The sequence below is a fragment of the Scleropages formosus genome, chromosome 25 (genome assembly GCF_900964775.1).
Source record: "Scleropages formosus chromosome 25, fSclFor1.1, whole genome shotgun sequence".
NCBI lineage: Eukaryota > Metazoa > Chordata > Actinopteri > Osteoglossiformes > Osteoglossidae > Scleropages > Scleropages formosus.
In genome coordinates, this window is record NC_041830.1 from 1,311,068 (window position 1) to 1,362,417 (window position 51,350).

At 46.2% G+C, this 51,350-nt stretch overlaps 1 protein-coding gene across 3 annotated transcripts; it reads left to right on the forward strand.

Annotated features, from left to right (window-relative positions):
- The first annotated feature begins 1,029 nt into the window (after positions 1-1,029).
- LOC108928207 (suppressor of tumorigenicity 7 protein-like) lies at positions 1,030-30,416 on the forward strand. Of its 3 annotated transcripts, XM_018742036.1 has the most exons (15): positions 1,030-1,232; positions 2,986-3,068; positions 3,263-3,422; positions 3,511-3,565; positions 4,948-5,066; positions 8,903-8,981; positions 9,267-9,355; positions 9,923-10,023; positions 10,505-10,619; positions 10,729-10,801; positions 11,578-11,680; positions 20,635-20,785; positions 21,763-21,855; positions 22,284-22,423; positions 30,084-30,416. In XM_018742036.1, exons 1-15 carry the CDS (start codon positions 1,064-1,066, stop codon positions 30,177-30,179), a joined length of 1,626 nt encoding a protein of 541 aa, XP_018597552.1. In that variant the 5' UTR covers positions 1,030-1,063; the 3' UTR covers positions 30,180-30,416. The 3 variants fall into 3 exon arrangements, with proteins under 3 accessions (XP_018597552.1, XP_018597553.1, XP_018597554.1); XM_018742037.2 differs by lacking the exons at positions 20,635-20,785; positions 21,763-21,855; XM_018742038.2 differs by lacking the exons at positions 20,635-20,785; positions 21,763-21,855; positions 22,284-22,423; positions 30,084-30,416 and adding an exon at positions 12,135-17,332.
- Positions 30,417-51,350: the final 20,934 nt, after the last annotated feature.

Here is a 51,350-nt window from a genome sequence, read left to right on the forward strand (position 1 = left end):
CTATATGCACCAATGTTCATCGCATGAGTAGGTGCATAAACCTCAGAATAGATGATAGAAGTCCAAAAGAGCTGACTTATCAAGTATATATATATATACACACATATATACACACTATATATGTATGTATAATTAAAATACGGAGGAAAGTTATATTTGTAAACCAGAGAAAAGGATAAGAAAATTAGAATTTTTTTCGAAACTTTCCATTGGTGGGACTTTTATTGATATTGTAAGTGCATAGGAAAAGAGATGTAAGGCCAGCTGTCTTACATTTACATTAATGTCTCAGAGAAAAACTGTTGCAGATTAATAATAATAATAATAATAATAATAATAACTCTGTAGGCGGTTTGCTGTTGCACAGGCAAGGAGACCACTACACGCATTTGTGCTCAATATAACACACATCTGAACATTGTGTGTATGAAACTGAAATCAATTCAATAGCTTTAGCCAGAGCGCTAGTGATAGGCATAGAAAGAGCAGCCTTTGTTAGCATTTTTCGGGTCGTTGTCATTCTTTTTTTAATTCTCCCACAAGCCTTGGATGCTGCTTAGAGTTCAAACTTTGGTCGTTCGACCCACATCCAGCCGTAGAACCCTTGAATAAGTTTCTTACTCCAGTGAAATCAGAATGGCCCAGCTGTACTACATGATGGGTAAGTAACTGTAGGTAGAAAAGCACTGGAAGTCACTTTGAAGAAAAAAAGACCGATGACGATGTTTATTTAAACCGCATTTAGACCGCAAGCGTCTAAGGTAAAGCGCATAACAGCAACCTCTGAGTCTGGTTGCCGTTCGGTTCGGTTCCAAATGACCGCAATTGGGTTCAGTTTGAAGCGCAGCTGTGCGGGTAAACCACAAGCTCGCTGGTGTAACACGGGCAAGTTTGAGACTACGTAGCTCCATCCGGTTTAAACTAGTTCTAATGAGGGGGAGACAGAGCGAGACAGACACCCACCCCCATTATTACCGCTTAGTCCTCCGGTATCCCACAATTCCCGTGTTCGCAGAGACACTCGGTGGTCTCGCACCGCTATCCCACAGTTCCCCGGGGCACGATGGCGGAGGCCGGTGCCGCGAGCCCTCAGTCTCCGCGCTTCACCGAGAGGCTCAAGCGGTGTGTCTGCTGCTCGTGGCCGTGCGTGTGCGCGCTTTGGGTGGCCGCGCTGCTCGCTCTCGTGTGCGCGCTGCGGAGCCCCCTGAAGCTGCAGGAGGCGCTGTCTGCTGGTAACGACCACGCTCGACGTTGTTGTCAGTCAGTTGTGTGCGCGCGAAGCAAAGACTGAAAAAAAGAGACTGTGTCCGCAGCGGAGGAGGAGCTATCTTGTTTTACACCGCGGCTTCTGCACTTTGTGCGCTCTGTCTGTCTGTGTTTCCGCACCACGTGACTTGATGAAGGGAGATGTTGTTGAATTATTATTTCGGTTACGATCGATGTTCATGAAAGAAACAGTGAGTGTACTGTACTGAGACTGAGTGTAAACTACCCGAGGCGCGGTACCGTTACCCAGCAGCTGTGATCCACATCTACAAGTACGTTTTCCGCTTGACACAGTGTGTCGCTTTGGAGAAAAGCGAGCTGATGATGATGATGATGATAATAATAATAATAATAATAATAATAAACAGTAGTAAATGTACAGTAGCAGTGAATCAGCCTGTGGTATTATACGACCTTGTCCAAGGGCCCTGATTGGTCCAGATTGTCACGTGACACGCGGAGGCGGGGCTCTGCTTACAGTGGCCGGGCTGCTCACGTGTTTCTCACTGGTTAAGATGTTACTACATTATGTTTTGGTGACGTGGCCTGAGGCTCCCTTCATTTCTGTACTCTTCAGAAGGCTCTGGAGTGTGTGTGGCCACAACCGCCTCTCACACTGAGTCCTGTTGTAGTGGAGTGGAATGGAGTGGAATGGAGTGGAGCGGAATGGAATGAAATAGAACGGACAGATAGACCTTCCCCTTTCAGGTTGATGCGGTACTAATGAGCTCCACAGTTCACCTGTATATGGAGACAAGCGTCAGAGTGTTAGACATGCAACACACAGTAAAACAGAGTATTTCGGTCTATTTCATGCTTCCTGTTGAATCGCGTGTTCCATCGAAGAGTTCCAGTATTGGGTGGTAAAGTGAGCACGGTGAACTAGTGTTCAAATCAGTTTCCAACAGTTGTGTTTCATCTCTTTGGTTCCCTTTCACTGCTATTTGAAGCAGAGAGTAAGGCGCAATTAAAGGGTGTTGTGATGCGCATATTTCTCACCTTATACTTCCTGCTCTTTGTAAATATATTGTAGAGTCTTCAGAGGAAATCTTTGCTGAAGTTGAACACTGTTTTACTCAACATCATGTACTGGCTAATAATAATAGTAAAAATAATAGGTAAGAACCTAATTAAAACACTGATGTCAAAAGTGAATATGTGGAATACAGGCCAACAGGTGGCATGGTGACTAGAGCTCACTAACAGTCATACAGCACTGCTTTGGATCCCACTTTATGCGTAACTGATATAGTAAAAATTACCCAGCTGTATAAGAACTGCGTAAATGGTTGTAAATAACATAACAATGAGAGTCACTCTGGAGAAAAGCGTGAGGTAAGTGAATTAATAGTAATCCTGCGATAGGAATGAATGTGCTGATGTGGGAGAAAAGCATCTGTGCAATGAATAGATGTCGAAGTAAATGTACTGTCGCTAACGGTGATGATTGGCTGAGAACCACCCTAATACTGACAAAGTGCCGTAGCTGGTTCTATTATGTCAGAAGTATGGTAATAACGTATAGTCAGTGTGATGCCGCCAAGGGACAAAGATGAGTAAAAGGGTGTAAGCAGCTGACAGTGTTGCAGTACGTTTTATTCACTGTGAAGGTTGTAGTGAATTACAATGCAGTATATAAGAATAGCAATAGAAGGAGGCAGTTGACAGTACGGTGTAGCTGTGACGTTGATGAACTCTGTTTCTCGCTGTTTGCCAAAGCATCCGTGTTCCTGAACACGCTGACGCCCAAGTTCTACGTGGCGCTCACGGGGACGTCGTCGCTCATCTCGGGCCTCATACTGGTGAGTCATAGCGGAGCTGCGCATCCTGGCACGTCCACCTTGGGAACGCTTGCATGTACCCGGTCCATGTCCAGTCTTGCTTCTGGCACCAGTCATGGCGTCAGGCTAGTTCTCATGATTCTTTGCAGTGTTTTCAGTTTCGCCGGGAGTCCTCCTTGATTTATGTTTCACCTCAACGTTTCCGCTTTCCACAGATATTCGAGTGGTGCTACTTCCGCAAGTACGGCACCTCCTTCATAGAGCAGGTCTCTGTGAGCCACCTGCGCCCCCTGCTCAGTGGGGGGGAGGGCGGCCCCAGCCCTGCAGGCCTCTTCTCAGTCAGTGGGGACAGCGAGTCGAGGCCCAGCGTTTCAGGTATCGCCTCTTGTCATGCTTCTCCGTGCTTCTTCACGATTCCATTGGGCCAGGTGCAGTTCATTCACACGGCTCTTTTCTTTTTCAGAATGCAAAGTGTGGAGGAACCCGCTGAATTTGTTCAGAGGATCAGAATACAGCAGGTATGCCCCCGCCAAAAAAAACCCCCAAGCTGTCTGCTCAGTGAACTCACGCAAGACTGGAAGGCTTCTCATCGTTCATTTTGTTTGTAACACCTACGTTGCTGTCAGCCAGGGCTCCATTCTATAGAACTCTCTCATGTGATACGGAGAAGTAGTGTGTGGCAGTTCTTCTTTTAACACTTTTCTTCAAGCTGCATGAAAGTTAAAATTGCTGACAATAAAAGTGCTTCCATGTCAGCATGGTGGCACAGCAAGTAGTGCTGCTGTCTCGCAGCGCTTGGGTGGTGTGAGAGAATGTAGGTTCGATCCCCACTGTGTTGAGCCTGTGTGGAGTTAGCATGTTCTCCCCGAGTCTGTGTGGGTTTCCTCTAGGTCCTTCGGTTTCCTCCTACAGTCCAAAGACATACTGTTCAGGTTCCCCCATAGTGTGCGAGTGACACAGAGAGAGTGTGTTCCATTGATGTATGGATGAGTGACCCAGTGTAAGTAGTGTATCTAGTAGTGTAAGTCACTTTGGTGAATAAGGTGTGTGGGCTGACAACACTACATAGTATCCATTGTAAGTCGCTTTGGAGAAAAGCGTTTGCTAAATAAATAAATGTAAATGTCCAAATATTGGCCTGTTCACGCATTCAGCTTGTGCAGCGTTGTTCATGTTCCTCTTTGAACTGTCTTCTTTCCTCTGCTTTCGTCTCCCTGGTAACACTATACCTCTTCGTACCGGTGCTGTTGGAATGATGGAGGCTGACCAAAGTGCACAGAAGTCAGGAGCCCTGAGGAAAAAAGCTCAGTTGAGGCACTTGGGGGGGCTCTTCACCCACTCACAGGCTCGGCATGTGAACACACGTCACATCGCTTAAATACAAAGTGAAATTTGAGGCAACTTTAGCTTGAGGAAATATGTCATTTAAGAAAGATGTGGGGGAAGGTTCTCAGACCAGTCATTTGTGAGCTGATGGGCCAGCTTTCATTCTTTATATACTCTACTGTAGGTGATACAGCCTTTATGTTTTACTTTTTTGAGAAGACCAAAGTTACTTTTCCACTTGAGTCCTTTGAACACTTGAATGCCAGTGTTGGTTCTGACTGTAAGGACTGGACTTGTCAGAGGTATGTTTTCTACAGAGAACTAGAACATCACCCTGGATACGTGTCCCCACCCCCATCCACCATAGGGAACAGTTGTTTTTACTTCTTTGGAACCCCAAGCCCCTATGAATGAGCGACTGGTTTCAGCGTGACAACACAGTTTGTGGTGCCACCCGCAAGAGTAGGGTAAATGGGTGTGCGGCGCTGCAGAACCTCCAGTCATACAGCGAATGCACTAACAAGGCCCCTGGGAGACTACGTACACATGTGTGTCCTGTCCTTGTTGACCTCAGGTACACATGGGTGACGGGCAAGGAGCCGCTGACTTACTATGACATGAACCTCTCAGCACAAGACCATCAGACATTTTTTAGCTGTGACACCCAGCAGCAGCTCAGGCCCGAAGATGCAGGTTTGTCTCCTTTTACCTCACATTTTCCCTTTTGTGAAACTACTCATGTTCCTTCCCCCTCAGTCCTGCACTCATTTGCATGCCCGTGAGCTACTGTAGCTTCTCCCTATTAGTGGACACCCATCACTAAGAGCTGCATTGTGCTCCTGCAAAACTCTTGTAGTGATTGCTGGCAAGAAAGAAAAAAAAAATAGTAGCAATGTGTTGCTCCCTCCTTTCTGCACATACTACTTTTTTTAAACATGCTGTGCACCTCTCTTCTCCACATTCATGTCAGTACAGCTAGTGACAATGTGAGCATTTGCTTCATGAGCAAAGGCCAGCTGTTGTGCACTTGAAAGATGAACAAACAGCTGGATATGAATTTATTTACAGAGAGGGAAACAATACAAAGTTTATGCAAGAAACAAAACTAAACAAGAAAGTAACATGAGAATGATGGGAAAAAAGCACAACACTAATTCAACAACTGCACAAATAGTTCAACGGGGATATCTTTGGGTAAAACTTGTATAATTCCCTCTTGCTTACATGAACACTTGAGATGTTTCTGCAGTACCTGTTGCAAGCGAAGGTAATAGGGGATGAGTCGTATTGGCTCTTGTAATCCGTTGTACCTTAGCCATACCCCATATACTGTATGTAATACCTCATGTATCTATTCCACTACCCTCCTGTGGGAAAGAAAGTACACCCTCTTTAGAATTATATGGTTTTATGTATTAGGACATAAAAATAATCAGCTGGTCTTTAGCAGGTCTTAAATTTAGGTAAATACAACCTCAGATTAACAACACATGACATATTAGACGCTGTCATGATTTAACAAAAATAGTGCCAAAATGGAGAAGCCATGTGTGGAAAAACTAAGTGCACCTTATGATTCAATAAGGTGTAGAACCACCTTTAGCAGCAATAACTTGAAGTAATCATTTTCTGTATGACTGTCAGTCTCTCACATCGTTGTAAAGAGTGAGCCAAAATTCCTCCACAACATTGTTTCAGTTCACTGAGGCTTGCAGGCATTTTTTTATGCACAGATCTTAAGGTCCCACCACAGCATTTCAATCAGGTTGAGGTCTGGACTTTGAGTGGTCCATTGAAACACCTTGATTTTCTTTTTCAGCCATTCTGTTGTAGATTTGCTGTGTTCTTGGGATTATTGTCCTGTTGCATGACCCAGTTTCAGCCAAGCTTTAGCTGTCGGACAGATGGCCTCACGTTTGACTGTAGAATACTTTGGTATACAGAGGAGCTCATGGTCGACTCGACTGCAAGGTGCCCAGGTCCTATGGCTGCAAAACAAGCCCAAATCACCACCCCTCCACCACTGTGCTTGACAGCTGGCTGCTGCATTTGTTTTCCCCCAAATGTGGCACTGTGCATTATGGCCAAACATCTCCACTTTGGTCTCATCTGTCCAAAGGACATTGTTCCAGAAGTCTTGTGGTTTGTTCACATGCAACTTTGCAAACCTTAGCCATGCTGCCATGTTCTTTTAAGAGAATAGAGGCTTTTTCCTGGCAACCCTTCTAAACAAACCATACTTGTTCAGTCTTTCTAATTGTACTGTCATTAACTTTAACATGCTAACTGAGGCCTGTAGAGTCAGAGATGTAACTTTTTGGGTTTTTGCAATTTCTCTGAACATTGCAGTCTGACCTTGGGGTGGATTTGCTGGGACAGCCACTCCTGGGAAGATTGGCAACTGTCTTGAATGTTTTCCACTTGTGAATAATCTTCCTCACTGTAGAATGATGGCTTTTAAATTGTCTGGAAATGGCCTTATAACCCTCCCCAGATTGATGGGCAGCAACAATTGCTTCTCTAAGAACATCACTGATGTCTTTCCTCCTTGGCACACACCCAAGTGCTCCAGACCAGCAAACTGCCAAAACTTCTGCTTTTATAGAGGTGTTCACACTTGCTGATGATCAGTTAATCAAGGGCATTTGATTAACAGCACCTGGCTGCTATTTACCCTCTTAATTCCTATGAAGCAGTAAGGGTATACTTAGTTTTTCCACAGATGGCTTCTCCATTTTGGCTTTATTTTTGTTAAATCATGACACAGTGTAATATGTCATGTGTTGTTGTTCATCTGAGGTTGTATTTACCTAATTTTAAGACCTGCTAAGGACCAGATGATTTTTTATTATTTCCTGATACGTAAAACCATAGAATTCAAAGAGGGTGTACTTTCTTTTTTACAAGACTGTATGTAGTCTGGCAGTAAATGTGCCCCATTTTTCTACAAAGCATTTACTTTTGTTTTTAGCAGAGGCTCACATTTTCTTCACTGTAACAGGAACAGCTGGTCATGTAGTGGTTCGAACTGCTGCATTTGGACTCAAAGACCGCAGGTTCGAATCTCACCTCCAGCTATAGTACCTAATAGCCTTTAGCAAGGTATTTACCCTAAATCGCTCCAGCAAAATGATAAATAAAGAGTAAAATAAAAATGTCAAAAAAAATAAAAACAGCAGCTAAATGAATAAATGCAAATGAAATGTGGGGCAGCTGGTAGCGTAGTGGTTAGAGTTGCTGCCTTTAGATCTGAAAGTTGCAGGTTTGATCTCCACTTTTGGCTGTAGTACCCTTGAGCAAGGTACTTACCTTAAAATTGCTCCAGTAAAATTACCCAGCTGTGTAAGTGGATTGTTAGTTTGTAATAATTGCTACATTGACATTGTAAGTCTCTTTGGAGAAAACACACACTGTCCAAAACTGCTTGTCCCAAGTGGGGTTGCAGAGAACTGGAGCCTAACCTGGCAACACAGGGTGCAAGGCTGGATGGGGAGGGAACACACCCTGGATGGGATGCCAGTCCATTGCAAGGCACTGTAAGCAGGACTTGAAACCCAGACCTACCAGTTAGCAGGACCCAGCCAAGTCCACTATGCTGCTGCACCTCTCTGGAGAAAAGCAACCACTAAATGAATAAATGTATTCTCTCGAAACATATAACCTGTTTGTGTGCCAAGTTTTTAACGTTTTTTTTTTAGCAATGAATTTAATCTGTGGGTTTTGAACAACTGAGTTAAACAGTGAGAGATCTCGAAGTAAACATAGGGACGGAGGCGACTCAGAAAAAGCGCCCAAACCTGTGTGGCCACAGCTACATCACGTGCTAGAGATCTCGAGGCCTTGGTCTGCCCAGGGAGTTGGGGAGCCGTCCCAAGTCACTCCGCAGCCCACACGGAACGGCACACTTGTGAGCTAGCTCATCTTGAATGCTTCCACCGAACATGTACTGAACCCATCACTGTCACAGCTGCAGTCCTCGGTGGGACAAAGCATCCGGCGGAGCACAAAAAAAGGGAACAGGCATTAAAGGCACCAACAAAAATAAAGGCGAAAGAAAGAGAACAACATGAGGAAGGAACTGCTGCTGTACCCCAGGGCAGCACATTGCACGTCTGTATACGGCTGAACCCTGTGTGGTGCACAAGGTTGTGGCTGTCGGGTGTGATGCTGTGATGTTAGTCTACCTGTTGTCCATTCAGTCAGGACAGGTGGCTCGCTGTGACCATGAGGTGTTCCTCGCCCCTCAGTCCAGCCCAGCGTACGAAATGTAGGAAATAGCAACATGTTTTTTGGTGCTCAGTTTGCTCCTCTATTAGTTTCAGTGTATTGCAGGGGTATCGGCAGTGCCCCGTCACATAAATATAAATGTGCTCAAGCTACATTTGTGACTCATGATCATAGATCCCCACTGTTTTCCCATGCATTCAGCATTCCTGGTTCTTTGTTGTGTCTGTCTCTGTGTGTTTTTTTTAATTTTATTTGGGGGAAGCATCATTGTCTGGAGTTGTCCTTGTTCCCCCTTTGTGCAGTGATGCAGAAAGCCTGGAGAGAGAGGAACCCCCAATCCCGCATCAAGGCAGCCTATCAGGCCATTGAACTCAACAGCGAGTGAGTTCTTTTGAGTGTTTTTACCATGATTCCTTAAGCTATTCCACACTTTATTCCCAGCCTTCATTAGCTCTTTCAGTACCTCGTACACACTGCTTTTTACTGTGTGCGTGTGTATTTTTGAACTCTACCCTCTTATTGAGAAGTGACTTTGTCTTTCAGATTTGATTATGTTGCCGTAGTGTGGCAAAAGAATATTTTATTGTGGTCATTATTACTGTTAGCAGTAGTGGTTGTAGTAATGATGGTGACAATGGTTCAAGCTCAACCCCTCTCCCCCTGTAGGTGCGCCTCTGCATATGTGCTCTTGGCCGAGGAGGAGGCCACCACCATTGCGGAGGCCGAGCGCCTCTTTAAGCAGGCTCTTAGGAACGGTGAGCAACTCTTAGTAATACAAAATATCATAATATCGTAACAGTAATAATAACTGTTCCAGGGTGTGCCTCAGCACTGTACCAGTGCACTTGAAATATTGCTTTCATTTACCAGTTTCTTGAAGGAGCACTGTCATTTTAGGCAGGTAGCACAAAAGAAATGTTATGAGAAGCAGTGTTTTGTGATGAAAAACTCTCAGGTTAGGGGCCTGTTTGCGACCTTCAAACTCTCATCAGTCTAATCCAGGAAAAACAGTCCAAGTTAAATGGCAGCAACGAGCACATCTGTGTAATCCTCCAGAGGCAAACATGGTTTTTAAAAATGAGGTTAAAATACCATGTATCATTGCATGTGCCGTGACTCATGGAGCAATTGGAATTGGTCACTTTGTTAGAAGCTGTGTGCTCATTTACTGGGGGAGGCATGGTTTCATTCTGATTTTGACACCTGTGACTGTCCTCTGCAAAGGGTCACGAAGGAGTTGTGCGCTGTGGCTCTGAGGCTCGCTTTATACACACATTATCTGGTATTGTGTGGTGCTGACGCGGTGCCATCACCTCCCGCAGCTGGAAGAGACACCAACCTGCTGGTGTACATCAAGCGCCGCTTGGCCATGTGCGCACGCAAGCTGGGAAGGGTCAAAGAGGCCGTGAAAATGATCAGAGAGGTGAGTCGTGCTTATTTAATTTGTTTTGTTTGTTTATTGTGTGAAAGTGACTTCTTTTCCTGTTTATTGGGTATCAGATCTGTGTTTGTACTAAAGCAGTACAAGGGGAAGTGTAAAGAGCAGCTGGTAATCTAGTGGTTAGAGCTGCTCAGTTCAGATCTAAAGGTTGCTGGTTCACAACCCGCCTATTGGTGTAGGACCCGTGGAGCACAGCACTTGCCCTGAATCGCTCCAGTAAAACTTACCCAGGTATATAAGCGGCTAAGTAAGTGTCTCTCGCTTTGGAGACATGAATAGATGTAAGTGCAGGGTCCTGGGAAGTGAACTGCTGACATGTTGGCGACAACTGCTTTAAGAGCAGAACATTGTTTTGCTGTTCTACACACCTAGACATAAAGGTTGCAGGTGAGTCGATGAGCCCTCTTGGACAGTATTTGGCGCCTTGACCCTACCCTGCTGTGCATTCTCTCCTGTCTCACAGCTGATGAAAGAATTCCCACTACTGGGAATGCTGAATATCCATGAAAACCTGCTAGAGGCGCTTCTCGAGATGCAGGCCTATGCAGACGTGCAGGCGGTGCTGGCGAAATACGATGGTGAGGCTCTGCGAGGGGCTCACATGTTGATGCCTGTGCTTACATAGCGGTGCAGAATTGATGTCAACACCGTCATTCAAGACACCCTTTCCTTGCCTTTTCTTCCCAGATATCAGCCTGCCCAAGTCAGCCACTATATGCTACACGTCTGCCCTGCTCAAAGCACGTGCCGTCTCTGACAAGTAGGTACCCAGCTGGTAGTGCCACCATCTGGATGAGGCCTAGTAGATGACAGGCAGACTATCGCAGCGCTGTCATACGCCGGTTTCTTATATTATAAACAGTCCGGTTACGGATTTTCAAAGATGCAGTCTTCTAGCAGTGTTTTCTTAGCCATTTTCTAACCGATCGATGGCAGTGAAGAACACCCAGACAGAGTAGGAGTGTGTGAGCACCTTAATTCAGCTCACTTCCACAGTATTTACACCTTGTGTTTGGTGCTCCTCAGGGTCCATGGTCTAAAACAAGATGACCAACACCTGAAAAACCACTCAACAATGACAATGTAGACAGTAGACAATGTATTATTACATTTAGATTAAATTTAAATGTGGTTTGAAATTAATATAAAAATTAAATGCAGTGTCTTCCAGGGCAATTTTATTTACCGTAAATCTATCTCTTAGATGTTTATAGAACCTAACAGCAAATAAACCAAGGGCTGTCCATGTTATTTATTTCTGCTTTTTGTTGATTGGACCTTAGTACTAAAAGTGACTGTGTAGTTACCAACAAGAGGATTTACAAACCGTTGAAGAGCCTGTGTATCGTGGAAAACAAGTGCAGTCACAGATATAGCAGAGCTGTTAGTTCCTTAACTGCAAGCAGTGTTACGGCAGACAGTAGTTGGACTTGTTCTTTCATCATCTGTGCTGCGACCCATTTATACAGGTGGGTATCCACAGGGCAAGCGAGCCACACCCCTGGCACTCAAAGCACTCAAACCCCTGCCTTGCAGGTTCTCTCCAGAGGCAGCATCAAGGAGGGGCCTCAGTACGGCTGAGATGAACGCAGTGGAGGCCATCCACAGGGCTGTAGAGTTCAACCCACATGTACCTAAGGTCAGTGTACCCCTCTCACTCCACCTCCATGGAGTGATATTAGCTGCAGCCAACCCCTCCCCATAAAACACTCAGTGTATCCAGTGTATCAGTTAGATGTGCGTGTTTTATTTGGAAAAAGTAGATGTAGTGGCGGGGGTGCGGTGGCGCAGTGGGTTGGACCGCAGTCCTGCTCTCCGGTGGGTCTGGGGTTCGAGTCCCGCTTGGGGTGCCTTGCGGCGGACTGGCGTCCTGTCCTGGGTGTGTCCCCTTCCCCCTCCGGCCTTACGCCCTGTGTTGCCGGGTAGACTCCGGTTCCCGTGACCCCGTAAGGGACAAGCGGTTCTGAAAATGACATGACATGACAGATGTAGTGGCTCGTTATTAAATTTGCAGGAATGAACCGCTGTATTATTTACTGTGCTTGGGCCCCCCAGCCAAGGACTGTCCCATACGAGATCCTCTCTCTTGCCAGCCATTTTGTATGAGTGAGACACCAGGGGGTGTCCTTGGCTCAGGAGTGCAGCAAACACCATCTCAAGCACTAAAGATCACTGGGTTGTTCAGCTGTAGTCTAGAGGGGCAAGTCCATGTTTTCCAGCACTCCTTCCTGACTTGGAGCTCAGAACGGAAGGTAAGTGGGTTCAGCTGAGCCGAGTTGATGATTCGCTTAACAGAAACTTCAAGGACTCATTTGTGGCCCTTCAGGCCCACCACTGACCATCCATAGAGAATCTCAGCTGCTGTGTAAGGTATACCTCGTAATAACGCGACATACAGTATGTATGGGAAAGAACCTCCACTTGAAGATGAAGTTGGCTTAGTTTAAGTATAAGCGTATAAATAAATATTTCTCTAAGCTGAGTACTGCAAAAAAAAAATCAGGTCTGCACATTGTGCATATTCAGTTTAGTTTTTCAGGTGGCACAGCAGTGGTCAGTCGGTTTTAGATTCTGTGCGGCAGGGGCTGGCACTAAACATCGTGAATAAAACAGCCACAAATGCAAATACGGCTCGATGCTGAATTGTTGAGGCGAGGGAGCGCCCAGCGCCTTCATGTTTGCTTTAATGTCCTGGAACTAATTTTGCTGGAGATGTGGCGGACCCACAGGAGGTGTCTGAACCGGCAGCTGGAGTGCTACCTCACCTCGGCCCTCACCCCTACCCCTGGGGAAGCCTTTCCCAGCAGCCTAGCTCACGCTCGCTGTTTGCGTATACTTACACATGAGGACTGTGTATCTCTGACCCAATGGCCTGCTGACCTCCCCAGGCGGACAAGCACTGAGAGCCAGTCGACGCAGGCCCCGACTCCTGGCTCAAAGAAGCACCAGATAGTGCTTTCGGCACCCGCCGGACCTCCACACCCTGCCTAGTTCATACACGTCATCTGGGGGGGCTCGGGGAGAGAGCCAGGGGCCAAGGGGGTGATGTCCACTTGGATAGCCCAGTGGGACCTAGAAGGGGAGGTCATCTGAGTCCAGTCTGATTCACGCCATGCTCATGAACCCCTCTGGCTCCACCCAGCTCTAGTGTGTGACGGTATTGGCTGTTTGCAGCGTTGGTTTTGAGACGGTGATAACAGAATAGTTTGTCTCCAGCATTTTGAGTAGGTCTCTCGGAAGAGGTGAGGTTTTCTGCTTGTTCTTTCTCACCTCCCCCAATGCCAAAGTCAGCAGTTGCCTGGGCCCTGTTTTCTTAGATGCAGCACCGAGCAGATCTTCAAATCCCGGTGAAGAGCTCTTCCCACGGGGATTAGACAGGGACGCCTCGGGGGTGTGGGTAACAGACTGCTGCATCCCCTCAAATTCCTCACCAAGGCCATGATCTCCGTGACTTTCCCATCCTGCCGCTTGGGGTTCTGCTCATGCACAATCGAGAGAAACTTGTGCTCGTTCAGTCCCGCTGTGGTTTGTGTTCTCTACTTCATTCAATGGACCTGGAGGCCAAAGCAGCTTCAGAAGCCGGTGCTTCAGCTTGTGTGTTCTAAACCTTCACTTGGCACAGCATTAACTTTGGAAAAACAAAACTTATTCCACCAGTTAGTTCTCTCTAACAAGCACAAGAGTTATCCCCCAGAAGACATGTCTGCATTTCTGCAGGACCACTTCCTTAGGATCAGTGACTTATTTAGTTTTTAAGATGCCAGGGAATATAAAAATGTACCCGTTAGCTGTGTGTAGTCTATAACTTTAGCCGGATTTAGACGATTATTTCATGTCACCTGTCTCCAGCACTCCCTGCTTTCACCATCTCAGACTGAGAGTGAGGAGCCAGCAGATTTACAGCGGTCCACTTGTCTCTCCATATCAACATAAGGTCCATTGTGACTCTCAATAGACCCAAAGGGACCAGCTGTTCCTTCGGTCCCAGGTCCTGCCCCTCCTCAATAAACTACCACCACCAGGATGATGGGTGGAGACTAAAGTAATCCGAGGTAAATCATGGGCGCATTCGCACTGCCCCTTTGGCCCCTTATGGCCAACTGTTTGAAGAAGAACTTGGTTTTCTTAGCCTCAAATGGATCGACACACTTCTGTCTCAAAGTTTCAAAGGTGTCGGGGGAAAACCCCCAGTCTAATAGGGTTTGCAGGGGGGGGTCAGTAACAAGTGAATTTGTGATCCGTAGTCGTGAATAGGGGGCTTTTGCTGTTCTCTTATTTTTGTGACAGAGTTACTGATAGATGTGCTGTAGATCTTGTGTCCTGAAGCACCCTTGCGGATGAATCTGCATCAGCTACTTTGCCAGACATTGATATCTGTTTTGAGAATTCAGCTCAGAAACTGGTGTTTCCTTTGCATGTTGGATTTACGGAAACTGAGGTGGTCCCAACTTTATATAAACTTTGATTGAGATACATGGAAATCCTGTGTAATGGGAACCACCGTTCCAAAGTAGTGTGTGCACACCTGTGTCCCTGGCTGCTCACTGCACACACAGTCTTTCAATGGCACATGCCTTCCATTGTGTCACACGCTGCAGATTAGAGCCAGGCAGGCCTCATGCCCTCTGTTTAGGCTTAAGGATGGCTCGGGGATAAAAAGAGGGGTAATGTCAGTGAAACTCAATCCTATCATGAAAGGGCCCAGTTGAGGGGGGCAATGCTAGGGCAGGCAAGCAATGAGGTGTAACGCTCTGTCATCACCTGCACCACTCCACGTTGTTGCTACTCCGTCACTGAAAGTGAAACGAACTCTGAGCCCAGGAATCACTTTGTGCTGCTGCATATAGACCCTACTGCCATAGATAGATAGATAGATAGATGAAATTTCATTGATCCCACAGGAAGTTGCACAAGGCTACAACAGCATGTGTGTATTTAGAGTATGAAAGTGTGCAACTGGAAAGTGTGCGGAAAAAATAAAAAGCAGCATTTACAGCTCACATGGGCCCCTCCCTGTACCTACATGTATGTATGGATATTAGTATGTATTCAGGTTTTTTTTTTTTTGAGGAGGGGGTGTCGTGTCACTTTTTTATTTGATCTGAAGCTGTGAATAAGTCCTCATGTATTTTGCTACCAACTGAGACCTCACCCAAGAGACTGGACAAAGAGAAATGTTTGTTACAGGTGCCCTGGTGGTCAATGGATAACAAGCTTTTGGCCACCTGTGTCGCTGTGGGTATTGTACAAATTAATGTTCTGCATTGTAGCCTATTAGAGCAGTATCGCATCTCCTTTTTCCGACAGTACCTTTGAGCTGGGCCTCACAGTGCTTCTACCTTTGGATGGAGGGTTTTCTTACTAGCTCTCTTGGCTCAGATTCCCAGCACAGTGCTTGCACTCCCCCTTCTGCTGCCCCTCTGGGCAGTCCCTCTGACTCACAGAGCATGGCCTGGGGGGATTAAGGGGGATTAGGAAGCTTGTAGCCCTCCAAAAGTGTCAGTCTGAGACTTGCTGCAATATGAATCAGCCTGCCTGGAAGGGGATTTGCGGAACTGTGTGGGGAGGGCATAACTAGGCTTAGCACATGAAGACCTGTCCTCCTTTGATGAACCGCGGTTGACCACAGCAGACAGGCAAGGACAAGCTATTGGGGTGGTGAGAATGTTGAGTGTGGAGGTAGTTTATATTATAAAGAGCAAATAAGAAGTGCCTTCTGTACATCCCATTTGATTGGTATAATTTCCTCAGTTTGAAACTTTCACTAGTTTGGAATTGAGTAAGAATGAAGGCAACAGGCAGTACCTGGTCACAAAGCATGGAGCTTATTCAAAGGCTTACACTGGCTTTTGTTTTTAGCCAAGGGAAGGCCATCATGTTCCTCAGTTTTCTCTTTTACCATATCCAGATAGATGCAGCGATTCATACTATAAACTATAAGTAAAGAATACTTGCTGAAGCAGCATTTGTGCTGTTTTAGTCATTGTTAGAAATATCTCAAGCTATGAATTAATAAGTCAAATGGTTTCAGAGGGAGAAAATACAGCCACTCTTTTCACAAGACAATCTAAGTTACACATTCTGTTAATCCATTCATTTACATTCAGTTGATGCCTTTCTCCCAAGCAACCTACAATTATTCTCCTCATTTATATGCCTGTGTAATATTACTGGCGCAATCTGAGGTAAGTGCCTTGCTCAGAGGTACTAGAACTGGGGATGGGATTTGAAGCTGTGGGTCGAAAGGCAACAGCACCAACCACTACACTACCAGCTACTCCCATTTTTAAAAAGGCTTATTCTGGTGAGGGCTGCAGTGGAAAAAGGTCAAACAAAGCAGACTCTTCAGCAGCAGTCTCAAACTCCTCTCTGGTATGATCCCCAGGTGTTCCCATGTCAGCCGAGAGATTTAGTCATCCATCGTGTCAGGGGTCTGTCCCAGAGCCTCCTTGCAGTGTTGTATCTCTAATATGCTTTGAATAGGACACATTCTGGAAGCATTCTAATTAAATAACCCTAATCCAACCTCAACTGGCATCTCCCAATCTGGTCAACTCGTAGCACTAATCTGTAAGTTTCTTTATCACTGAGCTCATTATTCACTCATGTGAAGCCTGCCACCCTGCAGAGGAGCTTAATGCCTTCTGTTTCCACCCACAGTTTTGATCTTTTGGTCACTATTTAAAAGTTACAACTGTAGGTGTGGATTTGGATGGAGACTGAATTGTAAGCCACAACATTTGTCCAAGGACTCAGCTGCCCATTCACCACCATATATCGTTAACAGAGTTAATAATACCGCAGCTGTTTCGTGGAGCCATTGATATAATCTCCTGATCCTTTTTGCCATCACTTGTGAAAAGATCCCCAAGGTACCTAAACTCTTCCACTTCAGGCAGCTGCCCCATTCTCTCCCAAACTGGAGAGAGACAGCTGTTTTATCCTGGAAGAAAACCATCACCTTAGGTTTGTAGGTGCTGGTCTTCTCCCCAACTGCATTACACTCAACTGCCAACTGGACTAATGCATTGCAGAGATCATGGTCTCATAAGACTAACAGAATTACATCTCCTGCAGACGGCAACAGTATGTCCCTACTCTCCCCAGACTGGATATTTTTCAAACCCTGACTTTGCCTTGTTATCTGGTAGATGAATTTCACAAATAGAAGAGAAGAGACTAGATGCACCCTTAGTAAAGTCTGCTGATCACATTGAATAAGCTGTACTTAACACTAAAAATGCAAACAACTCTCACACAGTGTCTGAAACCGCTTGTCCCAAGCAGGGTTGCGGCAAACCGGAGCCTAACCCAGCAACACAGGGCACAAGGCCGGAGGGGGAGGGGATACACCCCGGGTGGGCGGGCCGCCAGTCTATCGCAAGGTACCCCAAGCAATACTCAAACCCCATACCCGCCAGAGAGCGGGACTCGGCCAAGCCCGCTGCGCCCCCTATGCAAACACAACTCTTGCTCTGTAAATAAAGAGAATTAGTGGCATCCAGAAGTGGCCTGAGCACCAAATACTCTTAACACCTTCTGCAGAATTACATGAGACACAATATTAAGGCCCTTCTCGAGGTCCACAGAGCTCATGAGGATCGAGTTTGCAAATTCCCCAACCTCTCCAGAATCCTTACATGGGTGAAGAGTTAGTCCACTGATCCAGGGACAGAACTCAAATCTACATTCTTTCTGCTGCATCCTCTTTGAAGGCTTGTGACAGTGATGCCTCAATAGTTAGAGTACACCCTGCACTCATTATTATTGAAGATGGTAACTACCAGTCTGCCAGTGCAAAGGTACTGTCTCAGCCTTCCATGCAATATTGAAGAGATGTAATGGTGAAGGCATCCCAAGAACATCCAGTATTTTAAGAATTTTCACATGAATCTCATTTACCTCTGTTGTTGAGAGATGGACCTAGAGCTTCCAGAAGTTTTCTGCACTGGCTCCTGAGTGCAGGACTTCCACAAAGTGGACCTTTGTACCTCTCAGTGATATTGCCTGATGAGCACAGCCCACCCCTTACAGAAATCGGCCCAGGTGGTTTTCTGATTTTACCTAATGTGTTGCCAGAGTTTGCTGGTACATTAGTGAATGTTTAAAATTCACTTTTCAAGGCATGTCTAAGAATGTGAATAACAATGACCTATACTTACAATGGCTGTCCTATCAATCTTATATCATTTTTGACTCCTGATGTTTGGTCATAACGTCTTAACATCAGTGGCTCCACCGGCTGTGTGATAACCTCCGCTTGCTGCGCCACGAACAAGGCACCAAAATTCTTACTGACTCAATAAGTATGTCTATCAGCAACTGCATTTTATTTACAAAAAACATTTATTTACACAGCTTTTCCTTTGTGATTCCATTCAATTAAGATGACTAGCAGCTGAAAGTGTGAGTATTCTGCTGGTGCAGAAAAGAAAAAGAGGAAGAGAACAGATTTAGAAATGAAAGTGAAAATAATGCAGCATTAAAATGTAATACTGTACTGCATTGTTATTTTAGTAGTATTTTAACATTAATAACATCTGAAATTATTATTAGTCTAAGAATTTGCAAGTTTGAATCTCACTTTCGGCTGTGCAACTTACTCTAAATTGCTCCAGTAAAATTACCCAGCTATATAAATGGGTAGATAATTGTAAGTAACTTAACACTGTAAATCACTTTGGAAAAAGCATCGGCTAAATGAATAAATGTAAATTAGTGAAAAATAGAGGCCTTTTATATAAATAGTAGTTTTTTTGCATGCTAATTAAACAGCATATTTATATGGTTCTTATACTACAGTATAAGTGGGTTTCCTACTAATTGGAGGAGGTTCCACTTCACTGTGGCAGTTTCTTTTTATACATGTATATTATATAGTATGGGGGCGCGGTGGCGCAGTGGATTGGACTGGGTCCTCCTCTCTGGTGGGTCTGGGGTTTGAGTCCTGCTTGGGGTGCCTTGTGGCGGACTGGCGTCCTGTCCTGGGTGTGTCCCCTTACGCCCTCAGTTGCCGGGTAGGCTCCAGTTCCCCGCGACCCCGTATGGGACAAGTGGTTCTGAAAATGTGTGTGTGTGTGTGTGTGTGTGTGTGTGTGTGTGTGTGTGTGTGTGTGTGTGTGTGTGTATATGTATATATATATTTCTTTTTTGTTTAACCATTGGTGTCCATCAACTGATTCTTGATATGTTGCTGTGACAGGCACAGACAGTAGCATCTCCCTCCATCAGCCTCCTCAGGAGAGCAGTCTTGAAAAGGGTTCATATCCCCAGCTTGCAGGAGGAATTCTTCTCGAGATGAGAGTTGAGCTCATCATGATCCAAGGTCTCTTCTAGGTATTTCTAGCTGTATAGATAGCCTTACAAACTTGTCACCCAGACCTTTGTGCCCAGTCGTTTCCCAAGTCAGTTGATCCCACCCAGCACCAGGGTGGTTAGTTGACCACTCTTTGCTTGAATTTCGATGGGGCAGACTCTTCGTCCTGCTTACACCCCTCCATATTGTTCTGTTGTTACCCACATGGGCACTCAGGTTTACCATTGAGATCACAGAGTCAATTGGCTCAATACTCCGCACAGTTGTTCATCTCTCAAGTAAACCCAGCTGTGAGATACCGCTCTCATTGCCTGGGACCATCATCAGCTGTATGGCACCAAGGAACAGGCTGGTGAATGAATGTCTGCAGACCAGCCTCTAACTGCGAAGTTGAGGAGTCTGGTTGACTTACTGTACTGCTGTACGTGGTGGCCATATGGCTCATAGGAAGCTTGTATTGTTCTGTGCTGTGCCCGTTGCCTGTTTTCTGACAAGTATCGCTCCTCATTATCCTTCGGAGCTGAGCACAGTCAGGATACGCAGGCCACCCAGCTGCTGGATAGTCAGCAGAGAGTGTCCCTTCCACACCTGGATCCAGGGCTCGGTTCTTGCAACCCTAACCAGAAAAGGTATTCATAACAATATTTAGTGCTTTCATGGAGGTCCTTCATTTTTGGTTTTTTCTATAACTTCCTGTTACCGATGACTACAAATAGCATCCTGTTCATGGGCTGCAGGTTGTCTAGGCAAGGAGATGATAGTAATAGTTTGGTGTGTGTCTATCGCTTCAGAGTACTGGACAAGCCTAGACTGACTGAGTGTGTATGCCCTGCATGTATACAAAATAGTACAGCGATAGACAGTCCTGAAAACAGCAGTACAAGTACTGCTCTGTAGCTCCAGAGTAGCTTCACCTTTGTCTCTGTGTAATGTCTCTATGACAGGGTTGCTTTCAAACTGTTGTGGTCGAAGAGTGTGACGTTGGGCTCCTCAGGTGTTTGGTGTCTCCTTTGGCTGCTTCCTTGACAAGTCTCACTTGAGTGCACCTTAAGAGGCAGGACTGAAGTTTGGGAAGCACTCAGTGACTAGTAGCGTTTCAAGGTGGCTGATCTGGGTAATGATTGATCTAGGTCAACGATTGATCATGTGGATTGTGCCAGATTCATGAAAAGAATTAAAATATCCCCATTGTTATAAATGGTAATAGGATTGCTTTATTAGATCAGTGCTGCACTGTAATAAATAACATTCATATTTTATTGTCTGTGTCTCTGCAGTACCTGTTAGAGATGAAGAGCCTGATACTTCCACCGGAGCATATTCTGAAGCGGGGGGACAGTGAGGCAGTGGCGTATGCCTTCTTCCACCTGCAGCACTGGAAGAGGGTCGAGGGGGCCTTAAACCTGCTGCACTGTACCTGGGAAGGCAGTATGTGTAACCTTTCGTTCCTGCCATCATTCTTCCCTGGTCAAACTGACTGCTGATCAGCAATGTGGGCAGCAATGGGGGCAGCATAGCATATAGTGGTCACAGCTGCTGTCTTTGGACCCAAAGGCTCCAGGTCTGGATACCAGCTGCAGTACCCTTGAGCAAGGTGCTTACCCTGAATTGCTCCAGTAAAATTACGCCGCTGCATAAATGGGTCCAGAACTATAAGTAGCTTAACATTGCAGGTTGCTTTGGAGAGAAGCATCAGATAAATGTAAATAATCAGATTCTCTGTGAACTGTCTTTTCACATGTGCTTCTTAGTCCCGCCAGTTTCACTGCATGCCCTGTTCATTGCCGACAAATTACAAATTGTGAAAGATTCCATCGTCTGAGTCTTTATTGTTGTTAATGCGGACAATTTAGGGCCCTTTCCCTTTGTCAGCCTTGTGATGGGATTCAGTGGGCAGAATTGTTTCTGCTGTGCCAGATCCATTGTAGTGCAGGGTCCGTTTTGGAGCCAGAAGAGCTTTTTCGATTTCCTGGCCCAGTTCCTTGTAAGGATCTCAGTAGTAAAAGTGATGGTCTGTCCTTAATTCAAAACCGACTCTTATTCAAATCAGACACGCTCCAGACTTCTGACACTCAGCCTTCTGACAGTTGGAACGCTTTTCCATCATTTAAAAAGTGTCACTGTCCTAAAGTCCTCTTTTTGTGAAAATGTATTTTGAAGATCAGGTTGACCCTAGCAGGTGCACCAGGTGTAAAGGGGAGTAACTTCATGCTACATATTTAAACTGCTGGAGGAGTTAGCTCACTTCCTGATTGAGAGACACTCTGACCCCCCAGTGAGGGAATGGACTTAGCTAGGCTGACCAACTCCGTACGATCTGTAGATGCGACAGACACAGAAAATTTCTCTCGCTGCTGCCAAAGCCATCTGTGTGTGTGTGTGTGTGTGTGTGTCTCCCCCCCCAGCCTTTCGAATGATCCCCTACCCACTGGAGAAGGGGCATCTTTTTTACCCCTACCCAGGGTGCACAGAGAGCGCGGATCGGGAGCTTCTGCCCTGTAAGTGGCTTTAACATCCCTTTCTCCTCACAGAACACGTGAGGACACCCCATCACATTTTTAACCTCTCATACATGCTCTGATTGATTTGTATGCATTTACTCAACTGTCTGCTGAAAAGGAGTCTTCTTATAGCAACACTAAACATAATACATGACTAATATAGCTGTTTTATGTTATCACAGTAGTTTAGGTATGCTAAATAGTACATGTAATCTTCCCCTACAGTATCTTTCCTCGCTGCTGATCTTGCTGCTGTTTTAGTTGCTTTCCAGATGCTTTTTTTATAGGGTGTCCACTTTAAAAAAAAAACAGCTGGACATTTCGCTGAAGACTGAGTTGCTTTATTAATATTTGAAAGTCTTTCTAAAAAGTTACATTTTTGTTTTGTACCACTAATTCATGCTTCTCTGCCATGTCCTCCTCAGCATTCCATGAGGTGTCGGTGTACCCCAAAAAGGAGCTGCCCTTCTTTATCCTTTTCACGGCAGGCCTGTGCTCCTTCACTGCTGTGCTGGCCATGCTCACGCACCAGTTCCCTGAGCTCATGGGTGTGTTCGCAAAAGCGGTAGGTCTGCTGCAGATTCAGCTCTCTCTCTTTTACTTTTTGTTCCTGAAATGTTGGATGCTCAAATAAAAGTGTATGGGGAAAGGCTGAGCTATGGTCACAGTCACCCTGGGAGCAGTAAAGACACCAGGAGACATTGCTTTTGAAGCATGTCCATGTCATACCTGTCAAAACTGGTCACGTGTAAAACTCTAAATGTTAGCTTTGGATAAAACCTCAAGTACCTCCTAATACACTGTTTAATATCACATAAATCACATAAAGCTGTCACTCTAAAATCTCCACTGCAAATTTTGAGGTTCTATGACACATTTTGAAGTCTCTCCTTAAAATTGACCTGTACAAAAGGCCCTGTTGCTGTGACCCATCAGGATACAAATTTCGAAAGATACATTAATCTATCCTTTATAAAATTTCTTTTTCTTTTCTTTTGTAAAGTAAACACAACCTGTTTACCTGGCAGGCTCATGGATGGCAGTAAAGGGCACCCAAACGATAGAAAGTGTGGGAAGTCCTTCATTCAACTTTGTTCCACAGTGTTTGCAGCTGGCATCATGTGTCTGTATTTTTGTGAAACTGTTTATCTCTAAACATGTCTAATAAATCAAAGAGTGCTGCTAATTCTAATAATGCCAATAAGGAGAGGTCAACTATTATAATGGAAATGGAAGTTGGGAGAATGTAGAAAATTGAAAATGATGTTTGCGAGATGAATCTTCCAGATATTCCGGAGACAACCATAGTTTTAATGTAGGTAGAATGTATCTAAAAAGTAATACAATACCTAGCAGGATAGCTTTTTATTTATCATAGCCATATCTTTAACATGGCAAGCGAATAAATCAAGGGATGCTATTGAACTTTTATTGGCTTTGGCTCCTTCCACTTTAAGTTGTATGCGTAAGGTGCACAGCCTGGATATACAATGATCTTGCCGCTAACAAGAGACGAAAGTATGATCTAAGCCTGAGAAACACCCTCAGTGTGAGATGCAACCTTAAATATCAGTGAAAACTGGATGCACCGATTAGAAGAGCGCAAGAAGAGCCCTGGCGGCTTCTCCTCCTGTGTGTGGAATTTCAGTAGCCGCTGCATGTGGTTTTTACCTCGCACCCTGCTGTCGACAGGCCTCTATTGTTCTCTTACCTATTGAAGCTGCTTATCGGCATCCTGCTCCAATCAGCACTTGTTGCCTTTATAGGGCTCATCGTATCTCTGGCTTCTGAAGAGCATGGAAACTGCGATAGGCTTATCTGGGCCAATAAGTCACTGTAAAATCTTGGACAAAGTACGGAAACCATTGCTTGAGAAGTGTTGTTGATTACCTTCCTCTTCCTTTTCTATTGGATTATTATAATTTGGGGTTGGGGACATTAACCATTAAAGAACGACTTACTTCATTATGTACACAAGTCACTGCCGTTATTATTGATCTCAGAGTTGTTGAAGTCACAGTTAGGGATCCAAGTGTGCAACTGCTGCAGTTCATCACTGTCATCCAGGACCTCTTCACAGCAAGAGCAGCCTGTGATGTGCTGTTGGTGACCTGTGACCCCCCCAGTACCAGTCATGTCCCTCGGCTTGCTTTGCTTATTTACACATTTATTGGAATGACTTATGTTGGTGTGTTATGTCTTATGTCATTCTGTTATTTATTTATTTATTTACTTACTGCTTTTTCATTGAGTACGATGGCTTTACCAGCATTATCATCCACATTGAACCCTATTTGAGTTTTCTTTGCATTTGTATGCATGTTTTTTTTTGTCTATGTCTGTCTTGCTGTTGAAATATCCATCTGTATGTGTGCACCAGTACATCTGAGACTTGATTTATGTTTCGTGGTATTCGGTTTGCTGCTGCTTGATGTGCCGCTGATTGTGCCAATATGTCTCTGCACTGCAGAGCGTGATACTTTCTCCTTGGTGGTGCTCTCTCCACAGGCCAGCACGGTTTTCCACCATCTGCTAATGAGTGTGTCTCAGCCCCCTGCCCCAGTTTGCTCCTACAGCAATGGCACATCGCATCATGGTTCTGCAACAGTACGCAGCTGCACACCACCACTGTTGCCTAGTGTGACACAGGAGAGCTCTGTATAATAGGCAACGTTATTGAGAAGTTGAACAGCACTGTGACACAGCACCTGGGCTCTTTAGGGTTAGGTTCAAATCCAGCTCAGTCTGTGTGGAGTTTGCATGTTCTCCCTGTGTCTGTGTGAATTTCCTCTGGGTGCTCTGGTCTCCTTCCACAGTCCAAAGATGGCTCAGGTGAATTAGTCATTCTAAACAGCCCATAGGCTGAGAGTGTGTGTGTGTGTGTGTGTGTGTGTGTGTGTGTGTGTGTGTGTGTGTGTGTGTGTGTGTGTGTGTGTGTGTATACGCATGTATGTGGCTGCTCTGTGATGGACTGGCGGAACACCACAGGTGTACTCCCAGTCATGCACCCGTTGATTCCGGGATAGACTCCAAAAGGCCCCAACCCTGCTCAGGACAAATGGCTATGAAAAGTGAGTGAGTGAGTGAGTGAGTGAGTATTGAGGAGTTGGGTTAGTGTTTAAGGTAGTGTGGTGTTTCATGGTGTAGAGCTAATTACAACATTTTCTGTCCATAGTCTTTAACTCCTGTACCTTGCAAGGTGTTTACTTTGAATTGCTTCACTAAAAACATCTAGCTGTAACAATTGTTTTTGTAATTGCTTTACTGTCGTACCCGCATATTGTGGAAATGATTTATGGGTGCATCTGCATGCTTTTCTTGGAGCAGTTCATGTGAGCTACTTTGTTCAAAGGTATTAATAGCAGCTCCTGGAGCTTCACCGTACATCCTCAGGATACAAGTGTCTTTAACCACTTCTCTTCGTGTTGGCCTGTAGTAAGAAGAACAGTCCACTGTAAACTGTTGTCACTTATGATCAGCAGAGCAACTTAAGGGAAAAGAGCACCTGAAGTAGTTGTCATTTATATCAGACTGCTTCCTGATGCTTTTGACCAGCCGCTAGTAACCTGGGGTGTAAACACGTTTTTACTCCGCTATCGACAAGCTCAAAAACTTCCCAGTCCAAAGTAGTCTTTTTTTTCTCCTTTTCTGTGCTCAACCAAGGAGACGAACTTGCCCTCTTTCCCAGTCTGTGCCAGTGGCTCACTCCATCTCTTTAGAGGGCTCCAGAGATAACAGCTGAGAGGTGTCTGACTGTTTGCCCAACGCTGGGTCAAGTGGAGCCCCTCAAAGAGCATCCACTTGCAGTACATCTTATCTAAACCCCTCTCCTCCAACTGGGCTTTGTTGTAGTGCTCCTTTTGTGCTGCCAGGGCAACAGCAGCCTGCTCTTGCAACCAAGCACCCCTTCATCTGCAGCTGTTTATCTGCTCCATAGTGACATGGGGCATCAGGAACTATATATCTGTTTACTGTGAAGAGCTTAGCAAGGAGCTGCCCGACTGCCCACCCCATGGCTCTGCAAAAGTTACAAAAATAGTTAAATTGAACTTATTTTTAATTTGAAGAAAAAAATAAATTAAACTGTTACACATTAATGTTTTTGTAAATTAGCATTACAGAAGTTGCAATCCTTGCAGATGTACTTTACTCTCTTTTCAAAAGAATTTTCTGTTGATGCCCCACTGAGCCCTTCTTCCACTTCTATTTCCTGAGTCCTCTGCATTATGTAATTATGTCCCTCATGCTGTTTAGATTACTGTGTTTAACAGCTATGTTCCCTATTTTAGGAACCATTTACATCAAGGGTTCATAACTTGGGTTCATGGACCCCTTGGGTGTCTGTGGTTGGTCTTCAGCTAGTCTGACAAGAGTAGATTTGCTTTGAAAATAACACTAACTACTACTAGCTTTGATATAATGGGTCCATGTAAAAAAAAAATGCTATAGGTGCTCATGAAGATATATGCTCTTTTTTAATACATTAAGCTTACTATACATTGCAATGGCAAATTTGCTGGTTAGTCATTTTATTTCAAGGACTGCTAAAAGAATAGTTGAGATAAGAACATTTTGATGTAGATAGCTGGTAGCATAGAGGTTAGAGCTGCTGCTTTTAAACCAAAAGGTTACAGGTTCACTTCCTGCTTCTGGCTATAGTACTCATCTGCAAGGAACCTATTGTAAAATTGCCAAGCTGTATGAATGGGTAAATAACTCTGCATCTTAACATTGTAAGTCACTTGGGAAAAAAGCATTAACCAAATATAATGTTTTTTTCAAGCAATGCCAAGTTTTTAAGAGTAACAGTTCTGTCCCAGTACAAAGCAATTGGTGCACAGTTTTCAGGCTGTCTGAAAACTGGTATAAGGATAGACTGATAAAAACAACATTAAAAGTATGGTCTTTAACACTCTACACTATGAGCCATTGGGAACCGAAGCCAAATTCTCCGTATGTGTGTGCATACAAATAAATCGGATTATTCTGATTCTGATTTAAAAACAGATATTAGACTTTCAGGGTTTCTGTGTTTCCTCAAGTGAGTGTGTTTACAATACTGTTGATTTAGTTCACAAACAACACACCCACTTTAGACGGTTGTTGTAATAGCATCTCCAAAACTCACTTTAAAGGGAGTATTTACAAACCAAATAAAATCTAGTATATTCCATACTCACTGTTTTCATTTTTAATTTACAAAGAGGGAAACAACATTCACTGGTGAAGCATGTCTTCAAAATGAGAACCATACAGTTTAAACATAGGCTGTTCAGGATTATATTAAGACAGCAGCTTTCTTGGTAGTTATCAGATTAGGCAATTAACATAATTAGACATTAGTGTTAGGTTTGCATATGGAAGGGTGGCATAAAAGAAGCCTTGAGCAAGAAACTCTAAGCAAGCTGTGGTTTGGAAAAAAATTTATCTTCAGATGACACCAAGGCAGAGCTTTTTAATTACAATTTAACATGCTGTAAGCACCTAACATTGCTCCTGTCTTTAAAAACACCATCCTTACTGTGAAGTATGGTGGCAGCATCATTCTGTGGGGATGCTTTTCATCAGCAGGGACCAGGCAAGTGTACCTGCTTCACAATTTAGAGGAAGTTCAACTTTTGGTAGGACAGTGATTCCATGCTCAAGGCCAAACCAACATTGAAGTGACTCAAGAACAAAAAGGTGAATTTTCCTGAAGTGGCCCAGTCAAAGTCCTGATCTCAGTACTGTACTATCAAAAATTGGTGGAAATATTCAAAAAAATCCAGTCCTAAAGCTGAACAACTTGAGGGAAATCTGCTTTGAAGAATGGGGTAAAATCACTCCCGGATAGTGTGGAACACTGATACACACTTAAAGCTATTGTTGCAACACGAGGTAGCCCTACCGAGTATTAGTATTGGGGTTTCTCTCTCTCGGCATAGCTTCACGAACACAGATTAGGAAGGATAGGGTCCGTGTCTGATGCAGGCATGCTGGTGGCTGATGAGGCCAATGCGAGACAGACAGAGTCTGCCACATTGGGGTTTCAATACTAATGCAAACAGCACATTTAATTTTTTTTTTTTTCCCCCACATATAAAAATTCTATGAAGCACACCACAGTTCCCCACTTCCAGTGTTTATAATACCCTCTCTGTAAACCTGTGACAGGCGGAAGGGATCATATGGCCTCAGTGTTGATAAACAGTGCTGTCATTTAGATTGGTAGTTGGGTGGGTGGGAGTTGGGGGCAAACAGTCCAATTGATCGATTGGCGTGGAGGAGAATGACAGTGAGGATGGCCTGTACCGATGGTGTCCTCTTCAGTCACTGTTTACTTCTGCAGAGTGGGCCCACTGTTTGTTGAAATGTTTATACCATCTGGACGCCGAAACCCATAGGCAAGTTTTCCTCTCAAGCGTTGTCACCCTCCCAGCTTTCACTCTGACCTCAAAGTCCCCTCACCCCCAGCATGCTCTTTTAGACTTAGAGGAAGCTTCCCCAGGCCAAACTGCAGCAAGTCTGAGCCTTCCTCCAACCCACCTGCTTTCCCTTTTGTCTTCTTTACTTAGTTAAAAGTAAAAAATTAGCTTTAAAACACATTTTTTTAATTCCAAATCATCAAACACATTTCCATGGTTGTAAATTATGATTTTATGTTTCTTTTTTTAGCTGACATCTCGACACTTATGATGTCGAGCCCAGAGTGCACCCTGACTAAATTTGACAATCTGTTATTGGTGATGGATAGACTTCTAGCCAGAAACCAGTTACTATTTTACCATCAGTTTAAAGAGGATATTTTACTAGAATTTTTTGTCCAATAAACTTTGGATAAGGATATGACAGCTGGGTCAACTACTGAACTTCAGGTGACCTTGTCACAAGACCTTGCCCAAATGTTACCAAAACAAAACCTATGCTGCTGAGTGTTTTTCCATCATTCCCAATCAGAGTGTATCACTTCACCTCTACATTTTCCAAAATTATAGTTGACGTGAAAGCACAAGTTCTAGATCTTCACTGCCTGGAAGTCCAGTCTGACTAGAAAGGTATCGCAGTCGTATAATCAAGTGTGATCAGTGGGCTGAACCACAGTACACATCGTGTTCAGGACTCTTCTGCCCTACTGCATGGATTTGGCCTCCAGCCCTCAATGACTGCCCTGTTGCAGCAGAGTTGCAGTGTTTCCTACCATCTTATGTCATTTCCAGCCACTCTCCTGTCTACAGTTTAAACATTGTACAGAAATGAAATGTGTGACTGCCTGCCATTCTGAAGTAGCTTTGGCAGATGAATGGCCTGAGCTACTCAAAGTGGCCTAGTCTGCTTCTTTAGGGAGTGTAGGTTTTCACCATTGGCCTGTAGTGGTGAGGTGGAATAGAGGGGTGATGGGTGTGTTGGTGATGGCAAAGCCTGCCTCTGTAGACTGCCTCTTCTCTGTTGTCTGTTGTTTTGTTACTAACAGGTATTAGGGAAGACTGTGTTTCAAGACCATCATGGAAAGCACTGCTTTGAGCAACTGAGCAGTTCCAGGCAATTAGGAGATCTTTGGCTGGCATGGAAGACCCATAATTTTGGCTAGGTCTTGCTTTCACATCCGTGAATGTTTTAGTGAGCTTTTTTTTGGTCAGGTTTCCACGTTCCACTTTTCAGTCGAGAGTAGCAATGACCGTATTTACGTTACAGAAATGAACGATGATGTGTTTTGGCATGCTGCATTTGGAGATGGTGAAAGTAGGCTGATAATCACATTTAGTCCCCTGCTGTTCTTGGGACTGAAGGCTGGGGGCTGGGAGTGGGACTGAGATGACAACAGAGCTATACAAAGTCGTACATCATTACTGACACTGAACTGAGAATGTCCAAACAATCTTTTACAGTCATGGAATAGTCTTTGCTGTCATTTCTGGATTGGTTGTTTTTACAGTTTTACCATTTGTACACCTGGATATTTTACTGAATGGTACTCGGGCTGTGAGGGAGTTCTACGAGAGTTCCCTTGTAAATAAGGGATAAACAAATACAGCTCCCCTTATGAAATCTGAACTGGCAACCTGAGAAGTGAGATGTTGGTTAAGCTCAAGTTCACTCTGTATGAATCCATTTGGGATTCAGCAGCAGTGTGTGTGTGTGTCTTCTTTTCTGAGTTCCATGTTCTGCTCTGAAAGCGTAAGAGCAAGCCATCGATGAGGCCATCCCGTTGAGATTTACCTGTCTGTTTGTTCACATGTCCCCTGCAGTTCTTCAGCACTCTTTTTGTACCCTTGGGATTCTTCATAGACAAGATGGAGAGCTTCATGCCTGCAAGTTTCTGGCACCAGCTGTCTCGAATTTGAAGTGTGTGATCAGACAGGACTGCCTCCTCCTCTGTCCGTAGACCACCAACTGGTACAAAGGTTTTCGCCCTGGTCTTCTCCATCTGTCCCACAACTATCAAGGTGATCCGAGGAAGGGCTGCGCCTGAAAAGAAAAGGACACCGCTGTCCAGTGAAGGACACTTTGATTTAAGGAAAAAAATGTTACTCTTCATAGTGATGCAAGAAAGGTTTGAATAAAGAGCTGTTTCTCTAAATGTACGCAATCCTTCTTTGTCTTTTGATTTGTACTTTTTGTGAAGCACTTCTATGGTAGTGCTTGATTTTATATAGATGTTGAATAGTTTTTTTTTTTTTTTTGATGTTCATCCTTTAGTATTTACTGTATATATATTAAAACAGTCATCCAACACTTATTCTGAACATTTTTACACATAACAGTAATTTTAGTGTCTGTTTGAATTCTTAGAAGAATTTATGTTTAATATCCATGAGTTGTGAATCTATCAGTTTCAGCATAACTATGTCTTATGAGAATATTATTATTCAGGCAGAAGAAATAGCAGAGAATGAACTGTGTATGCTGTAATTCTCTGTTTTAGGTTGCAGTGGGAAAACATTCCTGCCTTTCCTTCCAACCATAATCAGTCAGGTCGTTTTTGTGTCTCATTTTAACATTTTTAATAACATGATTGGCAGTATTGTTCCTCAAGTTCCTCCTTCATCTTGAACTTGTTGGAAAACATTGCTGTTTATATCTCCCTCATGATTACTCATAACTTGCTCTGTCTTAAATCACCCAGCACCATATCAGGCCAGCGCTGTAGTCCCTAAAACAAAGCACACCTCAATAATGAGACCATGGGAAGTCCTGAAGACTTCCTAATTCCAGGGGACACACAATGCCATGAAGGCTACAGGGAGGCTACGCAGTCAGTGTGACCTTTCACAGTGGTTACAGTTATAGCTCAACAATGAAGGTGAGATGCACACCTTAGCATTTGACTTGACTTCATCTATGTCCCCTCAACTACTTCTTGTTGCTTAGTCTTCCAGAACACTTCTGCTGCCAAGGTGCACATTGTGTAGAGTGTTGGTAAGACATTCAGTGTCATCAGACAAAAGGCAAAGAGTAATGTCATTTCCCATTGCCAGCCAGTGAAAGGATGTCCCCAGTGCTAACTTTACCATGGCACTCTGCCCCCTCTTCCTGGTACAGAGAAGGCAGGAGCGGTACATTCACTAGCTTCCTGAGGAGGAACTGCTGGCCATGGCTTTGTCAAAATAGTCATCGGAACAAACACGTCCCAAAGACAGCTGCTGGAACATGTCGAAGAGCACGGACATACGTACAATGAGCACAATGTAAGGGGTTACAAATTAATACAAATATAGTTAATTCACAACTCTTAACATAATATGCCTGACTTATTACACTGTTTACCACGATATATATAAAAACTAGCAAAAATATAGCAGAACTCTTCCGAAAACATCTTTGATTCACTGATATTTGCTGGTAGATTCTGATAAGTGATTTTATAACACCTTACTGCATCCTCATTTCAATTAATTGAATTATTACTTTAGTAATTACTACTTATTTCATTGCAGTCTTACCCTGTTTTAAGGTGAATTGTTGAAAATTTTCTTAATGGCACCTGCACATGACTGATGCAGGCACTGTGGTTTTTCGTCTTGTGCTAATGATGGGACTTTGAGGATCCTGCCCAGGCCACTGAGGTGGACAGCTGAATAAAAGTCTAGAAGAATAGAACAAAAGGACAGTTTTGAATAAAACTGTCCAGGAGGAGAATACCAACACAGGGAATTAGGTTTGGCACAACGGAAGTGAAGCAAACTTATTCACATGGTAGACGTGTGCAGTATGCGCTTTCAGCAAGAGTGGGAGAAGCATCCATTCAAAGTAAATACAGTATGGATTTTTTTGGTCATTCCAATATTCTGGCTGCTCAGAGTAAATGTTTTTAAACAGCATTCTTCTAATTTGTGTGTCTTCTTTCTCTGTTTACAGCGGGCCCAGCTGTTTACTGAGCGATAGTAGCGCCGCTGTCCTCTGCTCATTCTCCATTGTCTAGTGAGCGATGAGGAAGACAAGTTGTGATGCTGCCACTGTGTTATGATTCATTCAGCAGCGTTGCATTCACTTCCACTCATTTTGAACATTCAGGCACCAGGCAGCTATTGTAAATGTACTTGTAAGAACATGGTCAGGGTGGGATGTCCCCTATGCCTGAGAATAATGAATGAGACTACTATGCCTCCACTAAAAGGTGTGGTTTACTTGTTTGTTTTTTGAGGAATAACTTCCAGTGCCAGCCCTCATGTCTCTTTAGATGTTCGAAGGAAGGAAAGCTACACCCCGGCTGTACAGTACTCCTCAGTTACTAGCCAGGCTGTACATTTGACATACATTCCTTTGTTGTCTTGGTGGTGTGTCAAGTGGGACTAGAAGCCTGCAGAGTAATAGCCTCGAACATGCAGTGACACAGGCTGTCAAGTGCAGCTGTAAACACTGTCTCCAGGTTGTCGGTGAACCTGGCCTCAGAGGTGAATCCAGGGAACTCATTTGTAGGGCCCGCGGAATCCCGTGTGACAGCACCGCGAGGACGGTGCAGGGGGAGTTGGCTCCTGCATGTGAGCACCCGACGGGTGGGAGCATGTGTATTTACACTTCCACATCCAGCTGAGGCCCACAGTGGGGTGGTGTGGTTGGGCGGCGGGGATTGGGGGGGGCGATCATTAGGCTTTTTAGGGTTGAACGGGTTCCAGCGTCTGCACAGTGATTATTAATGAGGGGGATCTGCATGAGCGTTGCCGGGTGGGTGCTGGATTTGCTCAAGAGTCAGAAGCCCTGACAGCGCAGCGTGGGGACCCTCGTCCTTCCTCCCCACCGAATGAAGCCCTTTATGGGGGTGGAGGGCCGGGAGATAAAGGAGCAAAGGATGCTCGCACGACCTCCGACCAGCAATAAGAGGCAGAGAAAGCAAACGGTCGGGTGCAGGTGGGTCTATCTGTGCTGCTCTTGTCAGTGTGCTGTCTATCGTATGTGTTCAGGATCAAGTAGGGTACGTGGGGGGCCATTGCACTGAGCTAATGCCTCCCTCGGCATCTGCAAGGATTCACAGTTGTGTTTATTGCCAGGTCGATTGCCTATCCTTCGAGTGTTTGACAATGGAAACTGCACAGCAGTATATGTGAGGAAGCCCCAGTGTTTTCCTTTGCAAAAACGCAATAAGAAAATGCATGAAAGAACAACTCATGACAAGGTCGTACCCATGCACTTACCCTCTCATTCCCTGTAACACAGCACATGGGAACCCTGTTGACAAATATAGTTCAGGAGCCCATGAGATCATGTCAGAAGTGATACTCTCACACTGGTGGTGCCACACAGAAGAAATACTGGTCCAACATCTCCTCTCATCAGCAAGAAGGAAATCCCTTTTTATGCTTCTATTTTTTCAGGATAATCTAACGTCATCATAAAAGATGTCCATTCTTGTGTTAGAGGCTGAATTTAAAGTAGGGTTGTCTCACCTTTAGACACAAACAATGCTGGCTATTTGAATTTAATTAACTTAAATCGTTGCTGTTTTCCAGTGCTGTGTGCATGCTGAACATCAGTAACTTACTTCTGTCTCAGATATACCCCCTGTGTTACAAATATTTACGAAGAGTAAGTAGGCTGAATGTAGAAAGTCCCAGGCCCCCGCCATATTTGAGTGAAATACAAACAGGAAATTGACCGCAGGAGATGTGAGTTGCGCATGGGTGTCTGGGTGAAAGTGCGGCCGACAACCCTCATCCTCGCACATTCCATGCGAGCAGTGTTTATATTTATGTGCTTGGTTAGCTTGTTTGTTTACCAGGGGCTGAAACCCCTCCTTGATATTTACAAAGTTTCAAGTAGGCCCACTGGCTCCAGTAAGTGCTTAGGTTGAACAGAGAAGTACGCAACAACACCACCATTTGCCCGGGAGATAAGTAAATAACTTTGAAATGAGCGCACGAAAGTGCACCCCCACCTCCAATCCCAAGGCTATTAAAGGCTTAAAAGCCAACCTGCATCTGAGACACGACTGGAGAAAAGCATCTGCTAACTGAACACGTGTGAGATGCAAGGCGACTCCGATGACTTTGAAAGATAATATGGTGAGAGACGGGGCTGGCTGTCACCATAAAACCAAGCAGAGGAGTGGGAGTGCGTACGGGCACCGAAGAGGTAAACATGTCACAGTACAAGAAAGTCTGTGCAGATTTTTCCACCCTGACCGTGACCCCAAACTGTCCCCAGTCCATCACCAGTCACGGATCCTACACCTCTGATCCAAGGCCACGCCAGTGTAATTCCCGGTGGAATGCCGGATATCTGTCTGAGTCACTCGTGTTTGTGCCCTGCCTGACCTTTGTGAATTTCCACTCAGAGGGTTTGGAAGCTTGATAAACATCTTCAAAGCCCTCTGACAGAACTTTCCCTGCTATCTGTCTCACGGATCCTTTTCATACTTAGTGGAATTACGATTGTGCTCATCGGCTAACTTGGCCTGATACATCTCAAATGTGCAACCAGTTGCACAGAAAGCTTATATAGAAGCAGTTTGGTGTTTGGCTGAAGTGGCAGGATAGAGGTACAAAGAAATAGTAGCAGAAACAGTAAAATCCGATTGTAGTGGGATATTTTGCCACCTTTTTCCATCCCATGAGTGATTCCACACCAGTGAAGTTATTGCCAGGTTCAGCCGTCTGCCACATCCATCATAATGGCAGCAGTCTCTGTGTGCAGAAACTTTACTGACATGTAATTTTTAAAATGGTAAAACCCTTACGTCAGACTTTTTGGTATCGAAATACATCATTTTAGACCCAGAACACAATAGGGCTGCAACCATTCCACTCCTTTGCCATATACACCTTTATTTGAGTACTAGTCTCTTCTAAGCGTTCAATAATTTCTTCTCAATGTTTTCTCTGAGCAATCCAATAGCTGGGTGTCCAAGGCCAGAAGAAAAACACTAAAAGGAACCCTATTGTATGCCAGTGATCTTTCTGCACAGCTAAATTTGAAATGCCATCACTTTGGATACTGATCTGCTACCTCCCACATAAGTAATGCAAGTTTAGGCTCCATGGTCAAAACAAAACAAATTAATAATTGCAAAATGCTGTCCAGGAATCAGCACTGAGTAAAACTAATACAATGTACATCCTACCTTCTGTTTGTATCGGCCAGGAAATTTTAAACGGTGTGTAGCACCTTACAGACTAAATATTGCTGCAAAACCACTTGAATGAAACAAAAGCAGATTGTTTTTTGACCCTGCATAACACTGCTCACCTGTTTTGATCCAGTGGTTTTGTGTCACCCAGATAACCTCCCATGTGTTTTGTAAACCCCAAAGAAAAGCACTGTGGCTCCTACAAAACTGTGGATAAATACTGGCAGCAGAGTTTGAGAGACAGTTCATGCCAAACATAAACAGGAGAATGATGGAAAGCCTCAGAGTGGGTACAGCCAAACTGTTTCTTGAGAAACACTGACCACACAGGCTCTGTGAAGCCAGTGGACCAACACGCCAGGAGACAGCCAGAGGGGGACCTGGGATGAAGGACATGAGGAAAATGGCTGCTGACATCAAGGCACTTAACAGAGACAAATGAGGTAGGCTGCAGCTCACAGAGAGGAGGTCTCTTGCAGGTGGAGCTCATTTTGGTGGTGTTTCAGAAGGGCCTCCCTTTCACCCCCCTCCTCCATTCCCCTTTCCATGGTGCATGTGCACTGAACTGCCTGCCTGAGCTCCTGGCCTCAGCCGATCCCCCCACTCGTTGCCGACCACCCACCCAAACACCCCTAGTCAGGGCATAGCTACAGGCTATGCAGAGGTGGCCTTTACATCCCCCACTTCCAGCTTGACTTGTCTGGGCTCCATTCAACACCCCGTGAGCTGGAGAAGTATGCTGGCAGCTGGGGCAATAATGAAGATGAATTGAGGGAATGCTGCTCTTTCCTGCTCTGATTAAGATCTGGGTTTGCTGATAAACACGCCCGCCAGGCCACTGAGTAACCTTATCCCTCCGTTCCTTTGTACTCTATGAAGTTCACCCTTTGGGTGTCTGGGCCTTCCATGGTTCAACCCTATGTTCACCCTCATTGTGGCACTGTATTTGATGGCAATACCGTAGCAAAATGACTTTGAGCTTGAAGGCCTCAGCTTCAGTAGAAATCCTTACAATCACATCTACATTTCTTTGTGTTGGAGCTCTTCCCACTATATCCCACCAAATTTCTTAGCAAATGTTACATTGCAGATGTTGACAAGATGGGGTTTCCAGTGTAGCAGGTTGGTGTTTTAAGTGTTCTGGTAAAAAGCAGGCTGCAAGTGTGATTTTGTTTCCAGCTACCAAAGGAAAACACAGAATTCACAGTCCTCCAGAAAGATGCCCCTTCAAATGCTTAACTAAGTAAGGATTTCCACCTGTTTGTAGATTTGCACCTCTTTTATCTCCATTTACTTCTCTGCATACTTCTCCATCACCCTTCCTATTGCACTTTACAATAATGATTTTCACCTTTTGCCATAACCTAAAATCCATTCCTTCTTTGTTCTTTTCTTCTGCTGTCCTGATCCCTCACCCATCCATTGCAGAATTCTCTGGTCAGTCCACTCACTGAGCCAGCAATAACATATCATCCTCCTCTCTTGACTGTCTTTCATTGTACTGCAGTCAGCATGTCCCGCCTGTATCTGATATTGATCTGTATCTGATATTTTCTGCTAAGAGAAATACTCTTACCGATCCATACACTTTTTGCCACTTTCATCTGTTCTTGCCCATCCTTCATTACCTCCTCCCTCCAGTTTTACCAGTGAAAGCCTTGCCTCATTCTTCAAGGACAAAAATGGTGTTGTCACAATAATTTTTTCACATTCTCTTCTTTCCTGTACTCCTACCCCTCTCCGAATTCTAAATCTCCAACCTCTGTTGTCCAACCCCATGCCTTCAGCACAACCGCAAGCACCTGGTCACAGTCAGCTCAGCCGGTTATAAAGGGCACCAGTCCACAACTCCTCGGTAGGGGAATCTCTTTGAGACAACTGTCCCTCCTGCACTCACAACACATCTACCTCACTTCACCTCACCTCACCTCACCTTACCTGTCCTTCTCCATGTGTCTCCCTCCTTGTTCCCTCACCCATCTCCTTGTCCCTGTTCCTGTCTCCTATGGCATCGACCCTCACTTCACTTCATTGACCATGTCTTCGGATTTTCCTCCTGAACAACGTTTGCACCTCGGATCGAACCACGCCTTTCCTTGACCACGAGTATTGCTTTGCCCCTTGTACCTTTGCCATAAAAGATCCCGCAATTGGGTCCACACCCAGGTCTCCAGTCCACTTTGTGCAACACTCTGGTTTTCTCAAAGAGCCCTCACTTGCCTTCTTATCCTAGTTCCTTTTCCTCTTTTTGAGACCATTAATTAATGACTCGTTCGTTTTCTTTCATCCATCTTTAATTGCTCACTTTCATCTTCTTTGCTCTGCATGGAAACCTGCATAGATCTAACCATTTTAACCTTTCCTGGAGTAAAAATTATTCCAGAATAACAGACCAGCCTCCTTCCTCTTGTTCCTTTTAAAAACCCTGAAGAATACCATTTCCAGTTACTTATTGGAGTTCCGTTCCCAGAATAATCTCCTTAACATCTCTCTGGGTTCAAGATCAGTTCTTCTATTGAGACTGCCTTCCTGCAGTTCTAGAAGCTCTCCAACCTGTGAGAGCTGCCTCTTTCTTGTCAGTCCTCATGGTTATGGTTGATTATGGTTCAGTCAATCACACTTCAGTTCTAGAATCCTATCCTTCTTGTCCTCTGTGATGCATTACACACTCTCAATAACCACAACCTCCTTACCTTAAAAGAATAGCTTGGTATGAAAGGATCACCGTTGAAATGGTTTAAACCTTATCTTTCAGGTAGATCTTAACAAGTGCTTTGGCACAGCTCCCTCTTTGCCCCTCAGTCTCTCATCATGTGTTCCACAGGGCTCAGTCTTGGTCACCTTTCTTTTTCTATACCAAAACAGTGAAGAACAAGACAATAACAAAATAACAGTTCCATCTGCAAATGATAAAAGATACCTCACATGATTTCTCCTAGCTTTACAAATCAAAGGGTACACAGCTTCTCCTTTCTTTGCTCAGCTAAAACAGATGTCTCACTGTGTTTAAGAATGACATGTACAGTACTTTCAGAAAGTATTCAGGCCCTTTAATTTTTACATATTTTTTTATTTTTTTACACTCAATATTGCAATAAAATATAAAAAGGGAAATTCAGTATTCATACACTTTACATTTATATCTTCCCAATTCGGTCCAAAACTACAGACCAGTCTCCCTCCTCTCCTTCCTGTCTAAAACTCTAGAGTAGGCGGCCTGTGGTCAACTGTCTGATTTCCTCACCCGGAACCATCTCCTCGATGGATATCACTCTGGTTTCAGAGTTGGTCATTCCGCTGAGATGGCCCTTCTGGTGGTGTCCGATGCTTACCATCTGCTGGAGCCGCCTGCCTCTCCTCAGTCCTCATCCTCTTTGATCTGTCTGCAGCATTCGACACCATCAACCACAGGATTCTACTTTCCTCTCTTAGTCAGCTTGGGATCAAAGGAGAGACACTAAGATGGTTTGAGTCCTACGTATCTGACAGATCCTATCAAGTGGTCTGGCAGAGCTCTCATTCTTCTCCTCTGCCTCTCTCAACCAGTGTCCCAAAGGGCTCGGTACTGGGTCCTCTTCTCTTCTCAATTTACACCTCCTCCCTCGGCCCAGTCATAGCCTCCCATGGATTCAAATACTACTGCTATACTGACGATACCCAACTCTTCCTCTCCTTTCCACTTGGAGCATCAGACATTTCCGCACACATTGCTGCCTGCCTGTCGGACATCTCTGCATGGATGTCTGATCACGACCTCCAACTCAACCTCTCCAAAACAGAGGTAGGCACATCTAAGCCACAACTTGGTCCTGCAAATACATCCTGCATAATATTCGTAGGATCCTTCCCTATCTCACAACTGATTCCACCCAACTATTTGTCCAGGCCATGGTGACATCCCCTCTGGACTACTGCAACTCTCTTCTGTGTGGCATTCCTGCTACTGCCATCAAACCTCTGCGGTTGATACATAATGCTGCTGCACGAGCTGTGTTTGATTTGCCAAAGCGTACCTGTGTATCTCCTGTACTCATTTCTCTGCACTGGCTTCCTATAGCTGCCCAGATCAAATTCAAGACCCTGGTTATTGTCTACAAATGGATCAATAGAACTGCTCCTAGCTATTTACAAGACTTGATCAACCGCTACACCCCAACCAGAACGCTTCAGCTCTTCTACTTCTGCCCACTTGGTGGTCCCATGCACAAAAAGTAAAGCATAGAGATTCTCGGTTCTGGCTCTGTTGTGGTGGAATGACCTTCCCCTCTCACTCAGAACTGCAGAAACTCTGTCTACATTCAAGAAGGGTCTGAAAAGTCACTTTTTCTGGACCCACTTCGCCCAAGATCTCTCTAGATCATGTACGGTGTAAATGTTCATGCACCGTAACTTCATGATCATCCCTAATAAGCATTTACACAGTCGTTACTCTGGCACTGTATGTGAATGTTTGTTTGTGTACCTTATTATTTAAAAAAAATGCAGGAAGGTTATCAGGATTCATCTGTCCTGCGTTTTATGCATATACTCAAGCAATGAACATCGCTTCATCAAATGGAAAGTAACAAACTAAGTTTACTTAAAGCTCACGTCGGCAGCCATGTCTCTTGCTCTTAATGTAATGCACAAATTATATTTTCAATGAGATGTATGTCACTATGGAGAAAAACATTTGCTAAATAAATAAATGTAAACATAAATGTACTTCCCCTGGCATGGCGGAAGGGCTTGCATGATCTAGGAATCTCCAGAGCTATGTCGTCGGGAGCATCATGCTCCTGGTAGCGTCTCCCATGGCGAACAGGTCTGGAGTGAAGATCCAGACTAACACGATCCAAAAACCTCCATGAAAAAAGTAAACAAGAGAACGTTTACCCTGCCCGGAATAGGGTCACCGGGACCTACCCCTGGAGCCAGGCCTGGGGGTAGTGTTCCTAGGCGAGCGCCTGGTGGCCGGGCAGCCCACGTAGCCCGGCAGGGCTCAGCCCGAAAAGGCATCGTGGGGAGGCCATGTGGACCCACTACCTGCAAGGTCCAGCATGGGGGTCCGGTGCTATGTATACCTGGCGGCGGGAGGGGGTGGGGCGGCGCATGGCATCACGGCCCCTCGCGACGAAAACTGGCTCTTGGTACGTGGAATGTCACCTCACTTGGGGGGAAGTAGCCAGAACTGGTGCGGGAAGTTGAGAAATACCAACTAGATATAGTTGGGCTCACCTCCACTCACAGTGTTGGCTCTGGAACCAAACTCCTCGATAAGGGGCGGTCCTTCTCCTACTCAGGAGTTACACGAGGTGAGAGGCACCGGGCGGGTGTGGGGATACTCACAAGCCCCCAGCTGGCTGCCATACAGTTGGAGTGTGCCCCGGTGGACGAGAGGGTCACCTCAGTGCAACTTAGGGTCGCAGAGAGGAAAACTTTGACTGTTGTGTGTGCTAATGCACCAAACAGCAGTTCAGAGTATTTGGCCTTCTTGGAGAAGGTGGGAGGGGTTCTGGACAGGGCCCCACCTACAGACTCCATAGTCCTGCTGGGGGACTTCAACGCTCACGTTGGCAATGACTGGGAAATCTGGCGGGGGGTGATTGGGAAGAACGGCCTGCCCGATCTGAACCCGAATGGTGAAATGTTATTGGACTTCTGTGCTAGTCATGGTTTGTCCATAACAAACACCATGTTCGAACACAAGGATGCTCATAAGTGTACTTGGTACCAGAGCTCCCTGGGTCAAAGGTCAATGATCGACTTTGTAGTTGTTTCTTCTAACTTGAGGCCACATGTTCTGGACACTCGGGTGAAGAGAGGTGCTGAGCTGTCAACTGATCACCATCTGGTGGTGAGTTGGATCAGATGGCGGGGAAAACTGATGGACAGACCTGGTAGGCCCAGACATTTAATGAGGGTGTGCTGGGAACGACTGTCTGAGGACCTTGTCCGGAATGATTTTAACTCACACCTCTGGGAGAGCTTCTCCCATGTCCCGGAGGAGGTAGGGGACATGGAGTCTGAATGGACCCTGTTCAAAACTTCCATTGTGGAAGCAGCCAGGCACAGCTGTGGCCAAAAGCTTGTTGGTGCCAGCCAGGGCGGCAACCCGAGAACCCGCTGGTGGACACCGGTGGTGAGGGAAGCCGTCAAGCTGAAGAAGGAGACCTTTAGGGCCTGGTTGGCTCTGGGGACTCCTGACTCAGTAGACAGGTACCGGCAGGCAAAAAAGGCAGCAGTGGCTATGGTTGCAGAAGCAAAATCCTGGGCATGGGAGGAGTTTGGAGAGGCCATGGAAAACGACTATTGGTCGGCTTCAAAGAGGTTCTGGAGAACCATGCGGCAGCTCAGAAGGGGTCGGAGGAGTTTCGCTCAGGCTGTGATTAGCAGGAGTGGAGAAACTCTGACATCTGATGAGGACATTGTCTGGAGGTGGAAGGAGCACTTTGAAGAACTCTTAAACCTGAGTGATATGCCTCCCTTACAGGAGTCAGGGCCAGAGGCTTTCGGGCTGTCAGATTCCATTTCCCCGGTGGAAGTCACTGAGGTAGTTGGTAAGCTGCACAGTGGCAAAGCGCCGGGGGTGGATGAGATCCGCCCGGAACTGCTTAAGGCCCTGGATGTTGCATGGCTGTCATGGCTGACACGCCTCTGCAATGTTGCATGGACCTCGGGGACAGTGCCCTTGGATTGGCAAACTGGAGTGGTGGTCCCTATCTTTAAGAAAGGGGACCGGAGAGTGTGTGCTAACTATCGGGGCATCACACTTCTCAGCCTCCTTGGGAAAGTCTATGCCAGGGTGCTGGAGAGAAGGCTCCGGCCTATAGTTGAACCTCAGATTGAAGAGGAACAATGCGGATTCCGCCCTGGCCGTGGAACAGTGGACCAGCTGTTTACCCTCTCAAAGATCATTGAAGGGATATGGAAATTTGCAAATCCAGTCTACATGTGTTTTGTGGACTTGGAGAAGGCCTATGACCGTGTTCCTCTGGAAATTCTGTGGGAGGTGCTTCGGGAGTATCGGGTACCGGGGCCACTACTGTGGGCCATTTGGTCCTTGTACGTACGGAGCGAAAGCTGTGTCCGCATACTCGGCATTAAGTCAGGCCTGTTCAGTGTGGGTGTTGGACTCCGACAAGGTTGTGCCTTGTCTCCACTCCTGTTTGTGGTTTTTATGGACAGGATATCAAAGCGCAGTCGAGGTCAGGAGGGATTTCTGTGTGGGAGTCGGAAGGTGACGTCTCTGCTTTTTGCAGATGATGTTGTCCTTTTGGCACTGTCACATGGCTGCCTCCAACACGCACTGGAACAGTTTGCAGCTGAGTGTGAAGCAGTGGGGATGAGGATCAGCATCAGGATGGATGGATGGATGGATGTACTTCGCTATGACACTTGAAATTTAGCTCAGGTGCATTCCGTTTCTATTGATCATCTTTGAAATGTTTATACACCTCGTTTGAAGTCTATCTGTGGTAAATTAAATTGGTCTGGCATGATTTGGAAAGGCACACACCTGTCTATATAAGGTACTGTAGTTGAAAATGTGTACTAGAGCAAAAGCTAAGCCATGAGGTTAAAGGAACTGCCTGCAGAGATTAGAGACCTGATCGATGCACAGGTTTTGGGAAGGTTGCGAAAAAATTTCTGCCGCACTGAAGGTTCCCAAGAGCCCAGTAGCCTACATAATTGTTACACAAAAGACATCTGGAGCAACCATGACTCTTCCTAGAGCTGGCCTCCAGGCCAAACTGAGCAGTTGTGGGAGAAGGGCCTTGGTGTCACGGTGTTTCCCCGGGGCAGGAGCGTCAAACCCAAGTGCGGAGCAGGGTAAACTGGTTCAGGGGGCGATCCGGAAGACATGGTCGAGGAGGCAGTCAGGGGTAACCGATGTGTGCACGTAGTCCAAAGGGAGAATCTGAGAGGTGTAATTCAAAGACAGGCAAGGAGTCGAGGCAGACCAGGGAGTCAATCACGAGGAACAGGACGAGGAGCGATTACTAGGAGCGTGAGTGAGTCACAAGGCTGAAGCAAGGTTCCCCAGCTTCCTAAGGTCCGGGCTGCCCTTTTATGTGCCCGGAGCCTGATTAGCTGCCGGTGTTGCTTGTCACCGAGGTCGTGGGCGTGACACTTGGTAAGAGAGGTGACCAAGAACCGAATAGTCACTTTGGCTGATCTCCAGAGATCCTGTGTGGAGATGGGAGAAGCTTCCAGTAGGACAATCATCACTGCAATATTCCACAGAACTTCGCTTTATGGTACAGTGGCCAGATGGAAGCCTCTCCTCAGCAAAAAAAAAACACAAAAAAAGGCACCTAAAGGATTCTCAGGCCGTGAGAAACAAGATTCTCTGGTCTGATGAAACCAAAATTTAAATATTTGGCCTCAATTATTAGCATCATGTCAGGGAGAAACCTGGCACCACTCATAACCTGGGCAATACCATCCAAACGGTGAAGCATGGTGGTGGCAGCATCATGCTGTGAGGTTGTTTTTTAATGGCAGGGACTGGAAGACTAGTCAGGGTCAAGGAAAACTGGTTAGAGCAAAGTACAGAGGTATCCTTAATGAAAACCTTCTCCAGAGCGCTCTGGACCTTAGACTGGGCCAAAGATTTACCTTCCAGCAAGACAATGACCCTACGCACAAAGGAAATACAACACAGGAGTATCTTTGGGACAACTCTGTGAGTGTCCTTGAGTGGCCCAGCCAGATCCTGGACTTGAATCCAGTCAAACATCTTTGGAGACACCTGAAAATAACTGTCCACTAACGGCCCCCATCCAATCTCACACAGCCTGAGAGGATCTGCAGAGAAGAATGGCAGAAAATCCCCAAAATGTCACGTCATACCCAAGAATACTCGAGGCTATAATCACTGCCAAAGGTGCTTCAACTCAGTACTAAGTAAGGGGTCCAAATAGTTATGTCTATGTGATATTTCAATTTATTTTTAATAAATTTCTAAAATCCTGTTGTTGTTATGGGGTATTGAGTGTAGACTGATAAGAAAAAAAATTAATTTAAATGATTTTATCATCTCCTCCGTGAACCGCCACCTTATCGTGGTGGAGGGGTTTGAGTGCCTGAATGAGTCCAGGAGCTATGTTGTCTGGGGCTACATGCCCCTGGTAGGGTCTCCCATGGCAGACAGGTCCTGGATGACAGACGAGACAAAGCGCGGTTCAAAAACCCCTTATGACAAAAAAATCAAGGCGTCCGTTTACCCCGCCCGGTATGGGGTCACCGGGGCCCCACCCTGGAGCCAGGCCTGGGGGGGGGGCTCGCATGCGAGCGCCTGGTGGCCAGGTCTATGCCCACGGGGCCTGGCCGGGCTCAGCCCGAAGCCACAACGTGGAGCCGCTCTTCGGTGGGCTCACCACCTGCCGGAGAAACCATAAGGGGCCGGTGCGTTGTGATTTGGGCGGTGGTCGGGGCCGAGTGCCCGGCCGACCCGAACCTCGGGCGCCAACTCTGGTTTTTGGGACTTGGAATGTCACCTCACTGGCGGGGAAGGAGCCTGAGCTGGTGCGGGAAGTTGAGAGATACCGTCTAGATATAGTCGGGCTCACTTCCACTCACAGCTTGGGTTCTGGAACCACTCTACTCGACCGAGGGTGGACTCTCCACTATTCTGGCGTTGCCCAAGGTGAGAGGCGGCGGGCTGGTGTGGGCTTATTAATAGCCCCCCAGTTCAGCCGCCATGTGTTGGAGTCTACCCCGGTGAATGAGAGGGTCATCTCCCTACGCCTTCGGGTCAGGGAACGGTCTCTCACTGTCGTTTGTGCTTATGCGCCTAGCGGCAGTGTAGAGTACCCGGCCTTTTTAGAGTCCCTGGGGGGCGTGCTGGAAAGCGCTCCCACTGGGGACTCTGTCGTTCTACTGGGGGACTTTAACGCCCACGTGGGCAGCGACAGTGATACCTGGAGGGGCGTGATTGGGAGGAACGGCCTCCCTGATCTGAACCCGAGCGGTGAGTTGTTATTGGATTTCTGTGCTAGTCGCGGTTTATCCATAACGAACACCATGTTCATGCATAAGGGTGTCCACCAGTGCACTTGGCACCAGGACACCCTAGGTCGGAGGTCGATGATCGACTTTGTAGTCGTTTCTTCTGACCTTCGGCCATATGTCTTGGACACTCGGGTGAAGAGAGGGGCTGAGCTGTCAACTGATCACCACCTGGTGGTGAGTTGGATTCGATGGCGGGGGAAAAAGCTGGACAGACCTGGCAGGCCCAAACGCATAGTGAGGGTCTGTTGGGAACGTTTGGCGGAGGCCCCTGTCAGAGAGGTCTTCAACTCCCACCTCCGACAGAGCTTCAACCAGGTCCCGAGGGAGGTGGGGGACATTGAGTCTGAATGGACTATGTTCCGCTCCTCCATTGTCGGTGCGGCTGTTCGGAGCTGCGGCCATAAGGTCTCCGGTGCCTGTCGCGGCGGCAATCCCCGAACACGGTGGTGGACACCGGAAGTAAGGGATGCCGTCAAGCTGAAGAAGGAGTTCTATCGGGCCTGGCTGGCTCATGGGACTCCTGAAGCAGCTGACGGGTACCGACGGGCCAAACGGAGCGCGGCTCTGGCAGTCGCCGCAGCAAAAACTCGGGCTTGGGAGGAGTTCGGTGAGGCCATGGAGGAAGACTTTCGGTCGGCCTCAAAGAGATTCTGGCAAACCGTCCGGCGACTCAGAGGGGGGAAGCGGTGTTCCACGAACACTGTTTACAGTGGAAGTGGTGCGCTGCTGACCTCAGCTGAGGATGTTCTCGGGCGGTGGAAGGAGTACTTTGAGGATCTCCTCAATCCCTCCGACACGCCTTCCGTAGAGGAAGCTGAGGCTGGGGACTCGGAGGGGGACTCGTCCATTACCCTGGCTGAAGTTGCTGAGGTAGTCAAAAAACTCCTCGGTGGCAAGGCTCCGGGGGTGGATGAGATCCGCCCCGAGTTTCTCAAGTCTCTGGATGTTGTGGGGCTGTCTTGGCTGACACGCCTCTGCAGCATCGCGTGGAGTTCGGGAACGGTGCCTCTGGACTGGCAGACCGGGGTGGTGGTCCCTCTTTTTAAGAAGGGGGACCGGAGATTGTGTTCCAACTACAGGGGGATCACACTCCTTAGCCTCCCTGGGAAAGTCTATGCCAGGGTACTGGAAAGGAGAATCCGACCGATAGTCGAACCTCGGATTCAGGAGGAGCAATGCGGTTTTCGCCCTGGCCGTGGAACACTGGACCAGCTCTATACCCTCACTAGGGTGTTGGAGGGTTCGTGGGAGTTTGCCCAACCAGTCCATATGTGTTTTGTGGACCTGGAGAAGGCATTCGACCGTGTCCCTCGTGGCATCCTGTGGGGGGTGCTTCGGGATTATGGGGTTCGGGGCTCGTTGCTACGGGCTGTTCGTTCCCTGTATGACCGGAGCAGGAGCTTGGTTCGCATTGCCGGCAGTAAGTCAGACCTGTTCCCGGTGCATGTTGGACTCCGCCAGGGCTGCCCTTTGTCACCGATTCTGTTCATTATTTTTATGGACAGAATTTCTAGGCGCAGTCAGGGAACGGAGGGTGTCTGTTTTGGTGGCCGCGAGATCTCGTCTCTGCTTTTTGCGGACGATGTGGTCCTGTTGGCTTCATCAAGTCAAGAGTTGCAGCGTGCACTGGGGAGGTTTGCAGCCGAGTGCGAAGCGGCGGGGATGAGAATCAGCACCTCCAAATCCGAGGCCATGGTTCTCAGTCGGAAAAAGGTGGATTGCTCCCTCCGGGTTAGGGGGGAGTTGCTCCCTCAAGTGGAGGAGTTTAAGTATCTTGGGGTCTTGTTCACGAGTGAGGGAAAAATGGAGCGGCAGGTCGACAGACGGATCGGTGCGGCGTCTGCAGTAATGCGGTCATTGTACCGGTCTGTTGTGGTGAAGAGGGAGCTGAGTCGTAAGGCGAAGCTCTCAATTTACCGGTCGATCTACGTTCCTACCCTCACCTATGGTCATGAACTCTGGATCATGACCGAAAGAATGAGATCGCGGATACAAGCGGCAGAAATGAGTTTCCTCCGCAGAGTGGCTGGGCGCACCCTTAGGGATAGGGTGAGGAGCTCAGTCACCCGGGAGGAGCTCGGAGTAGAGCCGCTGCTCCTCCGCATCGAGAGGAGCCAGTTGAGGTGGCTCGGGCATCTGTTTCGGATGCCTCCTGGACGCCTCCCTGGGGAGGTGCTCCGGGCTTGTCCCACTGGGAGGAGGCCTCGGGGCAGACCCAGGACACGTTGGAGAGACTATGTCTCCCGGCTGGCCTGGGAACGCCTTGGGGTTCCCCCAGAGGAACTGGAGGAGGTGTGCGGGGAGAGGGAGGTCTGGAGTACTCTGCTCGGACTGCTGCCCCCGCGACCCGGCCCCGGATAAAAGCGGAGGAAGATGGATGGATGGATGGATGGATGATTTTATCATAAGGCCACAACATGAAAAAACATGAAGGGGTCTGAATACTTTCTGAATGCACTGTACACTTGGATGACCTAACACCATCTACAACTCCACTCCGTACGACTGAAATCCTCCATCTCCCTGTTGGTCCTCTCACTAAACTGCAACTTTCTGTGAAACTGGACAACTTGACAACATAACTGACTAAAGTCTCTGTTTCTTCCAGTGCACTGCAGCTACGCCTTGATGTTATAGACACTTCTTAAACGTTCGTAGAGTTCACCCATATCTCACTCTGTCCAGATCCTGGCCTGGGCTACAGCAAGTCCATCCTCTCCAGTGTTCCAATATCTGCACTATTAAGTTTCTTCAACTGATCAGGAGTGATCATGAATGAGTGCTGTTCTACACGATAACCTCCATTTCTTATCCTCCACCACTGGCTTCCTGCAACTGCCTGTCTCAAGTTCAAGACTGTGGTTACAGCCTACAAAATGGTCAAAGTATCAGCAGAGCTCCGGCTGCTTGCTTGTCCTGACATTTCTCAGTCTTAGCTCCATATGATGGAATAAACTCCCTCTGTCCATCAGAACTGCTGAACCCCCTTCACCATTCAAGCAAGGTCTTTTTCAGACCTCTCCTGTCAACTTTGTAAATAAATGTAGCACTGTCTGCTACTATTACCTACAGTGCTACTTGTTGGTATGTGAACCCTATTGTGATGGTCATTATTTTTGTATAAAATAAACTTATAAAATCTAAATTTTAAATCTTAAAGTAAATATAACATGTATGAAAGACTATGAGTTACACACCTGACTCTACTTACCTACTTGGTATAACCAGTGCAACTTGGGGTTCACTTATTTTTGCACCTTTACACTACTTGTGTATTTCTACTACACACATGATTTCCTATAAACCACATATGGAACTCGTCATTACACACCTATTATGTCACTGAGAAACATTGATTCTCATTAAATAACCATTTCGTAGTAAAATTAAGGGACACAAAGGCTTCATATACTTTCTAACAGCACTGTATGTGTGCAACCTAAATCCAATCCAATGGCAACAACCACTTGTCCCTGAGTAGGGTTGTGGCAAGCTGGAGCCTTACCTGGCAATACAGGACGCAAGGCCAAAGGGGGTGGGGACACACAAAGGACGGGACGCCAGTCCGTCGCAAGGCACCCCAAGCAGGGCTCAAACCCCAGACCCGCCACACAGCATGCACTGGATGAACCCACCATGCCACCACATCCCCCCTTTGCAACATAGATGTCACTTCTATTAGCAACTTAGCCATTTGAGTGACATTTGTTGACAAAGTGGTATGAAACAAACAATTGCACTTTGATAATCATGTATTGTGCATTATGTTTTGCGTTGGAGGTGCGTCGCTGCTGTTCATGATATTTCTGGTAAGTGTAGTTGTTTTGCTACTGCTTTTTCCCGTTGTGCATTCGTGTCGTGTAGCTGTACAGGTTGATAGATACAATTGGTTGTGTGTTTGTGTAGCGTTGCGTGGCACTGTTAATTATTTTGTTTGTTAAGTAGTATTTAGTGGTTTGTTAAGACGACTGTTCTGCGGATCATTTCTGTGTCCCGTAGCGGGAGTGGGTGTGACTCCGTCAGTTTGATTAATCGCGTGTGGTTGGTTGTTTGTTTTGGTCGCCATTGTTAGTGTAGTTTCGGTTTCGATTAAGAAATCAGCTGATAGGCAGTAGCCCAGTTTAAATAGCAGCTGGTGACCCGTAGCGGCAGCAGTTGCAGCAGCCTCTTGGTGGGAAGACTCGGGGTGCAAGGACAAGGGAGTCTACCTGTGGGAGTCCACCAAGGAAGGCCACCGTTACAGTTGTCCTCAAGGGAGCATGTGTCCAACATGTCAGCCATCAAAGTCTTCTACGGTAAGCGAGCCGTGTGATTTCACTACCGCCGGAGACCTCTCGCTCATACAGCAATCTGGTTTATCCTCACATGTCAAACCTTGCATCTTGCTTTACTTTTTCTATGGGACTCTGGAACTGCCAGTCTGCCCTGAGAAAAGCTGACTTCATACCAGCCTATGCCTCCCATCTCTCACTGGACCTCCTGGCCCTAACTGAAACCTGGATCACCCCAGACAACTCAGCCACACCTGCAGCACTCTCTACTAACTACTGCTTCTCTCACACCTCTCGTTCCTCTGGCAGAGGTGGAGGCACAGGCCTGCTCATCTCTCCCTGGTGGGGTGAGAATACTCTATTCTTCCTCTTTACTTGCATGATCTGTCCTTCTTTGAATGGCATGCTGTCTCTGTCACTCCCCCAGTCACTCTTGTTGTGGTTGTCCTTTATTGCTCTCCTGGCCCTCTTGGCCACTTCTTGGATGACCTTGACATCTTGTTGAGCTCTCTGCCAGGGGACAACTCTCTGCTGATTCTCCTGGGTGACTTCAACCTACATGTCAATGATATTCATGCAAGCGGCTTTCTGTTGCTCCTACAATCCTTTGATCTCTCCCTGTCCCAATCCCCTGCTACTCACAGAGCAGGCAACTGTCTTGGCCTTGTATTTTCCCGCAGCTGTGGCTGTCCCGTTCTCTCTGTCACTCTGCTGCATGTCTCTGATCACTTCTTCATTTCCTTTCAACCCTCCCTCACCACTAACTCTTCGTCTCTTCCTGCACCCGTTGTCACCTTTTGCCGCAACTTAAAATCTCTCTCACCTTCCTGCTTTGCCTCTGTTACTCTGGCCGCTCTCCCTTCTGCTCCACAATTCTCAGATCTATCTACAGATGATGCCACTAACACTTTCCTCTCTGCCCTGTCTTCCACCCTTGACTCTCTCTACCCTCTGTCTTCTAGACCAGCACGCCCCATTGCTATCCCATGGCTGTTTGATACGTTACGTGCTAACAGGACCAAACTGCGGGCGGCAGAGCAAAGATGGTGTAAATCCAAAACTCCATCGGACCTGGATGCTTACCAGTCACTCTTAGCTGCTTTTCAGTCTGCTGTCTCTTCAGCTAAAACCTCCTTCTTCCACAACAAAATACAGTCTGCGTCCAAAAAACAACACAGTCTCTTTGCTACCTTCTCATCCCTTCTGTGTCCCCCACCACCTCCTCCTCCCTCTTTCTCTCACTGCTGAAGACTTTGCTTTATTTTTCAGAGACAAAGTCAAAGCGATCACTGATAAATTCTCGCCATCAACCTATCCGGTTCGCGCTGGACCTCCCTGCAAAGCTATCCTCTCCAACTTCAAGCCGCTCTCCGAATCTGAAGTCACTGACCTCCTGATATTGTGCAGAGCCACCGCCTGCTCACTTGATCCGATCCCATCATCACTCCTTCAGAACATTTCCCCGCAACTCTCCTCCTTCATCTCTTCTATCATCAACTCCTCACTCTCTGTAGCGTCCAGACGGGAGTCCGACACGGACGCGCGTTGCTATTACGTCCAAACACAGACGAAATGTAAAATGACCTCACGTGCAGTGTGATGTTAAAAGTGCACTGTGCGTACTGTAAGACACTCGGTGGAAGTGAACAGGAAACATGAGAGCAGGAAACACACACGGTGTTTGA

Bases quoted from the DNA above. Each gene is read 5' to 3' on its own strand.
- LOC108928207 (XM_018742036.1), top strand. From the start codon at position 1,064: ATGGCGGAGGCCGGTGCCGCGAGCCCTCAGTCTCCGCGCTTCACCGAG. The intron at 8,982-9,266 runs GTGAGTTCTTTT...CTCCCCCTGTAG, and splicing joins GCCATTGAACTCAACAGCGA to GTGCGCCTCTGCATATGTGC. The intron at 21,856-22,283 runs GTAAGTGGCTTT...TGTCCTCCTCAG, and splicing joins GGATCGGGAGCTTCTGCCCT to CATTCCATGAGGTGTCGGTG.